The 71,370-nt window shown below is 43.6% G+C and overlaps 6 protein-coding genes across 7 annotated transcripts in view; 3 read left to right on the top strand and 3 right to left on the bottom strand.

Moving 5' to 3' along the window:
* LOC308396425 (uncharacterized protein) overlaps positions 1-3,253 on the bottom strand; it is a 6,586-nt gene extending 3,333 nt beyond the window's left edge. Inside the window, exon 1 of one of the 2 annotated variants that reach the window (XM_080881705.1) lies at positions 3,109-3,253. The gene's annotated coding sequence lies outside the window, so the exon portion shown is untranslated. The remainder of the gene's footprint in view (positions 1-3,108) is intronic. The other variant, XM_080881706.1, reaches the window with a different exon arrangement.
* A 9,925-nt stretch (positions 3,254-13,178) lies between these two features.
* Positions 13,179-17,393, top strand: LOC308396329 (E3 ubiquitin-protein ligase TRIM21-like). The gene is made up of 2 exons (XM_080881539.1): positions 13,179-13,462; positions 15,034-17,393. The coding sequence occupies exon 2, from the start codon at positions 15,043-15,045 to the stop codon at positions 16,711-16,713; it is 1,671 nt and encodes a 556-aa protein (XP_080737665.1). The 5' UTR covers positions 13,179-13,462; positions 15,034-15,042; the 3' UTR covers positions 16,714-17,393.
* Positions 17,394-21,319: 3,926 nt separating this feature from the next.
* LOC308396843 (CST complex subunit CTC1-like) lies at positions 21,320-31,388 on the bottom strand. The gene is made up of 25 exons (XM_080882457.1): positions 31,188-31,388; positions 30,871-30,955; positions 30,392-30,491; positions 30,094-30,316; positions 28,916-29,145; positions 28,706-28,835; positions 28,334-28,630; positions 28,131-28,253; positions 27,815-28,044; positions 27,550-27,694; positions 27,274-27,476; positions 27,032-27,201; positions 26,831-26,945; positions 26,280-26,685; positions 26,041-26,130; positions 25,579-25,716; positions 24,510-24,556; positions 24,286-24,371; positions 23,979-24,114; positions 23,635-23,703; positions 23,399-23,561; positions 23,141-23,196; positions 22,878-23,034; positions 22,059-22,179; positions 21,320-21,998 (listed from the first exon to the last, which is right to left on the bottom strand). The coding sequence occupies exons 1-25, from the start codon at positions 31,371-31,373 to the stop codon at positions 21,907-21,909; spliced, it is 3,798 nt and encodes a 1,265-aa protein (XP_080738583.1). The 5' UTR covers positions 31,374-31,388; the 3' UTR covers positions 21,320-21,906.
* Positions 31,389-45,463: 14,075 nt separating this feature from the next.
* On the bottom strand, positions 45,464-57,018 carry LOC308410095 (protein NLRC3-like; the record flags this gene model as incomplete). The annotated part of the gene is made up of 8 exons (XM_080903173.1): positions 45,464-45,535; positions 46,338-46,458; positions 46,689-46,865; positions 48,956-49,129; positions 49,237-49,398; positions 52,126-53,998; positions 55,725-55,855; positions 56,891-57,018. 8 exons carry the CDS (start codon positions 57,016-57,018, stop codon positions 45,464-45,466), a joined length of 2,838 nt encoding a protein of 945 aa, XP_080759299.1.
* An 8,297-nt stretch (positions 57,019-65,315) lies between these two features.
* On the top strand, positions 65,316-66,953 carry LOC308396746 (uncharacterized protein). The gene is made up of 5 exons (XM_080882283.1): positions 65,316-65,526; positions 65,644-65,713; positions 66,109-66,283; positions 66,413-66,578; positions 66,729-66,953. The coding sequence occupies exons 1-5, from the start codon at positions 65,479-65,481 to the stop codon at positions 66,777-66,779; spliced, it is 510 nt and encodes a 169-aa protein (XP_080738409.1). The 5' UTR covers positions 65,316-65,478; the 3' UTR covers positions 66,780-66,953.
* A 2,939-nt stretch (positions 66,954-69,892) lies between these two features.
* Positions 69,893-71,370, top strand: part of LOC308396291 (E3 ubiquitin-protein ligase TRIM21-like) — a 4,456-nt gene continuing 2,978 nt past the window's right edge. The window contains exon 1 of the mRNA XM_080881483.1: positions 69,893-70,406. The gene's annotated coding sequence lies outside the window, so the exon portion shown is untranslated. The remainder of the gene's footprint in view (positions 70,407-71,370) is intronic.

The following is a 71,370-nucleotide window of genomic DNA, read 5'->3' as shown; positions in this document are numbered from 1 at the left end:
TTTTAATTCAAAGATTAATCAGGCTTTAAACATCAGGAGGTAGTGCAACAGACACTGAAGTGCACATTAAAGACCAGAGAGAACATTATTTTTATTAACAAAAAGTTTTAATCCACCAACAGCCCTGACATCTAAAACACTACAAGTAAAAAAGAAAGGCAACAAAAAACAATTCAGACATTTTTACACAATTAGTAACACTTCAGCTTTCTTTGTAATGTCTGCTTGTATTTTAAGAAGTATCGCATTTGGGTAAAAACATTACCAATAACTCAAAATTAGAGGAATAAGTGTATATATGTGTCAGCTGTATGCATGCATACATATGCTGCATGTACATGACGTTCTAAACATTAAAACTAAAACTTTTTTTAAACTTAGATAATTTAAAAAAAAATCTATTTTATCATTTATTTTTTACATTTTTTGTGCATTTTTATGTTTTTGAACTAATCACTACTGCTACTTTCATCGCTTTTCGCCCTCTAAGGCACACTTTCACCTGAAGGTTGACTTGTTGCTGGCCTCTTTGTGAAAAATCTATCCAACGACGTCTGTCTCTGTCTACTTTTCAAAATGGATCTGAAGTGGGAGAGGCAGACGCACCAAAATGCTCTATAGCATGAGCGGTAAAGTTCTTTTCAGGGTGATTGTCCTTGATATCGGCCGATGGTATGACGGCCTCCTCCTCGCTGAATTGTTGCCGTACTGATGAGTGCAGCATCGCCTCCAACTCTTGCAGCTCTGCCGTTGACAGCTCCTCTCAATGTTCATGCACAAGGTCGTTTATATCCTGCAGTCCCAGGGCAGTGCCAAGATTTACGATCTCCTCAACCTTGACTTCAGGTTGAGGTTCCCCCTCAAAGCCTTCAAAATCTCGAGGGGCAACAGCATCAGGCCACAGCTTCCTCCAAGCAGAATTTAGCGTTCGACGACTCACCTCCCGCCATGCCAAAGAAATCAACTTGAGGCATGCAACGATGTCGAAATGATTTTTCCAAAACTCCCTGAGGCTGAGCTGCGTACTCTCTGTTATGTCCGAACACCGTTTGAACATGTGTTTCGTGTACAGTCTCTTTAAATTAGAGGTCACTTGCTGGTCCATGGGCTGGAGGAGAGGGGTCGTGTTGGGAGGGAGGAGGAGAACCTTGATGAACGAGAACTCCTCCAGGATATCGTCCTCGAGGCCAGAGGGGTGGGCGGGGGCGTTATCGATGATCAGCAGGCACTTCATGGGGAGCTCGTTCTCCTCAAGGAACTTCTTGACAGCAGGGCCAAAAACCAAGTTGACCCATTCGACAAAGAACTGTCGGGTCACCCAGGCCTTGGGGTTGGACCTCCACATAACCTCGAGCCTCTCCTTTAAAGTTTTTGTGTTTCTTGAAGGCACGCGGATTTTCTGAGTGGTACACTAGGAGTGGCTTGACCTTACAGTCCCACTGGCATTAGCACACAGGGCGAGGGTGAGACGGGCCTTCATGGGCTTGTGGCCTGGCATCTTTATTTCCTCCGCGGTGATGTACGTACGCCACGGCATCTTTTTCCAGAAGAGGCCAGTCTCGTCACAGTTGAATACCTGCTGGGGGATGTAGCCTTCTTGATTTATAAGTTCCTCAAATTTTTTAACAAATTCTTCGGCAGCCTTATGATCAGAACTTGCTGCCTCGCCGTGACGCACAACGGAGTGGTTGCCAGTCCTCTTCTTGAACCGATAAAACCACCCATGCGATGCCCTGAACTCTGGGGAGGTTAGGGGTGCCTCCTGCGAGGACGTCGATGCCGTTGGCTGCTCATTGGAAGCTGCCTTACTTACTAAATCATTATAAATTGAGGACGTCTTCTCGCAAATGAAAGTCTCTGTGGGGGTATTGCCAGTCTCTCCCTTGTCTTTAATCCAAACAAGGAGAAGCCTTTCCATCTCGTCGTGTATGGGGGTCCTCCTTTTGGACATGATGGTGGTGCCCTTTGAAGGTTTACCTGCTTTCATGACTTATTTTTGTTTTATAATTGTTCCTATGGTCGAAGTGCAAGTACGGAAGCCAAGGGGTTGTCACATGATTCGGAAGGCATTGTGGGCATTGAGCTGTTCCCGAAACATCTTAACCTGGTTCGGGAACAGCACCATGCAGGACAGACGAGCTCTACAGAGGGTTGTGCGATCAGCTGAGCGCACCATCCGCTCCGAGCTCCCTGACCTGCACTCAATCTACAGCAGGCGGTGCTGGACCAAGGCCAGGAAGATGGTGAAGGACCTCAGCCATCCCAACAACAGACTGTTCTCTCTGCTGAGGTCAGGAAAGCGATTCCGCTCCCTGAAGACCAACACAGAGAGACTGAGGAGGAGCTTCTTCCCGCAGGCGATACGGTCTCTCAATCACAATCACACCACAGTACTGACCCACACATATGGTTCTTACACACACACTGGACATTCTGGACTTTGTTTTCACTTCATCACTTAAATCACTACTGCTGTTATTGTGTATATATTTATTTATACTTCTTGTGTATTTTGTTCATACATTCTTATATAGTTCTATATTGTGTATTGTGTATTTTGTTGTACAGTTATTTTATTTTCAATTTAATTTATATATTTTATCTTATTCTTTCCCAGTGTGTTGTACAGTTATTTCATTTTTAACCTTAATTTATATTTTATTCCTTCCTAGTTAAATTTACCCTTTTTAATTTTTCATATTTATTTCCTATCTTATTCATAGCCTTTTCCTTTTTGTTTTCTTTAGGTCACGAGCAGTTGTCCAAGCATTTCACTACATATCGTACTGTGTATGACTGTGTACGTGACAAATAAAATTTTAATTTGATTTGAAGGCTCAGCCAATCAGAGCCAGCGGATTTCGTTACGCGGGCATTTTGCCGTAACACGGGCAGAAGTATTGCCGTTCAGTGCCTTCGTAACTTGAACTTTTCGTAAGTCGGGGCTCCACTGTATTCTGCATTAGCCAAGTCGCTAGCATTAGCATCCATCAACCTGCAGCCTAAAGCCAGTGTATACACAATGACCCGCATCCTGATGTGCGAATGACCGAACAACAGCCTGTACTGTGAGGTGCGCCGTGCACATTCATTGTAATGTTTACTAACCTGAGGCAGTGAAGCTGCTGTCAGCCTGGGTAACAAGTAGACGAAAACACAATAATCTTCTGTAAACCGTGAACACAAACGACACACATGCTGTGCTGGCGTTAGCTTCACAACAGGAAGTTCTTTCTGTGAAATTCTTCTTCTGCGCCCCAAAACACTGCTCGGTACCACCATCGCGCTCTGCGCCCTCTAGTGTCCGGATGTAGAATTGCATTTAATGCCTGAAACTCACAATCCAACAGGTTTCTGCAACGTTTTTAAATCACTGTAACGTTTGAACCGTTCGCTCAATTGAAACTAATCCAATTGTTTCTGAAAGCAGAGACTCTGCGCTTTCTCTGCATTTAACTTTAGCGTGAATATGCATGCACAGTTTGTTCACCTGATAGAAAAAGTCACATATAAAATTACCCGATACTTGAAAAAACACCAAAGTTAGCAGGTTTACTCTCGCTGTAGTTTCTCCGTAGCGTTACATTCACCTGGAAGTATGTCGGTTCTCAGTCATCCAGCTCAGCGTAGTGTAAGGAGCTGCTGATGGAGAGTCCCACATTTAGCCATATGGGAGAGTCCCCAAGAGGGTCATGGACCCCTAATCATCCTCTACCTAATCATATGAACCGAGGTGTGAAGATAACAAAGCCAGCAGACAGGGTGGCACCTTTGTCTCTCATGCACGAAGAGAGACGCCTCTGAAAAGGCCTCCAGGCCTCTTTAAGTGCAGTCACACCTTACAAAAAGGGATCTTAAAACTGGATTATAGATGTTCAACGATGGTCGTGCAGCACAAAAGCATTGCACATCTGCCTTTCACGAGCTGCCGTCTTCCAACAAAAAGCATTTACAATTCCTCATCAGCCGTCAAAGGGTTTCCTACAGCTCGCCTCCTGCCTCTTCACAGCCAGGGAGCTTCTAACGACCTCTGACCTCCTGTAGTTTGGAGTTATCAAAGTAACCCATGACAGTAATGTTTATGCTGAGAGATGGGCTTAATATGATGGAATAAAAATCAGGTCTGATTTTATAGAAATGCTGTTGAATGCATTAGCTTTAAAATAAGTGAGGGATGTGCTTTTCTATCTCCAGTGCACCCAGGAGGCATTTCTGCTGCACACAAAGGTAACTGAATGTCATTTCTTCTTTTCAGGTTGGAAATGTGTCCAGACTCTAACATGGACCCACGGGCCCCACCCTTGGGATTTATGAGGAACAGGGAAAATGATCGGGAGAGAAGCAACAGACTGACTGAAAGAACTGGAACGAGCTCGTATAGAATCAGCTAAACAATATTGTGGATGAACAAATAGAAGCTTAAACACCTCAGACAAAACTATTATAAAACGGCCCCAAAGCTAAAGAATAACAGCAGGAAACTGTGCAAACAGTTAGAAACATTAAAAATCCACCTGCTTATTGCTGCAAACCCAAAGATACAGAAGAATCCTTTTGGTCCTCCTTCATCACTTCCCTGCTCCTCCTCTGCCTCACCTCGTGCTCTCATCCTGGGTTTGCATTGAAAGTATCCCCACCTAATCCCTTATCCATGTAATGCTGAGCTTGCTAAACCTTTTTTATACTTTTTGTTTTATTGGTGACTCCAGAACTCGTGCAGCTGTTAGTGATCACAGCAAGTTTCCCAACCCCAGTTTTAGTTTCCACTCACCCTTTATTTACAGACAGACATCAGTAACATTGTCAGCTCTGTCTTGCCTGTTGATGGTCTTGTTTTCACATTTTGGGGTTAATCCTTTTAAATAAACTATAAAAACAATCCATGTGTCAGAGCCTCGTTTGTGGTGATTATTGTAGAGTCAAGTTTCTTTATTTGTCACATGCACAGTTATACAAATACAACACGCAGTGAAATCTATCCTGACACGCTCCTGCACTGTGAAGGGGACAGAAGAACATGATGTTATATACATTAAGTATAGCAAATATACTTTGATGTATATATTATATACACTGTAGGTGTTGGAGCTGTTATCGATGAAACACTGTCCTTCTCCCTGCCGTCTCTCTTCATGAGATCCTCCACCGATGGGCCAAAGTCGGCTGTCATTCCCAGAATGGTCCAGGTCTCTATCTTACAATGAAACACAGACCGATCTCTGCTTCCTCCTCTGCCTCCTTCATCCCCTCTGAGGATCCAGAAAAGGCTTCAAAGACTCTACTCCCTGTCAAGATTAGGGCTTAAAAAGTTTTCTCCCCCAATAAAGATTAAACCATAAGCTGGGAGGGCTGGGTTTGTTTGCTCTCACTGGTCTGATCGAGCATCCCTGACGTTTCACACTGGTTACCAGTTCTTCAGAGGGAAAAACACAGGTGGGAACAGGAGAGAAACAAGGCACAAGATAAACAGCTCCCCACGGGGTCACATGGGACTATTTCACACATGGTGTGTTCAAAAGCACATCATTAACCACGTACATTCTAAACCCTAACCAGCTTCACAACATCATTCACACTATATGAGGGTTAGTGTTGAGGAAAAGACTGCAGAAGCTGGTAATCCACAAGTGCACGGTGCTTCAGGAGACAGGTGGTCAGGAGCTGCTGAAAAGAAAGCTCACCATGGTAGGGACAGTGAGGAAGAACAAGCCTGAACTTCCCCCTCAGCTGGTATCAACCAGAGGAAGGACTCTCATCCAAATGTGCTTTCACTGACACACACACTCTTGTGTCATAAGTTCCCAAGAAGAATAGAAATGTCATCCTGACATCTTGTCGTCCTACACAAAGACGCCGCTGTCAGCACCACAGAGGACAGGAAGCCTCTGATGATCCAGGACTACAACAAGAACAAAGGAGGCGCTGAGAGCCTTGATAAGGTTTCATCCATCATACATTTTATTTTTATTTATGTGAATCATAGCATTTTTTATTGTTATATATAATATATATAATTATATATATTATTTATTATATTATATATATATAGATTCAATATTGTTCCTAATCTCTTATTTATTGTTCTTGTTATTACAGCTTAATGGTACAAACACCTGCAAGTGAATGACAGCACGCACACACACACACACACACACACACACACACACACACACACACACACACACACGCACGCACGCACGCACGCACGCATGCACGCACGCACGCACACACACACGCACACACACACACACACACACACACACACACACACACACACACGCACGCACGCACGCACACACACACACGCACACACACACAGCACAAATTAGTTCTTAATTAACTAAGTAAGTAAGTAAAAGACAGCAAAGGAGTCGACCAAAAAGTCCACAGGGAACTTCTCCTGGTTTGGCAGCTTGTTGCTCTGAGCTGCTGCTGCTGGCTTTCTGCTGAGCTTCACGTCTGAACTGAGCAACCATCTCAGAGATGAAGGTGTTGACCCTCAGCTGAGGTCGAGTGTAGAAAGTCTCTTTACACATGGGACACTGACAGCTCTGACTCATGTCCCAGTGCTGACTGATGCAGGTTTTGCAGAAGTTGTGTCCACATGGTGTAGAGACTGGATCAGTGAACACATCCAGACAGATGGAGCACAGAAACTGATCTTCAGATCGCAGATTGCTGGCAGCAGACATGTCTGCACTCTGAGGGAGAAAGAAGAGAAACATTTGATTCAAAATTCACTTTAAATTTCATTTTACAAAGAGAGAAACAAGCGTCAGTAGTCTGAGGAGCTTGGAGAGAAAAGCGTCTGGACTTCTTTGAGTTTCTTTTCATCACAGAAGCTTCTTCACCTCATCCTCAACACGGACCAAGGAATGAATACTGCACTTTTGGAAGAACCCCTGATAACACAACACTGAATATGCCACAGTCAGACTGATGGCAAACAATAACACAGAACCTTTTTTGCCCCACTGTATATTCTCTTGCTTCACTATAAAAAGAAGAGACTGTGAGAAGTCTAAATGCCTCCACCTGTGGCCTTACCTGTCTCCCCAGCACCACCCACTGAATAGCCAGGCACTCCTTTTCTACAGTGTTATACCTTCTCTCATGCTACATATGTGAGAGAAAGGCTAATATAGAGCACTGGCTGGGACGAAACGGCCCCTAGCCCTCGAAGTCTGCAGGACAAATGGGAGTGAAAAGTTAGGAGTGGGGAGCAATGGCTCCCCACAGAGAGCTTTCTTCTGCAAAAATGCTGCCTTGAATGGCATGACCCACTCTCCACCCCTGGGGCAGTACACGCATCCCCACGTAATGCCCCAACAGACTACTAAACCCCGGCCAATTCCTGCCCCAAAATTGGGGGATGCAAAAGTCGCAGGCTAACTGCGGCCTTAATTCTATGCATTTTGTCCCTTCCCTTCTCCTTTGTCCTTCCTCTGAATCATGTCCTCTTCCTCCCTCCTTCTCTCTGTTCCTCTTGTTCTTTGTCTGTTGTTAAAGCTGGTGTGAAGTGTTCAGTGTGGAGGTGACTGACATGATGTGAATATCACAGTGACATAACAAATCCAAACCTTCCTTAAAGGATGATGGAAATAAAACCAGACCTGATTTAAATGTGTCAGATCTTTAAGGTGGCCTCCTTGTGCACCTCTGGACCTCCTCCAGTACTGCTGGACTGATTTACTGTTTCTTATAGATTTTTTCTCACTGAAACTGGGAAAAAGTATTTAAAAATGCCATCTCATCAGGTTGTCTGGCAAAACTCATGTTTTTAGTGTAATAAAGTTTTTTCAAGCTGAAATCTGCTGTTCTATATTTGAGTCAGAAAACCATATCCAATAATGATTTCTTACATTAATTCAAGTATTTCTAAGATAGAGACTCAAGAGACATAAAAATAGAAAGTGTAAGGATGATCAGATGAGCAATGATCATGTCTCAACAGGTTTATTTTGTTCATAGCAGGAGTTGAGGAATCGCAGAACAATGATACATAGTTAATTGTAATAAAATATGCGTCCTTTATTTTATCGTTGCTGTACTTTTTTTGATGGAAACTCCTCATGTTTTGCAAAAACACTGTACATGATGGAGAGAAATTGACATAACTTTTGGATTCAGCACCCTAAAAAACATGAAATTTACCAAACATCTCCCATGCAGCTGATTTTTCACTTCTCTTTGTGAAACTGGACCATGTGATGTTACATGTGTGTCAATATGAGACCAGACTGGATACATCTGATGCTCCTCTGTCTGCTCCTACAGGACGTCTGACGAGTTCCACAGAAAGGAAAAAATAAAAACCCAAATTCCTCTGGTGGTAAAACATGGTGAAGAGGAGCTGGTGGATGAAGAGCAGACCCTCTGCTAGCTTTTTGAGGTTCACACAGTTTAAAGAAGCTTTGATCTTCCTCTGTCAACAGCTGTTACATAATTTCCTTCGAGATCAGAATCAGAAAAGGGTTTTATTGCCAAACATTGAGCAGATTTACAACATTAGGGAATTGCTGTGGTACTTAGTGCGAAACATACTGCAAGACAACACTTTAATCAAAAATTAGTGTCCGAGGTGTCTCTATTGTTGGGGCTGGTGGAGGTATGAAGGCTGCTTGATGGCTCATAAAAAGGGCAGTAAAAGTCGTTGACGGTGTTGGCCAAGAAGAAGTTGTCGGCAGAGTCGTTCTCTGAGATCTGCTGCTGCATCTTGTCAGAGTGCTGGTGTTTAGCAATGTCCACTTCTTTACTGAACCTGTACTTGGCCTCTCTGTCCCTGTCTCTTTTCCAGCCACAGCTGTTTGAGTTTAAGAGTAAACCAGGGTTTGTCACTGTTATAACTCACCCTGGTGCGTGATGGCACGATGCTGTCCTCGCAGAAGTGGATATAGGAGGTGACAGCGTCCATGAACTCATCCTCATCTGTAAACATGTGCCAAGGTCCTCCAGCAACTTGTTGCTCCACAGCTTTTTAGTCCTCATGACAGGTTTGGAGAGCTTCAGCCTCTGTCTGTACGGAGCGATCAGGTGGATCATGACGTAGTCAAGGGATTAATAAAGTATTCTGATTCTGTTCAGTGTTCAGGTCTCTTCGCTCTCGCACTGCAGGCCTACTTGTTGTTTCTCGAGTATTTAAAGGTAGAACGGGACTATCTCAGTGCCATAAATCATTGATGGCATTGAGATAGTTTTTACAATAATCTCTTCTTCTGTAATATAAGAACCTCTCCTGCTTTTAATGGTACTTTTCATTACTTCCTGGTGCATTCTCGTCCCAAACAGATGCTGACGAGCTGACACAGTCACATGGAAGAGGGAGAGAAATCTGACAAAACTAATGATTTCAGTGAACCTCATGTCTAACAATGACAAATGTATAAAATAAATAAAGATGAAAGTTACACACGTCCTCTTTAGTTTTCTGTGTTACTAATACTCCACTGATCAGATGTGTGGCTGGATGAGGCTCCTAAACATGATGAAATGCCCACAGTGGGAGGCCTTTGTCATCACATGCTTGAACATGAATATGTTTGCATATGCTGAACAGGCAGTGGGACTGTATTACTACATGCTGTAACTGTTGGGTAGCAACCTGCATGAACGCCGTACTGAATATGACAGGTGTGGTTGAACTGCACGGACACTCTGAAGCTTCTCCTCTGGCAGGACAGGAGTGAGGCCTGGTCCTGTGAGCCGCTGTGAGGATGTACTCGGGGAAAGGTCACCGGCCTCAGGCTCTTCACCTTTTTAAAGACAAAGCAGTCATTTAGATAGAAGATTGGACAGTGTTCACCTGCACAAAGAGAAATTAAATTAAATGTAATTACTGACCAACACTCACAGTGTTTTCTACAGCTGTGGCCCAACATTTAGAGAACAACAAGTGTTGCTCTTCACACACTTTTAGATCTTTTTGTCAGATGTTTTCTGAAGGATAGAAACTTCTATGTTTCTACAGCATGTGATTGATTATATTTGCTCAGCTCTGAGTTCTAATTGTAGCTGATGAGAAATGACTGAACCATCCTAGTGACAGCTCTGGATCTCAGACTGTAGGATCCACAGGAAGTTTCTAAAGATGATGACCCCGAGCGTGTTTCTGCTGTGCTGATGGATCTCCACGGAGCGTCCTGACTCTGTGTCACATGTTAGCTTCATGTGGGTCAAAGGTCAAAGCTGCTGACTGTCAGGAAGCTTCAGAGAAGATCAGACAAAAACGAAACACAGAGCTGAAGATGAAGCAGATCTACATGTGACTGTTGATGGTTTCAGATGTGGATCTCTGTGCTGTCCACACACAGATGCACGCTAATAAATACAAATAGAACAAGATAAAATACAAATACTATGAATAAATGAGTGGAGACTAAATGTAAGTGTGAGGTAGATGTATGTGCAAAGGAGCTGTGAGCTTGATATGAAAGATGACCTGATGTGCAAACATCACTGTTAAAACAGGTCAGCTGTCCAAGAGTCTGACAGCAGTGGGAAGAAGGAGTTGTTGAGTCTGGATGTTCTGGATTTTGAACTTCTGAACCTTCGTTCTGAGGGTAGAAGTGTGAACAGCCGTGTTGGGGGGATGTGGGGTCTTTGAGGATGGAGGCAGCTCTCCTCTGGACTCTGCGATGGTGGATGCAGAGGGCAGCGGGGTCCTGATCATCTTCTCTGCAGGCGTTTGGTCCATAGCAGTAGTGCTGCCGTACCATGCAGTGATGCAGCTGGTCAGTGTGCTCTCCACAGTGCAGCTGTAGAAGCTGCTGAGGATCTTGGGAATGAGTTTGTGAGGGACGACTGTATTGAAGGCGGAGCTATAATCAACAAAAAGCACCCTGAGGTCTTTGTTTTCCAGGTGGGAGAGGGAGTAGTGAGGGGCAGCAGCGATGGCGTCTGACGTGGACCTATTGGGCCGGTAGGCAGACTGCAGGGGGTCCAGAGTGTCTGGGATGTTGCTCTGGATGTAGGCCAGCACCGCTCTCTCAAAGCACTTTGCAATGATGGGAGTCAGTGCGACTGGTCTGCAGGCGTTTAGTGGCTGGGCTTTTCTTGGGGAGGGGCATGATGGTTGTGGTCTTGAAGCATGTGGGGATAGTGCTCTGTGTGGGAGTCAAATTGTTAAATGTTGTCATTGTGTTACTTAAGTTTGTAAGTCTTGGTTCAAGCAGCCTGATCAAAGACGTTCCTTTGTCTCTGACCACCTCTCCAGCCAGTTTGTTGGTGGGGAGGCTGCAGTGTTTTGTTATAGGCACATCTATGTGAGGGCTCTGTTTGCTGCTTAGTAAGCTTCCTGCTTTATCATCCTTTGTGGGCAGGAGGTCACACAAACGCACCCCAAACACACACACACACATAGGGCCTTATGTTTGTTGACCATAGGGGGTTTTACAATGGGTGGTGCTTGTGTGTACTGTAACTGTGTTCAGTAAAAGGTCGTCTGTGGGTGGATTCAGTGCTTTCCTGACACACCGAGCGGTCCTCCCTTGCTAGCAAGTAAAAGCTGTTCGTCTTGTTTCCGTTAACAGGAACAAGTTTGTAAACCAGCGGGGCCTGTGGAAGCACAGACACAACACTCTGGCTGAGGAAAGGTTGAAGATGGAGGTGAGAACGTGGACTAACTCTGAATGCAGAGCTGGTTTGGAGCTGTGGAGACTTACTGAGGAGTAAAGTGGACATGAAGGAGTCACAGAGGGAGGAGGAGGTGAACAGTGATGTTTGTTAGACAGGATCAGACTGAAGAGGGAACATAAGAAGAGTTTCATGCTGGATTTGAACAGGACAGGAAGATAAGCTCCGCCCAGCAGCTGAGTCCTCTCTGCTCACACTGGTGTTGGACTGCAACATCAGGGAGTCTGCTTCCACATCTGGTTTCCACAGCTGGAGGAAGCTGTCCCACGAGCACGCCTACGCCCCTCTGTCATTACTGAAGTAGTGATGGTGTTTAATCAGTGTGAGACTGTTTCACTGGTCCAAGCAGAGATTTACATAAATGAGCTTTTATGAGTTCTTATATTATCTGATCAGGCCGTTTGCTCCTGTTAAAGAGAAATGTGCATCGAACGTTGTGGGTATTCATGAGTCTAACAGTTTAAACCTGTGTGTGACGTTGTGTCCTTGAACGGCCCTGACAGACGGCTGTAGTCCATAATATTAATGTTTCCTGCTGACTGAAATAAGCAGCTGAGCTCTGTGAGGGCAGAGCTGCTGCTAACAGGTGAGTCTGTTACCTGGACTGGACTGAGTGAGCTGCTGTGTCACAGCTTTATCAGTGACACACTCAGCATGTGTGTGTGTGATATGTCATAGTGCTTGAAACACACATGAAAATATATTAAAGGTTGATTCTTTTTTCTTTTGGTTTGTGGAGCAAAAATCAGCAACGAAGAAACGCGAGCGTAGAACTTAGTGTAGAAGTGCAACAAACGTAAGCCTGCTCATCTGATGGTGTTACGCTTGAAAAGGATTTGCGCACCTACATCATTATTTACGGTTTAAATTGTGCTGCCTTCAGGTGCACCTGGTAAATTCAGGAATCTCTACTCCAAACCACAGCAGGTTGTTTTAGAGGCTTTTCTGGGTTAATGTTGGTTTGTTGGCAGAAACATGTCTGTGATCGCTGTGTTGTTCTTTTTGATGCAGGATTTCATGTAACTCGGTGCTGAAATCATAACAATGAAGTTGAACAGTTCTAGTGCTCATGTGTTAGCTAGCATGCGTCAGCTAGCATGCAGCCTGTTTCAGTTGCTCCTGCTTTTACTCTTTACTCTAATTTTTTCTTACTTATTTCTTTGTCCTTTACTGAGTGTGTCCATCTGTTTAAAAGCTTTCTTTTCAAACATGTGGATCGAGAGAGTTTTTGTTCTGCTGTTACTTTCACTGAGGAATGGGAGCGCAGCACAGCAGCTACACACCAGAGATCAGCTGAGCCGCCTGATGCTGCTGTTGCAGATTAACTGGTGTCTCAGATTAACTGGAGACGGTCAAACAGATGTGTGACAGACTTTAAGGAGCTGCTGCCAACAAACCAGCAAATAAACACTGAATATTTCATGTGTGACATTTGTGAGGTGGCCTTAAACACAGTCCGTCAGTCTTTTTGCTCTTGAACAGTGAAATATTAAAAACTGTCTCGAGTTTATTTGGTGATGTTCTCGTGCACGAGGCGAAAAAGGAAATCCAGGTGAGTTTCTCCTGATCACCTGAGGCCGTCATTACTGTGTGAACCCACACACCACTCCTCACTCCTCCCACCCGCTGCACACAGTCACTGAGTACAGACCGGCTGATTCCTGTAAAGGGAGAGGCAGGAAGAGGCGGAGCAACAGCTGAAAAACAAGAAGCTCAACGTCATTTTGCAGAAGTGAAAGTGTGAGAGAGCAGCAGCAGAGCTGCAGTCGAGTCCTGTTTGTCTCTAAAAGAAGATTCACTGGAGTCCATCAGGTTCCTCTCAGCAACAGTGGTGAGTGCAGCTGATCACACTTCCTGCTTCTACACAAATCTTCACTCTGTTCACTTCATCAGGACTCATCACAGTCACACTGGATCCATAGAAATCTGCTCATGTAACCACAGATCCACTGTAGGAGCATCGAGCTGCTGCTTCAGTCTCACTGTGGCTCTGCTCAGGACTGTGGACTCAGGCTGTGCTCTGGACTTCAGACTGACTCCACACTTCCTGGTTATTCATCACTTCCTGTTCCTCTTAGATTGATTCTGGATCTGATTGATCATAAGGATTACAGACGTGAAAACACCTATTTATTAGTTTATTGATATAAAGCCTTTGACACTGTAAACCAGCAGATTTTGGTCAGTACTTCAAAAAGTCATTCACACATTTTACAAAGATTATCTGACTTAGTGTATCCTGTAAGAGTCACAGATGATCCTCAATCATTCAGAAAACAGTCGATGCTGCACTTTATAACTTTGTGTGGAAACATGAATCTCATTATTTAGACAGATGTGTTTGAATCATCCTGATAATCAGGCTTTAAACATGTCAGAGTTCCACACATCAGCTGTGATATTCAAGCTGACCTGGATCAAACATGTCATCAGACACAAACATAGATGATGCTGTTTAATCCCAAAGCTTATTTAAACAAACTGGAGGACAGAATTCCTCCTTAAATGGGATTTTGATCAAATCCACTGATCTCGTTTTCACACACAGGCTTTATCATGGTGGCTTCTTCTCTACTAACATCAATCTTTGATTTGGACAAACAAATATGTGAAACACAAAAATAAATCAATGTTTTCTGAGGATCCAGAATAACATGAATGATGTATCCCAGCGAGTGACTGGAAAAGTTCATCTTCTTCCACATCCTGAGTTTGTGAGGATGTTCCAGTATCTGTGAGAGAAAACAGGACAGTTTTTACTGAGGCACAAATGGACCAAATATACAGACACCTCTGAATAAACATGTTCTCATCAATGCCATTAAAATACTGGATCAACAGTTAATAACACATTTCTGAGGTTTGTGATTCATCGTCCTCCTCACTGTCAGCTCTACTGGAACAGTCACTGTTTAATATTAATGGCTCGTTGATCTGGACGTACAATAAGAAGTATTCAGTCACCAACAAGGTCGAAGTTTACTTCACAGTGATTGATGGAAAATATCCAACAAACTGATTTATTCAAGTATACAAATGATCTGGATGAATCTTGGACCTTCTGTAAAACAGAGAAACAATTTCACATCTTTGTAACGACTGTATTTATCTTCATCCCCAAACGTTGATCCTGTCCATCTGGACGCTGCACTGTACAGCAGACACTACGATGTTAGGTTTGTGTTTGGATGAACCAGTTTGTGTCTGAGTGTGTTGCTGGGTCTCCACCAGTTACTCTGAGAACTGAAGAAGCTTCTCTGATGAAACGTCTTCAAGAAACTCAAAGAAGTCCAGACGCTTTTCTCTCCAAGCTCCTCAGACTACTGACGCTTGTTTCTCTCTTTGTAAAAATGAAATTTAAAGTGAATTTTGAATCAAATGTTTCTCTTCTTTCTCCCTCAGAGTGCAGACATGTCTGCTGCCAGCAATCTGCGATCTGAAGATCAGTTTCTGTGCTCCATCTGTCTGGATGTGTTCACTGATCCAGTCTCTACACCATGTGGACACAACTTCTGCAAAACCTGCATCAGTCAGCACTGGGACATGAATCAGAGCTGTCAGTGTCCCATGTGTAAAGAGACTTTCTACACTCGACCTCAGCTGAGGGTCAACACCTTCATCTCTGAGATGGTTGCTCAGTTCAGACGTGAAGCTCAGCAGAAAGCCAGCAGCAGCAGCTCAGAGCAACAAGCTGCCAAACCAGGAGAAGTTCCCTGTGACGTCTGCACTGGAACCAGACTGAAGGCCCTGAAGTCCTGCCTGGTGTGTCAGACCTCCTACTGTCAGACTCACCTGGAGCCTCATCTGACACTGAAAGGTCTGAAAAGACATCAGCTGGTTGATGCTGTGGAGAACCTGGAAGGCAGGATGTGCACGAAGCACGATAAACTCCTGGAGCTGTTCTGTAAGACCGACCAGACATGTGTCTGCATGCTCTGCTCTGTTTTAGACCACAAGAACCACGAGTTTGTTCCTCTGAGAGAAGAATATGAAGGAAAGAAGGCAGAGCTGGAGAAGACAGAGGCTGAGATTCAGCAGATGATCCAGAAGAGACGACTGAAGATTCAGGAGATCACAGAGTCGGTGAAGATGAGTAAAGATGCTGCAGACAGACAGAAAGCAGAAGGTGTTCAGGTCCTCACGGCTCTGATGGAGTCTGTTGAGAGACGCCTGAAGGAGCTCATGAAGGAGATCGAAGACAAACAGGAAGCTACAGAGAAACAGGCTGAAGGTCTCATCAAAGATCTGGAACAGGAAATCTCTGAGCTGATGGAGAGAAGCTCTGAGGTGGAGCAGCTCTCACGCTCTGAAGACCACCTCCACCTCCTCCAAAGCTTCTCCTCCCTGAAAGCTGCTCCACCCAGCAAGGACTGGACAGAGGTCAGAGTTCATCCACCATCATATGAGGGGACTGTGGGGAGAGCTGTGGCTCAGCTGGAGGAGACAGTCTGGAAACCCATGAAGAAGAAGCTGTTTGAGGCTGAGCTGCAGAGGGTGCAGCAGCATGAGGTGGATGTGACTCTGGATCCTGATACAGCTCATCCTAAACTCATCCTGTCTGATGATGGAAAACAAGTGTACTGTGGTGATGTGAGGAAGAAACTTCCAGACAACCCAGAGAGATTTTCTGTGTGTGTTTGTGTTTTAGGAGAGCAGAGTTTCTCTTCAGGCAGATTTTACTTTGAGGTTCAGGTTAAAGGAAAGACTGAGTGGGATTTAGGAGTGGCCACAGAGTCGATCAACAGGAAGGGAGAAATCACAGCGAGTCCTCAGGATGGTTTCTGGACTGTGTGGCTGAGAAATGGAAATGAGTACAAAGCTCTTGCTGGTCCTTCAGTCCCCCTCTGTCTTCATCCTGGTCCTGAGAAGGTGGGGGTGTTTGTGGATTATGAGGAGGGTCTGGTCTCCTTTTATGATGTAGGTGCTGCAGCTCTGATCTACTCCTTTACTGGCTGCTCCTTCACTCACAAACTCCACCCATTCTTCAGTCCCAGTCTGAATTATGGAGGTAAAAACTCTGCACCTCTGATCATCTGTCCTGTCAATCAAACTGATCAACAACTGATTTTATTGGATGAATGATTGATTTTTCTTGAAGGGAACAAATGAACACATTGAGTGTAAATCCTCTACAGTCTCCATGTTTCTATAGAATCTGATCATCAGGACTCTGATTCACACTTTGATTCTCATGGAGTTTGATTTGAACAGAAGAAAAGTTGAATCAGGAAATGTTCCCACTGATGGAGACTCGAGCTGAAGAGCAAATATCAGAGAACAAATGTCCAAAAGCTTCATTTCCAATAAAGTTTGTTCAATGCTTTGAGTGAATCCAGACTCATGTGTGGCTGTTATACGGAGCATCAGAGTCCAGCTGAGTTATGTTGGATACAAACTGCTTATTTTGGCTCTGTGAGGAGTTTTGTTCACTGAAAACTGATGAGACGGATAATATTCAAAGAACTCTGTAGAGATTCATGCATCCATGTTCTCCACCTGCAGGTGTGGAGGAGAAAGGTGGAGCACAGACTGCTGCATCCTTCCAGTCACATCATTTTGATGATTATATTTGCATGTTGTGATGATTTGGGTTAAAGACAAACAGAGTTGAACGGCTGCAGTCACAGCATGAAGACGATGCTGAAGCTGAGCTGTCAGTGAACATGTTTCACTGTGATTTGATTTGAAGAATAGAAAGTGTGTGTGGCTGCTGACAGCTGCAGTCTCTGCTAGTCTGCATAACACACACACAACTTTCCCCCTGAGGCAACGATGCAGCAACAACACAACAGCTGCAGACACACACACGATTGTGCGCTCCCTTTCAGTCTGAACTCTCAAACACACAAACAAACTCTATCAATGTCGTACTGTTAAAGAACTCCTCCTTCTTCAGTAACAATGATTTGAGGTCTCTACCAGTGTCTCTTGTTTTGACCTTTGACCTCTTTATTCCTTATAACCAAAAAACCCTTTTATCTGATATTTTCACCTTATTGATTGATTATATATATCTATTATATTTTCTCACCTTACCTTATTTTGACCTTTGACCTATGTCCTTGTTAGCCTTGATCTTCCTTCATCAAAGGTGAAATTTCTTTCACCTTTGAACTTAAAGCTTAAATCAAACCTTTGTTAAAAAGCTTCTTACCAACTTGTAATTCCAACTCTCTGCATTAAACACGTATCTTATCATATAAACACTGGATCACTGAGAGAACTTTAGGCAGAACCAAATGAAGCAGCTGACCTCGTCAAACTCACAGCGACAGTAACTGACAGTGAATTATTTTAATCTTCTTCACTGTATTTGTTAGAAACATTTATTTTCCTTTAATTGGACTTTGGTTAAGTTCAATCCGATGTATTAACCGACCTTTGAGGTGAAGTGCAGCTGCGAAGAACGCTACGGCAGGCAATGAGGTGCGTTTAATGTCGCTCTGTTCATTTGAGCATTCATAAATTGAATGTCTTATTTTTTCTTACTTTATTATTGCTCATTTATTGGAGAATTAGGCCATTTAATCAAGATAGATTTTATGTTGTTGGTGGTAAAGATCTGGATGGATATTTTACTTTATTCTGTGTTTCTATTTTTCAGTTTTACTTTTCAAGACTTGGTGAATTGCCTTTTTCTACTTTTTGTTTAGTTTTGTTAAAATTAGCAGCAGTGAGAAGTGTTGTTGTCGGTCTTGAATATATTTGATGTAGCCCATACTGTTAAGGTAAGTGTCATGTTTTTAGTTGTTAGTCTGATGAAGAATCTTTTATTTTTCTCCAAAAGTTGATTGTGTTTATCTGGACATAGTGTTTTTCAGGTCCAGCTGAATGCAGGTTTCCCCAGTCTTATACGTTGTGACAGCCACTATGGTGTGGTGTCCCTTTAACACACCCAAGTCGAGGGTTGATGGTGTCATCAGTTTGCAGAGGTGTGGACTCGAGTCACATGACTTGGACTCGAGTCAGACTCGAGTCATTAATTTTATGACTTTAGACTTGACTTGAAAAAATGTTCTAAGACTTGTGACTTGACTTGGACTTTTACACCAATGACTTGGGACTTGAATTGGACTTGAACCGGTTTACTTGAAAAGACTTGATATTTTACCCCAAATATAAAATTTAACATGCATATTATATAGAGATTGAAAATGTGACGTCATTCACGGGTAGAACCGCAAAGGATTCTGGGAACTCGTGGCAAGCGGTACTAGCGCACGCAGGCTTTCAATTAAAATCAGTTACACAGCGATAAAAAGAAACACAAAAATGTCAAGAAGCTGTTGTATTATTAACTGCAATAGCCGGTCGCATGACAGCCACGGGAAGCCGACGGGTAAAGAGATCGGTTGTTATCGGATTACGTCGTTGAAGAGAAATTGTTCAAGCCATGTTTCCAAAGTAACAAAGACGCGACGGATGGCCTGGATTGCAGCCATTCAAAGATCAAATATAACATCCCAGAACACTCCAGCTCACAGGTTAGTCTGCTCCAAGCATTTACACGAAGGTCAGTGTTTTTTAGTAGTTAATACGTCATTTTCATAACATAATTGGTGATATAGGTTACAAGCAAGTCTGGCGCTGAACAGAAATTGTCGCGCTATGCTCCTTTATTTATTGTGCATAAATAGTGAATTGTCCTGACACAATATTGCGTTTCGCTTCTGTTATTATGGTACATTGACAAAAACATATACTTTTATTCACAGGATAAAACAGGTTTTTTGTATCACTAATTGTCCAGTACGATTACAGCATACAATACTGTTGTCACTGCTACATTTCTGTGATGCTACCAGAAATTATTTCCACTACTAATTAATTACCGTTGAGCTCAAAGGTCCTATTAATAAACGGTTAAGGAATGTGTATTTATGACGACGATTTGTGAGACTGGTAAACTTATGATATGTACGATGGTCTTTCGTTCTACACGGTGCAGTTCAAGGTCCTGCACCCATCCGTCGGTAAACTGTACCTGGGCTTGTTGCAGTGACCTGAAGTTACTAAACTTCATGAGTGTGTGCACTCACTCCAAGAACCGTATGATTATAAATATGCATATAAATATGCTAAGATGAGATAGCTGACTTCATCTAACTAGCAAATGTTGTCCAGGCTACGTTGGTGATACAGTTTTTTTTAATGTGTATATTTTTGTCATGCGATTTTAAAGCTGGTCCTACAAGCGCATCCAAGAATAACATGCAGCTTATCTCAGAACTGTCGGTGAAAATTATTCTTGGAGCTAGGTTTAATTGAGCTGCATTTTAAAGAGGTGCAATTTCACAATTTGTGTATATTTTCTAAGTTCACTATTTTGTCATGTGTTGAGAAAAACACAGATTTTAAAATTACATGGTCTAACATTTACATTTAGCATAACTGCAACATGCTTTTTTTTTTTTTTTTTTTTTAAAGACTCGAAAGGACTTGAAATTCAAAGTTTCAGACTTGTGACTTGACTCGGACTTTTACACCAGTGACTTGAGACTCGACTCTGACTTGCCTGACATTACTTGAGACTTGACTTGAGACTTGAGGATAAAGACTTGAGACTTACTTGAGACTTGCAAAACAATGACTTGGTCCCACCTCTGTCAGTTTGTGCCGCTGCTCTCTCTCTCTGGGATTATGAGGACACGTGCCTGCACGCTTCTGCTTAACGAGGGACGGATTTACGTTTTCTTCTTGTTTTGTTTGCAACGCTTGGGTTGTATGAACGCTGGGCGTTATGTTGTTGAGCCGCAGCCATTCAGCCGGGCTTTTATATGGTTGTTGAAGAAGGCGTATTAAAGAACCACCGTGGATTACCGATACCAGCGTGGGTGTGTGTTCTTCCGACTAGCCTGCTAGGTGTTTTGCCGCCTCCTCTCAACCACGCAACACAACCCAACGTTCCAACGTGTCAGGAGCATCAGCACAGCTGAAATGCATTTTTTCTAAGCACCGCGTCTCTGTGGCTTTTAAACCCCAAAACACGCTACAACAAAAATGGGTCCACCCCAAGGATGGGGTCCCCCGGTGTAGTTTCCACTGTGACAGACTGTGGGCTTCCTCAGAGTGAGGCTGAGAGCGGCAAGCCCAGCTGGAGTCTGACCTGTGGCCCTTCAGATAAAGCTGAAAAAGGCCAATATATGATATTAAATATAAAATATAATTAAAAAACAACATCAGAATGAACAACGAGCTGCTGTTAAGAACTCCCGACGTCCATCCAAGGCCCGATTGGTTTCTGTTTCCATGACAACAACAACCGTATGTGGAAAAGACCAAAAACTGAAGCGGTGAAAAAGTTTTGTTGCAGATTAACTATTAACTTTATGTTATTCATTGTCAGCTCGTGCCATCATTAAAGCATGTTAGAACACACATGTAGGATTTCACAAATCATCGCTCCTACATTTAATCGTATCCATAACAACTGTGTGTACGTGTTCGCTTTGAAAACATCACATTCTTTATGTTGGTTGGTTTAGACGAGTGATCTCCAGGATGAATGAGGGCAGAGGCCCGTTTCATGGAGACTGTTTAAGTGTAAACCTGGATTAAAAGCCACATTTGAACACCTTCATCAGAGGCTGTGACCATGTTGAAGGACTGATGCTGACGTGCTCTGACACTCATTAGCATAGAAAACAAAGTGGTGAAAGCACAGAGCCCTGAGGAGCTCCACTGGACGGTCTGTTCACAGAACATTTAATTATTTCACTTTTATTTACATGCAAAACAGCCTCAGAGAGAACAGCTGTTTCAGAGCTGCCAGCTTTATTGGAAAGATGAACTGAAATCCTAAAATAGTCCAATTCATGACAAACTGACACGGTGAAATGTTGCAGGATTCAAATGTGTCGATGGATGAACTCTTTCAGTATAAGATGCAATAATACAAAACACATGAAGGTGAGGAGGAATTCATTTAAAGTAAGTGTGATTTAAAGAGGACTGATTCTTTCCTGGTCAGGCTGAAGCTTTCACCGTCTGACCTCTGTAAACAAACCGAAACACGTTCAGTGTTTAGTTTTACCAATTAGGTTTCATGAATCACCATCTGAGAACGTCTCCGATGTGGGCGCCACTCACAGGGATCACTTCCTGTAGAAGGGTCACATGACCTGTTAAACCCAGAGAGCTTCGTGTGACCTCTGACCCTGATCACCAGCGTCAGGGTCAGTGAAGGTGAGATACCGTGTGACAGGAGGAGGAACAATAAAGTTTTATTTGTACGAACACGTAGAACAGATGAAGTCAGAACGAAGCAGGTGGAGCTCAGTCAGGGTGGAGGTGCAGACAGGTGAGCTGAAGGGGAGGATCCAGTCTGGTCAGGAACTCTCTGTCTCCTCGAGTGAACCTCCTCACCTCTGAAACACACACACACACGACTCTGAAGGTTGCAGTCAGGGTGGTGAGGGTGGGGTTACCTTCTGGTCTCTGGTTGGTGCGTTTCCTGCAGGTGAGGCTGAGCGGCCGAATCATGACATCGCTGCTGCACAGACACAACAGGAAGTGGAGGAGGAAGTCGTCAGCGTCCCCGTCACACACCTGAGACAGACACAGAGGTTATGTCTCTGCAGACTCACGGCTCGGCCCTGTGGAAACGTCCTGCAGGACGCCTGTTTCTCTCTGTGGTGGCCCCCCCACAGCGTCCCCACCGTGCTTCACTGTGTGGACGCTGTTCTTTGGGTTGTAGCTGCATCTTCTTCTCGTTTCACCTCCTCTGACCACAGGACGTTTCAGTCTTTTAACACAGCTCCACCTGTGGGTGGAGGGGCCCTGTGGGTTCTCCTGGTGTGACCCGAGTCCTAAATGCCTCTCGCTGTCCTGCCCCTCCCCTGTGGTCTCCACCCTCCATGTGGGAGGTGTGGCATTCACAGTCAGCCCTGATTACCCTCAGAACTACACCACCTGCTGCTTCATCAGGTCGAGTGGGTGGAGTCAGGGGCACGACCTGAGTCTCGCTGAAACACACGGCTGTAAGGCCCCTCCCTCCTGTTCACGTGAGCCCAGCGTGGGTCCGTCACACCTACAGACTTTTAAAGGTGGAAGTGGCCACGCCCCCAAACCAGTTCAGCAGTAAGGTGTGAGCAGACGGAGCTGTTACCAGGATGCAAACAGGATGTGCCCTTTCACAGTTAAAGCCTCATCTTAAATTTTAAAGACAAAATAAAGTTTAAAGACGACGATGAGCACGTGACTCACCTGTGACAGGTAAACATATACACCTGACAGGTGCTACTGACCTGGCTCTGCCCACGAGGGAAGACTCTGATGTGACCTCTGACCCTGAGTGCTCTCTGAAGCCCCTCCCACTGAGCATCAGCCAATCCCAGCAGAGCACGAACCAGAGCAGCTGAGAAGCAGACGTGAGCCTCACCTGTCCCGTCATCGATCACCAGCCTGATGGAAGAGCAGAGCCACATGGTTTGATCATGTGACTGTCACCTGACTCATCCAGGTGATTAACACGTATCAGCAGGTGAGCTCAACAGGAAGCTGCTCTTACTTTGCTTTGGACTGAAACACTGACGAGGTCGAGTGACACTGAGAGCTGCTGCAGCCCTGAGAGAGAGAGAGCAACAGGTAAACACACACACCTGAAATCGTGAGCAGTTTCCTCCAAAACGACACTTTACTTACTGCACCAACACTAACACGCCACCAACACGCTAACAACACATGAAGCACTCTGAGTACTTTCACTGCACCCGAGAAACTGACACTAAACACATCCTGTACACACTGTGTGTATTTTATGCAGTACCTGTGTGTACACGCTGCCACACAGCGAGCAGCTCCACTGCAGTTGCAGGAACAGGAAACACACCACGTGACCTTTGACCTGTCCCACAGCGCACCTCTGCTTGCTGCTCAGAGCCCACTCACCCAGGTGCATGATGGGAGCAGGAGGAGGAGGCTGGGCCGAGCTGATAGAAACCAAACAAACAAATAAACAACAGCACGACAAACACGTGAACCAGACTTTACCTGTAAACTTACCTGGTGTCTCCCAGGGAGACCACAGTTATGGAGCTGACAGGTAAGTACGTGCAGTACACACTTCCTGTCCTGAAACACACACACAGGTAAACCGCACAGGTACGTAACCATGGGCGTGACTTTGTATTGAACATTGGGGGGTCAAGATCTCTGTCTAAATAAATAAATCTGGCTACATTCCAGATGATCAAACAACTATTTTGCTGGTAACACCTGAAACCAGTAAAGAAAACCAGCAGCCTATTGATGCAAGATGATCCAGAACTTTATTGGGGCTGACATTGTTGGAAATGAGTCCAAATAAAGAGTCCAAACTTTTATAAGCCTGTCTATGTGTGTCTCACCTGGACAGCCTCCTCTGGAAACCAGACAACAGCAGAGTGTTACCCGGCAACAGGCCAGGTGGGTAGGGGGTGTGGCTTAAGTCCAGGTACACCTGCAGACTCCTCCCAGCTTGGTCACAAAGAGTGAGACGCACACCTGCACACACACATTCAGCTAACAGTCAGACCTGAGACTCAGACCTGAAGCACTGATGCCTGCAGTTCCTCTAGTGTCCAGCAGAGGCAGCAGTGAGTCGCCCCCATAGACCCCCATGTTACAACTTCACAGCAGAAAAGCCTGATACACAAACCACCTGTGTGTTTGTACCTGAGTGTGTGTGTCCAGAGTGGGCGGTCCTGTTGTTCACACTGATCCTTTCAGACACCACACCCTGAAAACACACCAGCTCTGAGCTGAGACACACACACACACACAAACACACACACACACACACACACACACACACACACCAGTAAGAGTTTAAAGCAGGCTGCAGCTGCAGTTCCTCGGATGGCCACAGGGGGCGACTCAGTGAGGGACGAGCAGTTTACCTGCAGTCTAAGACCTCTGAGACGGACAAGACTGTGGGTGGGACGGCCTGAAAACACAGAGAATAGAGATGGAAAATGTGACGTCATTCAGGGGTAAAACCGCAAAGGATTGTGGGAACGAGTGTCAAGCGGTGCTAGCGCACGCAGGCTTTCACACGAAAACAGTCACACAGTAATAAAAAGAAACACAAAAATGGCAAGAAGCTGCTGTATTATTAACTGTGTTGTATTATTAAGTCTTCTGTTGTAGTTATTACGTAATTTATCACAACATGATTGATGATGTAGGTTACAAATAAGTCTTATATTGATTTGAATTGAATTCGTTGCTATGCTGCTTTGTTCACTGTGGCTTTGCGGGCTAATGTTTGTTGTGTTTTGTAGGAAAACCAGAAACAAAATGCAGGAATGTGATCCAGACTGGCCCCTCTATCAGCCTGGGTCATACCGAGTTTAAAGCTGCTACCACAGCCAGATCTGATTGGTTAAGAGAGAGAGCGAGATCGAAACAGCCACGAAACGTCTGCATATATGTGTCCAAGGGTTGTATTGAAGCAAGCAAGTGATGAATAACTGTTTTCCAGTTTGTTGTTAGCAAAGTTTTTTTTCTTTGCATTGTTGATTTGTTTTTCAGGAAGCAGCTAATAAAGCTGATGGATTTTTACAATGTTGCCTCTTTCTTGTAAGATTCTATAATAGAATGAAACAATGATGCCAGTTATAAATAAAGACAATGAATTGAATGAATTACGAAACACTCATTTTATTTATATTAGATCTGAAAATGTTGTGTAACACTACAACCTGAAACAACAAACAGATTGTGTTGGCCTGTACAGGAGATAAAATATTTAACAACAGCTAAATAAACGGTAAATGGCCTGTATTTGTATTCTTTACTTAGTCCCGAAGGACCCCAAAGTGCCGGAAATGCTAGCGCTTAATGCAGTGTTTTGATTTGTTGCCACTTGTACCCACAATGCAGTGCGTGAAAGTCATATGGTCTGTCAATCTCTAAAAAAAAAGTTTAAGGGTCCTGGAGGAAGACGGGGAGCAAACCGAGTGTTACCTGTCTGCAGGTGGGCAGCAGCAGTGGGCGTGTCAGAGTGTGGAATCTCCAACCACGTCTGACTTGTAGGGTTGACTCAGCGTGGAGATCCACCCCACTGCGCTCAGAAACTCCACAGCCAATCAGAACACTGGGATCCTGATTGACAGACACATGGGCCAATCAGCTGCAAGGATTCAGGTCAGATCAACTCCCCACAAACAGGAATGGTGGGAGTCATCTGCATAGCAGTAAAAATGTAAGCTGTGTTTTGATGATGCTGCCTAAGGGAAGCATGTATAATGTAAACAGAACTGGTCCAAGCACTGAACCCTGTGGAACTCCATAATTAACCTCAGTGTGTGAACAACTACAGTTAAAGCTGAAAAACGTGTTCATGTGTACTAATATCAGAGAGCAGAGACCGATGAGGCCAACCTCTGACCACGCCCCTTAGTGACATCATCAAAGCTGGGTTGATACCTGAGTGTTAGCGGCGATGAGTCTGTAGAAACATCCAGGCTGGAGGACAGGAAACCACCGCGTACACACACCTGAGAACACCAGCACCACCTGCACGCACGCACGCACGCACGCACGCACACACACACACACACACACACACACACACACACACACACACACACACACACACACACACACACACACGTAATTGTGTATCCAGGTGAGCTCAGGTAAACACACACAGGTGCGTCTCTCACCTGTCTCTCCTGCTTTTGTTCACTTTCTTTCTCTGTCATTGGCTCATTCTTTGGGTCCCGCCTCCAGCTGACCACTGGACCAATCACAGCAGCTTTCACTGAGAAGCACAGTCTCAGCCCTGCCTCCTGATCCTCTGCCTCCGCCCCTGTATTCCTCCAGGACACACCCTCCTTCTGCTCCACCCTGATCACCATGGAGACACAGGGCCAGGGGTTGCCGGAGTTGGCTTCTTCTTCTTCTCTTCTCCTCTTCTTACTCCCAGCAGTCTCTTCTTCTTCTTCTACTGTCTGCTTCCTGGCAGTGACATCCCCTCCTGGCTCCTCCCCCTTGTGTCTCAGGTGTGTCTCCATGGCAACAGATGGACTCAGGATGTGCAGGTGGTCCAGAGAGAACTGCAGGTAAACCCTGTGAATTGAACCCAGCTTTATTTAACTCATAATGTTTACAACCAGGAAGGAAGCTCACACCCTGAACCAATCTGACACCCTCCTACATCACAGAGAGTGGACCAATGAGCAGTCAGCATGCTGCAGGTTGTGTGTGTGTGTACCTGCAGTGTTTGTGTGTGATGAACCTGTCCTGGTCCAGGTGTTGGTAGGAGGGGAAATCTGATTGGAGGAATCTCTCTGTCACCATGGTGAACTGCACCACACCCACCAGACAACCTGCAGCACACACACACACACACACACACACATTAAAGAATAAAGCTGTGTGTCCCTGTGTGTGTGTCTGTGTGCGTGCATTGTACCGATCCAGGCGCTCTTAAAGACCGCCCTCTGCGCTCCCTCCTCCTCCTCGCTGCTCTCCGTCAGCACGCAGGCTGCAGCTCCCGCGGCGTCTCTGAGCTGCATCGAGTGTTTGAACTCAGACGTCTGTGACGGCAGCTCCAGCACGCCGACCAGCAGCAGGGGGCGCTGCCTGACACACAAACCGGCAAAAACCATTGGTACGTAATCACACGACTTCATGTGGGAGCTGCTGTCACCTTACCTGACAGCGTCTCCACCCCGAGGCTCGGAGGACAGAGTCCTGCAAGACCAGGACAGGAACCCGTTGATCTGGGCGGAGGTCAGGTTGGAGCCATCAGGGGGCAGCAGAGAGCTCAGAGGGGCCGAAGACCAGCAGCCAGTCTGCAGGGACTCCAGGAGCTCCGACACACCGAGGTACTGCCGGACTGCCGAGGACACGCTGTACTGCAGGGACACAGAGCACACTGAGCATGCTCCACACTCACCTGTAAGGAAGACAGGTGAGAGTGGGACCTACCTGCGTCACAGGACAGGTGTGAGGCTCGTCCAGCATCTCAGCGTAGATGTCTCTGCGTCCTCGTCCTCCAGCTCTGCTCAGAGTCTCCATCAGCCTCCAGGACAGCAAGCACACACACTGCTGCCTCCACACACCTTGGACCAGACTGAGGACCAAGACCAGAACCAGGACCAGGAAACAAGCCAGAGCCAGCGGAGGACAGGAGGACAAAGGTTAGGCTCTGCTGTCTCTGACTGTGGACAGGTGGTGGTGGGTGGAGCCTCACCTGTGTGCCAGCTGTGAGCTTAGGTGACACGTCCACAGGTAATCGGATACATCTGTGTTTCTCTGCAGCAGTAACCGTGGTAACGCCCCATCTCCCAGGCAGCGGTTGTCGGGTGGCGAGCCTCCCGCCCTGCTGAAGGCCGTCACCCTCAGGCTGGAGCGCAGGCAGGTGCAAAGCATGCTGGGAGGGAAGTCTGGGCAGGGCCGGTACAGGAAGTGGGCGTGATGCAACTGCAGGAGGAGGAACCATCAAACTTTATTAGTCGTGGCTGCCACGAACACAAACGGGCATGATGATGTCACATCATGTGACTCACCTCCACTCTGTCTCCCGCCCTCAGCTTCCTCTTCGCCGCCGGCTGATAGGCCACGCACAGACCCACCTTCCCATCCAGCACGTAGAGCCCCGCCCCCTCACTCACAACCTCAGTCACCGTGCCCTATCACAGCAGAGGAGGCTGAGTAATCAGCACACAGGTACAAACCTGTGGTAGCCAATCAGAGCTCACAGCACTCTCACCTGGTAGCTGATGACTTTGGATTGCTTTATCCTCACAGCTGATTGGTCCAGCTCCACCTCCTCATGCTCCGCCTCCTCACAGTCGTCCTCAGCAGGCTGTGACAGCAGGGACTCAGAGTGTGTGTGTTCCTGTGTGTGTTCCTGTGTGTGCGTGTAGTCGGCGTGCAGCTCGGAGCGCTTCGTCACACACAGGATGTTGTTTCCTCTCCAGCCTCGTAGCGCACACACACGTAGAGCTGTCACACACACGCTCTGCCCGACACACACACGCTGGATCCAGCTGAGCCGGCTGCTGTCCTGCACACACACACACACACACACACTGAGCTTCATCGTCCCTCCTCACCATCATCATCCTCAGAGAGCTGGTACCTGTACGAGCACGGGCAGCGAGCGCGACTCATCCGTCAGCGTGAAGCAAAAGAAGGTCGTTCCTGCCACGGCCAGCAGAGGGCAGACTGAGCCCACCTCTCCGAACACGCTCAGCCGCTGACCTTTGACCCTGGAGCACACACACACACACACATCTGTCACACACACTGCTCAGAAACTCCACTGCAGTTCAGAGGTCATGTGACCCACCTGTGCCTCAGCAGCCTGCCGGCCTCTCCGACTCCCACCGCTCCGCTTAGCTCCACCCTTCCAGGAGCAGCAGCCAATCCCTGCTCAGCACCAGGACACAACAGGACAGGGGAGCCAATCAGCTCCAAGAAGCCTGCGGCCTCTTCCTGGCCTGATGCATTGTGGGGGATGTAGTTCCAGTGAGGGAGGAAAACGGGACGATCGAGCCACGGGGGCGAGAGAGACAGGCACTGGATGAGGGAGAGAGAGACGCGGGTGAGAGAGTGGCGGAGTGTGTCCTGGGTGGATGCTGGAAGCCTGTACTGATGATGACAGCTTCATCAGCTCTGATCTGCAGTGATGCCGTTTGTTTTATAGCTGCAGTAGATCAGATTAGATCAGATCAGATTAGATTAGATTAGATCAGATCAGATTAGATCAGATGAAACTTTATTGATCCCTCGGCTGCGTTCCTCCAGGAAATTCGGTTTCCAACAGCCCAGCACCGACAGAAGTTACAGAAGGTGAGCAGAAATATACACATATACAAATACAGAGTATAGAAAAGGGAAGAATAGAATAAATAGCAATAAGAACACAAGGGAATTGCACATTTCAAGTACTGTGAGTCATTAATCCGTGCGGTGATGCTAGGACCACACTGAGCCTGCTGCAGCTGTCTGACTGTAATCTGTCAGGTTACTGCAGGTGATGCTATCTGTATACTTTATGTGAGGAGGAGGCTCCACATCTTTATAAAGCTCTGCTGTCATCACGTCTGTGCCAGCACAGTTACTCACTTGCTGACAGACTCTGTCTTTACATCCTTACTTATCGATCAGCTAAGTGAATCCATATAAACACAGCTCACATTTAACAAGTCCTGATGTTTCTGAGTTACAGAAATGAAAGTCAGCTGTTGAGCTTGTTTGCTTGTTTCATGCTGATGTAAACATCAGCAGAGAAGCGTGTGATGACCAGACTCTATCAGCACTTGTGTCCCTGCACAGAGAATGAGCTGAATTAAAGAGGAATTCGATTTCATTCACGTTGCACATGAACACCTGCAGTTTGTTGTGACCTCGTTACCATCAGTTCTGACCAGATCCGGTTTAGTGACGCTGCTGTGAAGAAGCTCCTGAGAACTAACCAGCTGATGGACGATGGGTTAAGGTTAGGCTCCTCCCCCTCTGACTCACCTCACACATGACGCTGCCGCTGGCGTCCGTCAGCCTGTACTCTCCGTCAGGGCCTTCTCTCAGACAGCCAATCAGCAGCAGGTTGACCCTCGACAGCGCCCTCTGACCCAGCACGGCGAGCTCCGCCTCCCTGGCCCAGACTCTCTGCTGATTGGTGCTCCAGGACAGGTTGCTGACGCAGGCCAGGTGCTGCTGGGAGACGAGCTCGGAGACGGAAAGCAGCCTGCGGACAGACGGGAGGACAGCGGTAAGGCCAGGTCACGTGACCTGCGACAGCGATGATGTCAGCGGGCGTTACCTGTAGCTGACAGGTAAGCTGTGGGCCACACACATCTGCTGCTGGATCGCCTGCACCGCACACATGCTCAGATCGAAGAGGCTGAGGTCACCGTGGTTACCTGGGAAAACAAAGTTTAAAGGGTAAACACAAACATAAACAACTGAAGCCCCGCCCACTGAGAACACCTGAAGTGGACACCAGAGCTGGTGTGTCAACAGGTGGGACCACCTGAGGAAGCAGCTACTCTTCATCCTCAGACTCTTAGTCCTCCCTGTTCCTCACTGACAGTCGGTCACCTTCATGGCTCTGACCCTTGAACCACACTCACATCTACACACTGGACTGCTCTGATGACACCTGTGAGGGCAGGTGAGCCCTGCTTTCACTGTTTAAATAATGGTTTAAATAGTATTTGGTTTCATAAGTGAACATCGTCATTAAGGATTTAAAGTACAGCTGATTTATCAGCCAGCTGTTTCAAACAAACAGGAACTCACCTGTCTGCGAGGGGGCGGAGCTACACACCACAGGACTCAGGTGTTCAGAGATGGAGGTGAAGATGTTCTTTAACCACAGGGACTCCTAAAGAAACAAAGCAGCAGGTCGGAGGTCACAATAATAAATGTAAAACAGGCTCACATCCTTATATTCTCTTTTCTGTGTGGATTTCTGCTATAGAATTAGCTCGAAACAGCGATCGGCTGCTGCTCTGCCTACGTCATGACGCAGACAGTCTACGTACGCAGGGCTGTGCGTGTACGTAGACTGTTATTTATCGCTCAGTTCGGGCAAACAGGGTCAGACTGGGACTCACCGCCTCGGTGCTGGGCTTGACCCGGTCCAGGAGCTCCTGCAGGGGGTCCATGTCTTCGCTCCGGGTGCCGGTTTCTCCCCCTGCTGACAAACTCCCGCTCACGGCTTTCAAACAGCTTCCGGTCCTCCTCCTGTTGATGTCCTCCCTCTGACCGTCGTCCCCGTGTTCCCGCCTCTTACCGTTCATAAAGCCGCCATGATGCCCTACCGTCCTACTTTGTTTACTTTTGTTCTGTATTTTAAACAAAGCATCAAACTTATTAAACTGACTAGTCTCTGCTCACGCAGGATCTCTACCGCGCATGTGCGGAACAACTTTAAACTGCATTTCACAATAAAAGCCCTTCACGTTCACATACACTCAGTGGTCTCCTACCTCCTTTCCTAAGCACTTTTCCTTGTTAGAAACGTTGTGAGGTGGAGGAAATGTGTTTAGGAGATGTGATAAGAACTCAGGAAAGGAAACAGCTGTGTTTGAACTACAAGTCGATCACGTGACTCCAGCCCAGCGTGTTCTCAGCCTGATTAGTGCAGGTGAAGAACATGCTTTTATTATGAAGGGGACAGACTTCCTGCTGAGGCTCAGGGTCATGTGACTGACAGCACCTTTTGCAGCTCACCAGGTATCCCAGAATGCAGATCAAATCACAGGCAGCAATGGTGGCGGTGTAGTTTTAAAATACCCCGTTTTTCTGTCACCAGCTACACTTTTAACAGTGTTTTAGCCGCGAATGACGTACGTCTGGTCAGGTTGTCAACATAGAACATGTTTGCAAAAGTGCTCAGATGTTTTCAGAGATTTCACTAGCTCTGCTAACAGTTAGCATGCAGAGTGCACCGAGGGGGTTACGTTAACCGGTTTGTTTACATATTCCACTCTCCGTGTTCCACATGTTGCATTCGCAGATTCTCATTTTCACCGAACAATCGTCTCTTTCCGCCTGGTCTTGTGTCTCTGTGCTTCTGTAACATAAAGAACGAGCTGACATTTTTCTCACGAAACCAGCGATCAGCTCAACAGACCCTCAGTTTACCTGCATGCATCCTCCTCCTCATCTGTCAGCTGTTTAACACCTGCTGCTAATTCAAGAAACACGCCTAGTTACCTGGTGATAGTCACAGTTTAACTGGGCAGCCGGTGCTCGATATAACGCAATGTCAGCGCATTTTTCTGCACAAGATAAGTAAATATTGTCACGGTTCTGGGTCCGTTGGACCCGGTATTTTGAGTTTATTGTGTTTTGATTTAAGTTTGCATCAGGGATTGTGTTCTTGTTCTCTTGTCGTGTTATGGTGATGATTATGATTTCTATTATTAGAGTTCCATGTTTCTGTTCATCTGGGTTTACGATGTGGGTTTAGTTTCATATGTCATTTCCTGTCTGTCTCTCAGTGTCAGGTCTGCGTCTTGGTGTGGTGTTCTCATTTCCTGTTTTATTGTGAAGGTCTGGGTCTCATGTGAGTGTGTTCAGTTTTACCTCTGTCTCGTCTTGTTGATTATTCCCAGCTGTGTCCACCACCTGTGTGTAATTCCCCTGTGGTTCTCTGTGTATTTAAGTCATGTCTTCCGTCATTGTTGTTGCTGGTCCGTCTGTGTATTCATCCCTGCCTCATCTGTGTATCTACCATGTCTCACCCGTGTGTTCTCCCTGCTGTCCATCATCATTCTCCTCTGCTCATTCTCATTCAGGTTTGTGCTCTGTAGTTTTAGTTGTTTCCCAGTATAGTTTAGTTCTCCGTGTTGCCGTTTGCCTCTCCTTTTGTGTTCAATAAATCACCTTTTACACCTTCACGACTGCCTGCGTGTGGATCCTCCTTTTCCTTTTCTACACGGCTCTTCTCACTCGCCGTGACAAATATAGTGTTTTCCCCGAGCGCAGAGCTGCTGGAGCTTCCTTACAGAGCACTTCATCAGCGGCTGATGTCCAATCACCGGCGCACAGCTTTGAAACCTCAGCTGAGTTTTAGCTCTCAGTGGTTAAACGCTGGACTTCATTCACTCAGGTTCTGTCTGTCGGGTCACGTTTACTTCGCTGTTTTATTTACAACTGAGCAAATCGGTTTGGCTGAGGTTAAAGTTACGTTTCATAACTGCATAGTTTCACAGACGTTTAATGGTTCAGTGGCACATGTGTTAGACTGAACTATCATCTAAATATCATCTGTTTTTTAATAGTTATTCAACTGTATTCTAAGCACCAGCTGTCTGTTAGAATGTGATTTTTTTTCTCTCTCTGTTGGCAGAGGTATAAAAATGCGCAGGAAAATCTGACGTGCATGGCAAACTTCACCGACGATATTTAGGGAGGAATAAACACACGTCAAACATAAATGAACCATTTGCCTGTCTCCATAATTGAGAGCATTTTCTCTTATGTCAACACTCTCTCTCTCTTTTTTTTTTTTTGGCTTTTTCGGTCATGTTATGTTTACCTGTCAAAGGCTTGTTACAAACTATGAAACACATCGTGCAGACTTCTGGATGTTAGAAGAAAACTAATACTGCTCATGAATGAGACTAAAGGCAGGAAGGTGTCCTTTAAAACTAAACATGTTAATAGGACCTCCCTGTTTATATCATAGTTTATGATATAGCACGTGTATTTCAGTAATAGCCTGCTGATTTCAGTGTAGTGGTGAACAGTCGCACAGCTCACGTGGGCGTTATCTGTGATACTCCTTAACTATAATTTATCCAAGTTAACTTCAGTTAACCATTCAGACGGTTCTTTTGCAATGAAAAATATAAACACCCATGCTGCCGGTAGGTTTCCTCAGTGCCAGCTGTTAACATTATAGCTGCTTATGCAGTAACCATGGTAACCACGGACTCTGAGCGGCTGGATCGACGGAGGTCAGACAACAATTTTACATGTATGATCTTAAAACAGGACACAGCCACTATACGTGCTGGCCTCATATCAAATGTGAAGGCAGACTGAGTCTGTGTTTGACGTTTTTTATATCTAATCTTCCTTTTCAAACATTTAAACAGCAGCGAGTCTGCAGCTGAAGGAATACAAACTCAAATTGTCGGAACAGGTTTGCTCGTTTCTTGGATTCATTTGGTGATTTATTAAATGTATAACTATTATTCTAATCTGCTGCTGGGTCTCTTACACTTTTCTTTATGCTGGATATTTTCACGTCTCTGGAATAGTTGGCAGTTAGATAGTCAGCTGAGAAACTTTGTGTTAACTCATGGAGCTGAGGATATCGTGGATATGCTGACCTCGCTGCGTGGTGTACAGGGCCGTTTACCCTCATGATTAATATTCACTGTTGTGATATTTTGATACCATGGTAGCATTTACAGGATATTGTTTTGTAAGATATTATACAGGAGAACTGTTACTCAATAAGGCCCATTTACTAGTTGTTTTTCTCTTTCTCTGTGACCCAAGAATTGATGTGTAAGAATCACAGGCTGGTACCCCAAGGTCGAAAATACCACAGAGACGAGACCACTTCCTTACTCCCATCCTCCCTTCTTTATCTCTTAGAAAAAGGCTCGTTAAAAGCCAGGTGGTTTGTTTCAGAATTCACTAATGAAAGAACTCTGTATTCTATGTCTAGGAGTGTATTTTGCTGGGATGATCATAAATTGTAGCTGAACTGATAAACTACACAAAGGATACTTCTTTGCTCAGAAGGCAGGAAGACGTTTCCTTATTTGGTCTGTACCGGTTTGAACTGAGAACCTGCTGACACACGAACCTTTTTTTTCCTCTATATAAGCTGTAACTACTGAATAAACCTTTGAGTTGATTGTGGGAGAGCAACCTGAAACAGTCTCTGTATCACTTTGTTCTCCTAACTGCTCCCGGCGCTGTAACTAACCCGCTGAACGGCATACTTGAGCGTTACTTTGAATAATTAGGAATCTTATAAGGAAAGGACAAAACTCTGCTTATCGGTGCTCATGCCTCGGAGGAAACCCGATCCACGGAGGAAACCCGGGACGGAGATTTTCCCTTCAATTTGGTGTCAGAAGTGGGATCCTGACGAAGGTAGGCACTCGTCTTTTATTTTATAAGATTGTGTTATGCCTTTCTCAGTGATCCATAAAAAAATGGGATATGCCGACGAAGTTTTCTTTAGTGGCCCAAACGGGATACACTGATGACACTTCCTTGGTCCCCAATAAAAAATAAAAAAAATAAATAAATAAAAAATAAAAATAAAAATTTAATTAAAAAAATTAAAAGCAGAAACGGGATATGCTGACGAAGTTTCACTTAGTGATCCAGAGAGATACACTAACGACTTCCTTAGTCCCCGAATAAAGTAAATTAAAAGCAGAAAGACACAGGAAGTTGCCTGTTGTATTGCGAGAAGTTGCTCGTTAAGTGAGAAATTGCTCACCCAAACAAAAATTGCTAGCAATAAATTTAAAGTAACCTCAGCTGTGCCACAGCAAAATACTAACATAAATCCTTCAAGCGTGTAAACCCCTCTGGAAATCACTGAACATGGGTCAGAATAATTCAAAGACCACAGACAGGTCCGATAAAAAATCAAAATTAACTGTAAAACCAAAAAAATAATAAAATAAAATATAAAGTTATAAATAACGGCTCAGTACCACTCCCACTTCCGGTGACGTGTCCGCGAATCGGTGAAGACTTCCATGATTACGTATCCAGAACATGCGGAAGTACTTACGCGACTGACTTTGTTTACAACTTAAGAACTGTAAGTTCAATGCATTCTAATTTTTTTCCGGAGCCCTATCCCGAACGATTATCGCCAGAAAACAGGTCAGTAAAACTGAAGGCCAGTGCAGATACTACCACGAAAGCTAAAAGTGTTAAGATAATGTTGAATTTTGATGTTGAAGGCTCAGAGGAAAGTGAAAAAATGATGTATGCAGGATCTGCTCCAGTACAGCAAGGAAGTTTCAGAGGACGGAAAGATAAGAGTAGGGATGTGTGTTTTTGCTGTGGAAAGGTAGGACATTGGTCTCGTGAGTGTCGATTTGCCAATAAAGCACGCGCGCCTCGACCACAGAATGCAGTACAAGTTCCTGCCACTAGGCGTCAGCGGAGCTCTTCCAGTCAAGGTAACTGGCAACCACAAGGAGCACACAATAATGGCTCCACATCTAAGCAGCCTTACAATCCACAAGGTAGACAAGCTAGAGGTGCAAATTTAGCTCAGTTTTCCAGCAGCCCCAGACACCCAGAGCAAAAATGAATTTGTGTATTTCATTTAACACAAAGTGTGAAATGTTTGCTGATACTGATAACAGCTTATGTTTTCTCTGCCCTATGCACATCATGGAGAAGGAACAGCCTCTGTGTCAGCTGGACGCCTCAGCAGAGAATGAACTCAACATCCTTTTTCTGGTATTCCACGTCACACACTGTGCCAAAAAAATGTGTACAAATACAACAAGCCACACTTTTGTTTCTCTCACACTGTTCAACAACATGATAACTGCTCACACAAGTGAAGGTCAAACAGTGATTTTGTCACATAGGTTATGACATAACTAAACCATGTCGACACATAGATCTAACCTACCTTATATTGACTTTACACCTCATCACGCACAGCTCATGAAATGCAACAAGCCAGTATATGTCAAGCAATATCCCATTTCTGCCGAAAAAACCTCAGCTCTAGATGTCATCATAGGAGATTTATTGACTACAGGAGTAATAAAGCCCACAGTATCTCCATATAACACTCCTGTCAATCCTGTGCCAAAGCCTAACAAACCTGGCGTATGGCGTTTTACACAAGACTTAAGGCAAATTAATGCAGTCATTATGCCTCTGTCACCTTTCGTCCCAGACGTTCGCAGCATATTGACATCCATTTCCATCCACATTTTACTGTGGTGGACCTGTTTTTCTCAGTGCCTGTGCATGAAGACACACAGCCGTTATTTGCATTTACACATAGAAATAAGCAGTACACTTGGACCCGTTTGCCCCAAGGCATGGTAGACAGCTCTGCTGCTTTCTCAATGGTGGTCCGTGCTACCCTAGACAGCTTTACTCCTCCTGAGGGCTGTACCCTGATCCACATGTGGATGACCTCCTCCTCTGTGCTCCGAGTGAGGAACTATGTCAAACTGCTACACACATGCTTCTCCAGCACCTCCAACAGACTGGCCACAAAGCATCGGCAAAGAAAATGCAGTACTGTCAGACTTCTGTTCAATATTTGGGATTCACATTGTCTCACGGAAAACGTTCCATGACTGCAGACAGGGTCAAAGCTGTGACCTCCGTCCCTCGGCCCACTACACAGAAGGAAATGCTGTCCTTCCTAGGCATGGTGAACTATTGCAGACAATGGATACCAGACTGTTCTTTTCATGACCACATTCTGCGTGACTGTTGTCAACCTGCACAGGTGTACTGGCCCAAGAGCATGGCAGTGGCTACCGTCCAGTAGCCTTCTATTCAAGGTGCTGTCCGTGGTTGTTCAGGAATGCCGGCCTGCCTGAGGGCAGTAGCAGCTTGCTCTATCATGATAAGGGACTGCGAGAAGCTCACACTCTCACATGACACTATTCTACACACCAATCACCAGGTCATGACCATTCTAGCAAACATAACTACACAACATATGCAAATCTCACTATAAAAGCGAGCAGCACACCCAATTCGCCAGCACATTTATTGATCCTATGCTATGTTCTTCTGACCGACAGGATGGCTCAGACGAGCTTGACGATCATGACTGCATGACACGTATACAGGAATCCACAGCACCACGTCCAGATCTAGAGCAAACACTTATTTCAGAGTCAGCCACGGTTTATGTGGACGGGTCCTGTTCAAGGCCGAGTGACAACTCATTTCTTTGTGGCTATTCAGTGGTGACATTGCCTGACATCATACTAGAGGCTCACTCATTACCATTTCACTCAGCACAAAAAGCAGAGCTCATGGCTTTAATACGCGCCTGTGAGCTACATTTGGATAAGCGTGTGACGATTTACACAGACAGCCGCTATGCGTTTGGCGTTGTACATGACTTTGGCACATTGTGGAGACAAAGAGGATTTAGATCTGCTGATGGAAAACCGATTGCTAATTCTGATCTTGTGCAAAGACTTTTGCAGGCTATACAGCTGCCATCGGCCGTTGCAGTTATGAAAACGAAAGGACACAGTACAGCTGACACAGACGAAGCAACAGGTAATGCCCTAGCAGACGTGACAGCCAAGGCTGCAGCTGCGTCGCAGCTCCCACCTCCACGGGAAGTATTATCTGTGCCCCTACAGCTGCCACTTGTTACACTCCCAGACTATTTAGACACAAATGTTGATTTAAAATTCATACAAGAGCAAGCCTCTGCATAGAATAATGACTGTACCTTAGATGACAGAGATGGCTTATACAAAATCTTAAGGGTTTGATTGCCCTCCCATATTCCCTGATGCCAGTCCTTGCCCGACATTTTCACTGTGTGAGTCATGTCGGACAAAGAGGGGTAATAGGGGCAATAAAATCAAGATTTGTAATTGAAAAAACATTGCATGCAGTAAAAAGCATATTAGCAACTTGTTTAACATGTGCACGAACTAATGTAGGAAAACTAAAAGCAAAACATCAGCATTTACCACAACCAGATTTTCCATTTCATACATTACAAATTGATTTTACACACATGCCAGTACAAGGAAGCATCAAGTACTTACTAAATTGATCCACTATTACCAGGATCAATTTAGTAAATGAGTAGAAGCTTATCCAACCTCAAAAGAAACTGCAGAAGTAGTCTGTCAAAAGTTGAGCAATGAAATAATACCCAGATTCGGAATACCTCACCAAATTAACAGTGATAGAGGACCTTCATTCACATCAGAAGTAATTCAAAAGTGTGCTAAAACTTTAATGACCTGGGTCAAATTACTTCCTCAAGTCCTCTGTGAGATTAGAATGACTCCATCTGCAAGTAACCAAATTATCTCCATTTGAAATAAGACTATTTCCAACACCATGGTCAGCTTCCAGAGGGGCACCGCTATTAGAAGGTGATGTAGATACTGCATTGTCCGACTATGTTCACAATCTGGTAGAAACACTGAATAATAACTATCAGAAAGTTTGTCTCTCTCAGCCTCTCCCCTCCACAGTTCCACCAGTGGAGACCAGGAGATGCGGTGTTGGTGAAGCCGCTAAAACCAAGGACACTCGGGGAGGCCGCGCGTGTTCCAGCCCCAAGACAGTACTGGCAGTGACGAAGAACCAGCATCCTCACAGACGGACAACCTCAGTGGATATACGCCAGCAGGGTTAAGACCAGCCCAACCAGACCATCTCAGGCGTCGGATCAAGCAGACGACATCTCAGGCGAGCCAGCGCCAGGATCCAATGTACATACACACACGCAATTACTGATTAACACACAACACCTGAAAGAGCCAAGGCTCAGAGCTCTTTGATCCTTCACGTGAACAAGAACAAGGTACTCAACATTCAGCAGGAACAGAAAGCCGAGAGTACCACATGATGTCTAATCTGATAAAGCTAGACTCATTCCATCCTGATAATGGAGAAAATGAAATGCCCATTGTCATCATACGACGCTTATTCTATGTCTCTCGAACCTGGGACCAGGCCAGGAGACAACTGAAGAACTGTTTTTCTTATATATTTAGGTTATTTATCATATCTATCGCATTAACCTTAGGATTTTTCTTTGCTATTTTGTATTGTAAACTGCAACCATGTTCACATTTCTGCAGGTCATATTTTGCTGACAATACCTCATGCTCCATTTTGCAAGACACCAACCTAGTATGCTCCTTACGTTCCCTAAAATCAGTAAATGACAACATAGACGCCACTAACAAACCATTTTATGCGCCCTCTAGAGCAGGAGTCAACTCCTGGTATGAAAATGCCAGAATAGCCGCTCGTGACTTAGGAAACAGTAACTGTTATGTCTGTTCAAAAGGTAACCCAGAACAGGTTATAGTAGGATACCCCTTATCTGGTTTCCCCCTCACTGAGGGACTAGAGAAAATCGGCGGAGATAATGCTCTCCTTAAAGACACTTTACAGTTGACTCTGAGCCCTCTCGACTGCTTACTTAGACACACACACACACACACACACACACACACACACACACCAACTAACCCTGAGACTCCATTAGGCGAATTATTGAAGTTATCTAATGACACCGCAGGGACCTGCGCCCCAATGAAACGCCCCAAGAATAGGTTAAAACCCTCACTGCCCTTAGGACAGATCCCTTTCCATTTTAATACTAGTATGATATGTCTGCGCAGACTAAAGTTAACTGGCCCAGACACCCACATAGATTATACAAAGGATAACTATACATTTTTCTCTGACTCCCCAGGTGCACGCTGTAATGAGACATGGCTAGCTGTCTCTGTGGCTGAAGTTGTATCATATCTGGAGGAACACACACACAGTTCAAGTTCGAGCGGAGAATCGATCATTGTTCCCCCAGAGGGTGTATTAAATGACACTGACTGGGGGGAGTTAGTTAAATCACACATGGTCACGCGCCTAACTAGAGCAATCCCTAACGGTTATTGGTTGTGCAATAATACCCTTAGATTAGCTCTACCTGTTTACCACCTTGCTGGCGTCTGAGTGGGACTGGAGCTCTCTGCCCTTTACCAATCCAGCCACGGGCCCATCCATCTGGCCCATCAAGACTCACTCTCATTTCATCAGTCCATAAAACCTTAGAAAAACCAGTCTTGAGATATTTCTTGGCCCAGTCTTGACGTTTCAGCTTGTGTGTCTTGTTCAGTGGTGGTGGTCTTTCAGCCTTTCTTACCTTGGCCATGTCTCTGAGTATTGCACACCTTGTGCTTTTGGGCACTCCAGTGATGTTGCAGCTCTGAAATATGGCCAAACTGGTGGCAAGTGGCATCTTGGCAGCTGCACGCTTGACTTTTCTCAGTTCATGGGCAGTTATTTTGCGCCTTGGTTTTTCCACACGCTTCTTGCGACCCTGTTGACTATTTTGAATGAAACGCTTGATTGTTCGATGATCACGCTTCAGAAGCTTTGCAATTTTGAGACTGCTGCATCCCTCTGCAAGATATCTCACTATTTTTGACTTTTCTGAGCCTGTCAAGTCCTTCTTTTGACCCATTTTGCCAAAGGAAAGGACGTTGCCTAATAATTATGCACACCTGATATAGGGTGTTGATGTCATTAGACCACACCCCTTCTCATTACAGAGATGCACATCACCTAATATGCTTAATTGGTAGTAGGCTTTGGCGCCTATACAGCTTGGAGTAAGACAACATGCATGAAGAGGATGATGTGGACAAAATACTCATTTGCCTAATAATTCTGCACTCCCTGTAATTATGTGCAGTCCAGATATCTGCTGTAGTAGAGACGTATTGTAACTCCTCAAACATATTTTTGAGTTTGACATTCATTTTAGGTTTCTCTGCATCTGTATTTGGCAAAGTCTTTCTTTTTTTTTTTTTAATTTATTATATTTTATTTTCAGATGTTACAGACGGGACAGACATGAGTGAATGATAGGAAAGGGAGAAAGAAAGAGGAAGGAAAGGAAAAACAGAAGGGGAGAGGGACAGTGAGAAAGGGGGGGAGAAAAAAAATAAAAATCTCCTGGATCACCTGTTGAGAGAAGAATAGAAAACAAGCAAAAAAACCAAAAAAAACAAAGCAACATACTAAACACAACACCATCGCATTAATCTAGCTAAGTGTAAACAGCAGTAAATACTAAATATTCAATGTTGTTGTGCAGCACGCAGGACAGATGTGCTTCGAAGTAGTAGCCAAGAGAGGTGTAATTTAAGTCTACGAGCAGTGAACACCTGTGTGCATACCTGTGTGGATCAGCGTGCTTGTATTCCAAAGGTTTCTCCATGTAATGATCTGCTAGGGAGTGTGGGGAGCCACAGCCCCGTCCTCCAGGGCATGAAGCAGGTATGGAGGAGATCAAAACTCCAGACATCCAGAGGCCCCCAGAACACAAGAGACCATGGAAGACCCACAGAGGGGCAGCCGCGCCACTGTCCCAGTAAGAGCTGAGGCAAAGTCTTTCTGCATGGCAGGCCGACCCCTCCTCTTGCCATTATCTTGTCAATAAGAGACTTGAAGGAATCAGACTCGACTGCTGATAAAGGCAGCATGTTCTTAACGACATACCTGCTATAAGTCTGTTTAACTCAGTTTGTGTCACAGATATTTGTGGAGAGGAGAAATCAAGCTTAGACCACTTGAATTGCGTCGCCTTATCTCTTCACTGAGCTCATGCTAGCCTGGGTTTGGACTGTGCCTGTTAGCATTTTCTTCTTAGTAACGGTAATGGAGTCAGGTTGAGTGACCAGAGTCCAGGAAAGTGTGAAAACTGCAAGGCTGAGCTGATGATTCATGGGTTACTACAACACAGGAGATGACACAGTCAGCACAACAAGAATACAAGACTTCATTGCACATTACTTAGCGACTAATAAAGGTTAGCATTGGATCTGGCGAAGACTCAGTGCTGGTCTTATCTACAACCATGGAAATTAGTAGCAGGTGTGGGAAATGAGCAAGCTGATAAGGCTCCACCCAAAGGCAGAGACCAGAGAAACACACAACCACTCTTGCGGACAATGACAAATGGGATTATTAACATTCCATACTGCCAGGGAGCTGTAAATGTCCCAGTTTATCCCATGTAGGGCTTGGTCACCTGTGACGGCTCCTCCTCCTGTTCCTTATCACCTTCTGTTCTCAGCTGTCTGGAACATTCTTGGAGTCGATCATGTTGGGGGGAGATCTTCCTGATGGATTCATTGATGCTCAATGTTTCATCCTGCATCACTGACCCTCGCCCTCCATCTTTCCCCTGCTAGTAGAGCCTCAGGGAGCTGGACTTCCCCTTTGACATATATGAACTCACTTTGTCTTTTAGTCAGAGTATACCAGAGTATACACATTGCGTGTGTCAGAAAAAAAGCACACAAGCTGTGTCTCAATTCAGGGGCCGCACACTTCGGAGTACCCAACCTTCACGGTCTACATGGGCCTAACAGAATATTATTTATAAACGTACCTGTTCAGCTGTCCTGTGATTAATTGCAAAAGTACATGGAGGCAACAGCATACTCCATGAGGTTTTTTACATTATTATATGGATATTAATTATATTTTTCATCTATTGTATTTATCAAGAAGTTTCAACCAACGAAAGACCACACCATGGCACATGTTTAGATAAGGACAGTTTATTGATCAAAATTATTTATTAACCAAACAAACAATTTTTTTTATCCCTGAAAAGATACATGCTCAAAGCAACACAACGGTGGCACAAAATCAAACAGAACTCCACTCTGTTGAGTGGGCAGTCATAATGAAGCAGTTAGTTTTATTTTGTAGATTCAAGCTGCTCTTCATTTCTTTGGCCACCAGATGTCACCAGAGAGGAACGTGTTGAAAAGCTTTGAGTAATGAACCCTTTTTCCACACAAGCTTCAGTGCTTCAGAAAGTTTCATTTGGCCATCACTACTGACAACTAAAGGGCTACTTTTGCCGGGGAGAAAGCTGGAATGACCCTATCATCTACCTGCTGAGAAAATGAACATTTGTAACCCTCGTCAACTACACACTGTCACATGACCGACATCAGCTGATGTGAGATCCCTCTCCTGATTTGCTCCTTCTATATTGCGACAAGGATGAAAACCGGCTATGGAGGGATACTTGTGGTTTCGACACGTGCTGTGGTTATAAGTGTTATGGCATCGAGAGCGGTGTGGGGAAACAGCGTTTTCTCTTTACAATGCGACAATGAAATTATATTAACTTAGCAGTAGGGCTGCACGATTAATCGTTAGAAAATCGCAATCTGAATTCATACTTATGTGCGATCTCATTTCCAAATGACAACGATTTTAAAAAAAAGAAAAAAAGACAACGATTGTACCGCATTTTGATCCGGGACGTACTCTGCATGAAAACAAGCGCTCACTCTTCCTGCTCAACAAATGACAAGGGCGGAGCCTTATACCACGTGATACAGAAGCTGTGCCGTGTGATGCTAAAATTAGCAGGGAAACAACAACGGAGAGCACGTCAGGGATGAGGAGAAAGTGACAGGAGAAAATCCGTCCCGGTCAACAACCCAAACATCAATAACGGGAACCTTATACAGCGCTTCCCCATACCCGTCGAACTCCCGCAGGCACAAAGAAATTACGGAGGCTATCACTTATCACCTGACCAAAGATATGGCTCCATCAACACTGTGCAAAACGAGGGATTTAGGAAAACGATCAACACCCCAGACAAACGCTACACAGTGCCGTCCCGCAACTATTTTTCTATTGTTGCACTACCTGCTCTATACACGCAGCGTCGAGCAAAGGTGGAGACGGAATTTCAAGCAGGACAACATTTTGCTGCAACAACACAACGTGAGACATTTGTTGTTTTTATGTTCATTTATTGTTTTTATGTTCAGTCTCAACTGTTACAACGTTGATGTGCAGTTAATAAGTGCAATAAATATTTATACTGGAAAAGAAAATCATGAGAGAATCATGATCTCAATTCTAAGCCAAAAAATCGTGATTCTCATTTTATGCAAAATTGTGCAGCCCTACTTAGCAGTAAGTATTTTAACTCTGTAACTGTCCTTAGGACAAAGATTACTGATGATTAATTTAATGAAAGCAGGAATACAACAGCTGAGTTTTGGCAGAGTTGGCTGGTGAATGTATATAAAAATTTATTCTTTTCATACACTATTAAGATAGTGTATGAAAAGTGTATGTTTAAAGAAACAATGGCAGCGTGAACAAGCCCATCACCTAATGCAGCAGAAAAGTCTACATGGTTATAGAACTAACATACTGAGTACTGGAGTGAGAGAACCTTAGTAGGATAAGATTATAAAAGTAGAAATTAAATGGAAAAAAATGTCACTAGTTCGATATTAAAACTTTTGCCTACTGCAATAATAACCTCATTTATTCAATTTAATTTAAACAGCCACATACAAAAATGCAAACAATGAAGTAAAATACATCTTCCAGCCTATTAGAGGGTCAAAGGAAAAAGAAAAAATAAGGATAAGAGGCAATGAACTAATCATTTGATTAAGGTGTGTTGACCCAAGGTAATATCTAAAACCTCATGAACACCTCTTGTAGGGTCTACCTTACAATGTAAAGTACCTTGAAGCTAGGGTTGCTGTGACTTGGCGCTCTGTAAATAAAACTGAATAAATAAAACAATTGAATAGCCAAAGACACATTGGTTGGGTTTGTCAAAAAGGCCTTTGTAGAATCACACTGCTTTCTTCCGTTCGGTCACTTTGTCTTTGTCTTCCTCTCCATCGTTCAAGAGTCTTACTTCACCCTGAACAGGACAAGAGAGAATTAGAAATGTCTGGTCACTGACTACAACCCAGAGAAAATCATCATGCTTTTACGGCGAGAACCCATCATTTCCAAGCCTGAAGCAGCACATCAGGTCCAGACAAGAGTTATTTGTTTTGTGGCCATAACTCATCAGGATCCATCTGCTATTGCAGAGTTCTGCTTTGATATCCTGAGAATTCTCAAGGATAACATTACATTTAGATTTACTCTGAGTACTTTAAGCATTTTAGCCACAGTGACTGTACACTAGCTTCCCGGTTCTCTTTTTTTCCTGTTTTCACTTGCGCAGATTGAAAATCCAGTAAAATAGTCACTATTTTGACATACTGTAGAAAAACCACTAGGCTAGGGAGGTGCAGGATTTATATGAAGCAATTAATAAATCTAACTCTGAGTGCTCCAAATGTTTGAGTAGAGTAGAAACAGTCCAGTTACCATTTACCTATCTAATATAGACTCTGAAGAGTAAAGAGATATTTCCAAATGTGTTGTCTAGGTGATTTTGTCAATAGAGCCTCACCTGCCTCTCCTTTGCCTCACTTTTACTTGCCCTTCAGAATCAGAATACTTTAATAATTCCTAAGGAAACTATGTATTCTTGTTGTTGTCTCTGTCACTCATAAAGTTTCAAGGACATTTTTTTTTTCACAAAGTTAATAATTTGAAACTGGGAAGCAATTTATAGTACAGTATATTTTAATCACGTCAGACTGACTCATTCACCTTAGAGTCTCCAGTCTATATTCTGGACTCTCCATCAGACTGGACAATTGGTTTACTCCAGTGTCTCCCAGATGATTGTTTAGAGTCAAGTCCAACTCTCTTAGATGGGAGGGGTTGGATTTCAGAGCTGAAGCCAAGAAAGAACAGCTGAGGTTTGACAAACCGCAGAAACTGAGCCTGGAAAAAGAATTATAAACAGTCAGGCTTAAAAAAAAAAAAGTAACTAGTGTAACACGCTAATTATCGATTACTTGTGATTTAAGGTTAGTGCAATACAACTACAAGTAATTAATGGGCTTGACATGAATATATAACAGGCTTTGGAAATAACTCAGTATAATGCAAACTGTCAGAACTACCCTTAATCTCTATACATGGTTTAATAATTTATGAATGTGCGATCTAACCTGAGAATTTCCAGTCTACAGTTTGGACTCTCCAGGAAATCACACAGCTGCTTCACTCCTGAATCCCGTAGGAGATTGTTGTAACTCAGGTCCAGGTACCTCAGGTGGTAAGGGTTGGACTTGAGAGCTGAGGCCAGATAATCACAGCCTTTGGGAGTAATCTGACAGAAAGACAGTCTGAAAGAATAGAAAAGAATTCACGGATCTCTGATGTTTGAGCAAAAGACAGATTTCTTTATCTAGCTCTAAAGAAGCATCTCAACCCAAGTATGTAGCAAACAATCTGACCTGTGGATTCTCAAATGTAGGCTTAAAACTAATTCAATTCTTCATCTAACAACACAGAAATACAAACAAAAAGTCAAACAAATGCATGAAAGTAAAACATGTAAACTTTTAAAATTCTACAATGAATCTTTATAGAAGAGGTCAAGCTAATGTTAAAATGTCCTGTGATTGAAAATTACACTACAAGCAAAAGAGATATGTTTGTGCCAAGAAACACAAGAAACAGACATTAGACCAGTGGAAATCTGTGCTTTGGACTGATGAGTCCAAGTGTTAGATCTTTGGTACCACCTTTTGTCTTTGACAGAAAATGTAAATAGATGGTCTCTACATGGTTCCCACTGTGAAGCATGGAGGAGGAGTTGTGATGTTGTGGGGGTGCTTTGAAGGAGTTACTGATTGGGATTTATTCAAAACTGAAGGCACACTGAACCAGCATGGCTACCACAGCATACTGCAATGACATGCCATCATTGATTTTCTAACAGTACAATGAATTTTGTACTGTTGGATTGTATTTTTAAGAATCTAAAATATAAAATATGTTTTGAAATTTTTCACACTTTTTTTGTTTACTACATAATCACATATGTGTTCATTCATATTTTGATGCCTTCAGTGAAAATCCTCAATGTAAATAGTATATAAAGTGAAGAAATACCATTAAATAATAATCCTTTTACTGGGAGTGTAGTTTTACTTTTTTGAGGATTTGAGGATTGCTAGTAATTAAAGTCACTGTTTACTCCTCTACTTCTGTGGACTGGGAGAATTTTTACATGTTTTCCATCATTTAGGAATTTTTCCTTCAGCAAGTAATACATTAAAAATAAAACTCAAAGTTGGAGAAGAGGGGTCAGTGCTGAGGCAGAGGATGGTGGGATGCTGCCCGTTCTGACCATTAGATTTTCTTAATATTTAAATCAGTCTAAATCTCTCTTATTATCTCGCTTATTAATGTAAAATAAAATTTGTTATTGGGGTTTGAAATAATTTGTTGAGAACACAAATGTAGATATATCAGCTTTGTTATAAAAACAAGTGCTAAAATAAAATGATTAAAGCCTTTCAGATGTTTGACTTAATGATTCATCTCTTGACTTAAAAGAAAATTTTTAAAAGTTACAAATGAAAGAGAGTTACTTCTCAAATTTTAAAGATTTTCCAGAAATTTTCAGAAATATTATCAAGAACAAACAAAAATCATATTTAGCTTCTCTAAAGAGTCTAATACCGGAATGTCATTTACATCATTTACATCAGAACACAGTTCCCCAGAATATAGCGATGGGGTGCTGGGAGCCTCCCAGCAGACACTCTCTGGAGGCAGCTGAGAGATATCAACAGGCAAAGCACAGTGGAGCTCTGGCAGTAGCCAAAGCAAAAGTAGTCTGTGGGTGGAGTTTGGTGAGGCCAGTTTGTTGAGGCCATGTGACAAGGCTTTGAGTCAGCCTCAAAGCAATTCTAACAAACTGAGTTGGGATGGGAAAGCAGCTGACTTTAACTGAGAATATAGTCATGTGCTGGAATAAATCCCGCCGACACACCTTGTAAAGAAGATGCAGAGTCTGGGAATGAGCAGGACTCGCCCATCAATAGGGAGAAGTTCACTGAGGTAGTTAAATACGTTATTAGGGTGACTATAATGAGATTATGGATACAAGAGGTGAAATGAATTTTCTCCACTGGTTGGCCTACTGAGGACTTTTCAGAAAGGAACTCAGTAAGGCCACTGTACTCCTTCAAATCAAAAGGAGCCAGCTGAGGTTGTTCACGCATTTGACCGCAACACCTCTTAGGCAAGGTCTTCAGGACACTCTTCTGTAAGTGACAGACATTATTTGATTGAAAGAATAATAGCACTTTTAGTGCTATTATTAATTGCCATTCAGCACATGTTGATGGTTATGAAACAGACCTGAAAGCCATACAGTGGATTTTAGCAAGAATAAAAGGTGCAGTAAGTATGACTTCAGTACCTTAGAGTATCCAGTTTACAACACAATGATTCTAGGGCAGTGGAAAGCCGCTTCACTCCTGAATCCTGTATCTTGTTTTTACTCAGGTCCAGCTCTCTCAGATGGGAGGGGTTAGACGTCAGAGCCAAGGCCAGAAAATCACAGCTCATCGCTGACAACTTGCATAAGCTCAGTCTGAAAACAACACATCCTTCATTGATTACAATATATACAATGACACATTGGGATTTTGTCCAATATCAGTCTGTAGCAATAAAATCTTAAATAAAGTTCTGTTTAACCTGAGAGTCACTAGTTTACACTTTGGATTCTCCAGTCCATGAGACAGATGCTCCACACCAGAATCCTGCAGGTTGTTGTCACTCAGGTCCAGCTCTCTCAGACGAGACATTAGAAATGAGATTAGATGGCGGCTGGTCTCAATCAACATACAGCCTTTCAGCCTGCAATTAAAAATGAAGTTATTAAAAATCCTTCAGTAGGTAGTGGTTATATTTGTCCATCACAACATTTAGAATCTAAATTTTAACCATTTTATGTGGTACACAAAATCCTATCATAAAACCAGTGTTCATTTTATATTTTTTTATTTTTTTGCACTCATGAAAACTAAAATACAAGTGAATAAGAATAATGTAAGTAAAATCAACAAATAAAAACATGATAAAAATGTTCTGGAGAGACAAGATTTAATCACAACTTCATGTCAAAAAGAATCAGACCCTTTAAGCCTGTGGAGCAACTTTTAAAAGTAAAATTATGGGAGACCTTTACATTAGTCAACACTAGACTAAAACTAAAATAACTGATGCCTAAAGGTTTATGCCTTTTATGACTAAAGCTAAGTGATGTTTTTGTGAAAAGATTACAACTAAAACTGTCCAAATTAACAATTGCACAAATAGAATTTTGAAAAAAATATTAGTAGATATATAAGTATTTTTGTCAAATATATGTATTCGTCACCAAAGCAATATTGCTAATGACCTATTACAACTGAACAATGCTGCCTAACCTCAAAATTTCAAGATGGCATTCTGAGATCTCCAGTTCAGCTAACAGTCGTTTCATTCCAGCATCTTGCAGAGAGTTAAAACTCAAATCCAGCTCCTTCAAATAGGATGAGTTGGATTTTAGAGCCAATGCCAGAATCACACAGGAACTCTCTGACAGTTTGCATTTCTGAAGTCTGTAGATAAAGGACAAATATAAAATGAAAAGATGTGCAGGAACAAGACATTATTGCACATTTGAAGCCATGACATTAAAATACAAAAACATATACGGCATTCACCATGAAAGAACTGCTATACTAACTTCAGACTCTCCAGTCTACAATGTGGACTCTTTAGTCCAGCAGCTAGCAGCTTCAAGCCGAAATCTTGCAAATAATTCTCACTTAAGTCCAGTTCTCTTAGGTGGGAGGGGTTTGACTTCAAAGCTGAGGCCAACAATTCATAGTGAATCCATGAGAGTCCACAGCCAGAAAGTCTGCAGTAAGAAGTTTATATTAAATGTAGTTAGTAACACGGAGAGCAGCAAATGAACAAAGAAAATGCAGATTAGAGAAAACTCAATAAATTACTTTGCCAAATAAAACAACCCATCTGAAATGCAGCCCAAACCATGAAAGAACCTCCACTGTGTTTTTCAGATGGCTGTATATTTGCATTGTTGGACCTCTGTCCTGGTTTCTGTACATCCTGACGATGGTTTAGCCCCAAAATATCACATTTAGATCCATCACTCAGACATGTTTCCATTGATTTTCAGTGAAGTTCTTGTGTAATTCAACATACTATAGCCTTTTTTTCCAAGTTTTCTGACTTAATAGCTTCTTGATAGTCACTCTTCCACCCAGACAATTTCTGATGAGGATTCATTGAACAGTAGATGGATTCTGGACTGTGGTATGAACCTACCTCTGCTGGAGGTTTCATCCTGTAAAAAAGGAATTTTTCCTTCCTATTGATAACACTCTGCCAAATCAAACATGCAAAGTTACTCTTGTTTAGCAGAAAGTCACTCAAATGATCACAGGTCAGTGTTAAGTGGCTTAAAAAAAGCATTCCTCTGAAAACAGTCAGTTAAAATGTCTGGCCTGAAAATAACAAGCAGCCAATGTTCACAAAAACATGTTGACAGAATTTCAGAAGGCCCTGAAACGTATTGCTCAAGAATATGAAAAATGGATGAATAGATGGATGGATGACAATGTTCTTTATTTCCTCACAACACGATGATCATAGAGCAGGGGTGGGCAATTCCAGGCCCCGAGGGCCGGTGTCCTGCAGGTTTTAGATCTCACCTTGGGTCAACACACCTTAATCACATGATTAGTTCATTACCAGGCCTCTGAAGAACTTCGGGACATGTTGAGGAGCTAATTTAGCCATTTAAATCAGTTGTGTTGGTTCAAGGACACATCTAAAACCTGCAGGGACACCAGCCCTCGGGGCCTGGAATTGCCCACCCCTGTCATAGAGTATACTTTATAATCTCTATAAAAGTCAGGTTTTTTGTTGCTATGCCATTTTATGTGGGAAACAGTGGGAAAGAAAAACTCAATTTTAACAGGAAGCAGAACCAGCCTCAGTGAGGGATGGCCATCTGCCATCATTAAGACATACGTTAAGGAGAATAAGACTCTTTGTAAACCGTGTAGAGCAATTCTCATCAGTAAAAACACGACAAACATTTTTTAGTCACTGAATCCATTTTAGGGTAGTCTGCTATAATCTTATATTTATTTATTTATACAAGAGGCGATCATGGCTCAAGAGTTGGCAGTTCGTCTTGTAATCGGAAGGTTGTCGGTTCGAGCCCTGGCTCGGACAGTCTCGGTCGTTGTGTCCTTGAGCAAGACACTTCACCCGTTGCCTACTGGTGGTGGTCAGAGGGCCCGGTGGCGCCAGTGTCCGGCAGCCTCGCCTCTATCAGTGTACCCCAGGACAGCTGTGGCTACAATGTAGCTGCCATCACCAGTGTGTGAATGCATGTGTGAATGACTGAATGTAGTGTAAAGCTATACAAATGACTAAAACTAAATGATGTTTTAGTCAACAGAGTTTAATAAAATTGAATCATAAATTGCTGTTAAATTAACACTGGCTGTCACATAGTAACAACAACTCTACAATGTTGATGTTTGTGCTACAATCTGGACTTACCGAGCCTTCTTACAGTTCCTCACAGCTGGGATTAGCCGCTGCCGTCCCTCCACTGTGGTGTTATATTTTGTCAGATCCAACTCATCCAGAACCTCCTCTGACATCTGCAGCATGTAGGCCAGAGCTGAGCAGTGAATTGCCGTAAGTTTCTCTGATCTGTTCTCTGACTTCAGGAACTCTTCAAGCTCCTGATGTATTGAGAGGTCGTTCATCTCCATCAGACAGTGGAAGATGTTGATGCTTCTGTCAGGAGAGATTTTGTGGGTGTTCATTTCCTTCAAGTTGTTTATGGCTGCCTGGATCATTTCTGGCCAGACCTCTGCCCGGACAAGCAGGTGGCCTAAAAGTCTCTGATTGGATTCCAGAGACAAACCATAAAGGAATCGAACAAACAGGTCCAGGTGTCCATTTTTACTTTCAAGGGATTTCTCCATCACCAGCGTAAGAAAGTCAGCTAAGGAGGGGATAACATAACCAGAGTTGGAAAAGACTTCAGTATTACCATCAGAGTCTTCATCATCAAAATCTTCATCATCAGAATGACTGTTTTGAACCTCGCAGTTTTGCTCCAAGAATACTTTCAACACCTCTGTATTTTTGTTGGTGTAACAGTGGAACATGTAGACTGAAGCCATAAACTCCTGGATGCTCAAATGAATAAAGCAGTAGACTGGTTTCTGAAGGATTAAACAGTCTTTTTTGAAGATCTCTGTGCAAATTCCTGAATATACTGAAATATATGTGGCATCCAGACCACATTGCTCCAGGTCTTCTTGGTAAAACATGATGTTTCCTATTTCCAGATGTTCAAATGCCAGCCTCCCCAGCTTTAGAAGAACTTCCCTGTCATCTTCTGTCAGCTCTTGTCGACTCGTCTCATGTCCCTCATGGTACTTGTTCTTCTTCCTCTTTGTCTGAACCAGCAGGAAGTGTAAGTACATGTCAGTCAGGGTCTTGGGCAGCTCTCCTCTCTGCTCTGTAGTCAACATGTGCTCCAGAACTGTAGCAGTGATCCAGCAGAAGACTGGGATTCTACACATGATGTGGAGGCTCCTGGATGTCTTCATGTGGGAGAAGATTCTGCTGGACAGCTCTTCATCACTGAATCTCTTCCTGAAGTACTCCTCCTTCTGGGCGTCAGTGAAACCTCGTACTTCTGTTGCCCTGTCAACACATGTAGGAGGGATCTGATTCGCTGCTGCAGGTCGGGAAGTTATCCAGACGAGAGCTGAGGGAAGCAGATTCCCCTGGATGAGGTTTGTCAGCAGCTGGCTGACTGATGACTTCTGTGTGACATCAGACACCAGCTTCCTGTTGGTGAAATCCAATGAAAGTCTGCTTTCATCCAGGCCGTCAAAGATGAACAAAAGCTGAGAGACAGCCAGCTTCTCTGCTGTGACCTTCTCTAATGTTGGATGGAAAACATGGAGCAGCTCCAGAAGACTGTACTGCTCCTCTCTGATCAGGTTCAGCTCCCTGAATGAAAGCAGAATCACCACACTGACATGTTGGTTCTCCAAGCCCTCTGCCCAGTCCAGAGTGAACTTCTGCACTGAGAAGGTTTTTCCAACACCAGCCACGCCGTTGGTCAGAACCACTCTGACGGGTCTCTGTTGGTCAGGTAAGGCTTTAAAGATGTCCTGGCACCTGATTGGAGCGTCATGGAGGGCATCCATCTTGGAAGCTGTCTCCAGCTGCCTCACCTCATGTTGTATATGTACCTCTTCACTCTGTCCCTCTGTGATGTAGAGCTCAGTGTAGATTGTGTTGAGGAGGGTTCTACTTCCTGTTTCATCAGTTCCTTCAGTTACACGTTCACATCCCCTCCTCAGACTGATCTTATGTTCAGTTAAAATCTCATGCAGAGCAGCATCTGAAAGAGTAAAAACAAAAAAAAAAAGCCAAAAGAGACATGTTTAACATCTGAAAAGCACCACCACAGTGCTCAAGTATTTGCCCTATTCCTGATTTTTTTTTAATTTTTATTTTCTATAAATTTCTACAAAATTTAGTATTAGACAATGATAAAATGAATACAAATAAAATTGAGCTTTGATGACAGAGGGATTAAGGTGGTCCTCAAAGTATTTTTTCCATCACCCAACAATGTTCTCAGTCGAATTCAGCAGCGCTCCACCCGGACTATACACAGTGCAGGTAAAGCACTGCTTGCCCCTCCTGAGTTGCCTGACAGTTTGCCAGAATCTCTTCCAGGCAGTCCACAAGTCTTTTTCCATGGCCTCTCCGAACTCTTCCAACACCATTTGGTAGACACCATTTGAAGGGATCCACTAACCATCTCCTGGGAATGCTGTTCAAGCTGCTGGAGGTGGGAGTTGAAGATCTCGTTAACCGGACCAGGCATTCTCAGCACACCTTTCCTATACATTTAGTGGCACCAGATCTATCCAGCATCCTTCCCCACTACCTGATCCAACACACCACAAGGTGGTGATCAGTTGACAGCAAAGCCCCTCTTTCACCCGAGTGTCCAGAACATATTGCCGCAAATCTGATGACACAGTTACAAAAATTAATCAATCTTTGGTTCCCATATTTAACAAGAGGGCCGGAGGGTGTGTTCCAACTATAGGGGAACCACACTCCTAACCCTCCATGGGAAAGCCTATGCCGGAATTCTGGAAAGTAGAGTTCTTTGCTAGTCGAACCTCAGAGACAGGAGGCACAATGCAGTTTCCGTCCTGTCGTGGAACACTGGACACACTCTTAACCATCTCAACGATACTTGAGGGTGCATAGGAGTTTGCCTTAACCAGTCTATATATGTTTTTAGACTTGGGGAAGGCATTAGACCATGTCTCTGAGTGTCCTGTGGGAAGTCGGGTGTCTGGCCCATTGCTACAAGCTTGATCCTTATACAACCATTGCAAGAGCTTGGTCGGAATAGCTGGCAATAAGTTGGATTCATTTGCAGTGGGTGTTGGACTCATAATTTATATGGACAAAATGTCTAGGTTTGTCCAAGTGGGAGAAGGCGTACACTTGGGTGGTCTCAGAATCTGGTCTCTACTTGTTGCAGATGATGTGGCCCTGCTGGCTTCATCTGGTGATGGCCTCATGGTTCAATGCTGAGTGTGAAAGGGTGGGAATGAGAATCAGCACCTCCAAATCTGAGGCCATAGTACTCAGCCAGTAAAGGGTTACTACTGGATATCCTTTTTCCCCTTTTAAATAATTTTTCATTCATATATACATACATACACATATATACATACATACATATATATACATATATATATATATATATATATACACACACGTGTGTGTGTGTGTGTGTGTGTGTGTGTGTGTGTGTGTGTGTGTGTGTGTGTGTGTGTGTGTGTGTACACACACACACACACACACACACACACACACACACAATTTTAAATAAAATCATTATTTACAAAGTGCATTTTGTATTTATTCAGATTACTTATCTTAGTCTCAATAAATGTGTTAAATGATCTTAAACATGCAAGTATGACAAATATGTGAAAAAAAGAAATCAGAAAGGGGGTAAATACTTTTTCACAGCACTGTAATATGTCCATTTTCAGAAATGGGTCCACCAGCTGACAGACATATTACACTCTTACTTTGCATGAAGATGATCTGACTGTCGGTCTGAAGTCCAGGTTTTGTTCTCAGCTTTTCTCCACACTGGGGACATGAGTCTGCTAATGAACCAGACTGGTTCGAGTATAACATGATGCACTGGTTACAGCTCCTGAGTGTGTTGGGAAAAAAATCATTACTTCATCACTGTTTAAGCAGTAATCATTATAAAATCCAGTTTTCCCCCAGATGATTATGTAGTAATAATAAAGATTAAATCACTTTTGTATAAGTTCCTAAAGAGGATAAGTTAATACTTTACTGTTTTGAAAAGCATCTCATAAATGACAGTTTAATAAAAGGAACACCTTAAAACACAACCTTAAGACCAAGACAGACTTTTGTTTCATTTGAAAGTCTGATGCTTAGCCTTTTCCACCCCAGCTGTAAAACTCAAAAACCAGTCTTATTTGTTTTCATCTATCATCCACCTGGGCCTTACCCAGAGTTTCTGTCTGATTTCTCTGAATTTGTTTTTATCTGCTCAGCTCAGATAAAATAGTTATTGTGGGTGATTTTAACATCCATGTAGATGTTAAAAATGACAGCATCAATATGGCATTTAATTGCATAATCTTCATACATAATCTGTATGAACAGTTCCAGTCTGGTTTTCGCCCCTCCCATAGCACTGAAATAATTACTTCCTCCAAACCATCAACGTGTCTTTTAGACCACATTCCTACAAAACTGCTCAAAGAAGTCCTGCCATTAATTAATTCTTCGATCTTAAATATGATCAACCTATCTCTAATGATCGGCTATGTACCACAGGCCTTCAAGCTGGCTGTAGTTAGACCTTTACTCAAAAAGCATCTCTAGACCCAGCAGTCTTAGCTAATTATAGGCCAATCTCCAACCTTCCTTTCATATCAAACATCCTTGAAAGAGTAGTTGTCAAACAGCTAACAGATCATCTGCAGAGGCTTATTTGAAGAGTTTCAGTCAGGTTTCAGAGCTCAGCACAGCACAGAAACAGCTTTAGTGAAGGTTACAAATGATCTTCTTATGGCCTCTGACAGTGGACTCATCTCTGTGCTTGTCCTTGTCCTTGTCCTTGCAATATTACAGTGTTACAGGACACTGTGATGGAGCTGAGAGCACTTGTGTACATGTTACATGTCTGAGGAGTCAGACAGCCTCTTACTTTGTGTCTGAGGGTCCAGGCTCATCTCTGAAGTAAGGAGGGGAGTCTCTGGACCAGTCACTCTGCAGAGACGCACAGCTGGATGGTGGAATGGCTGATCGCTCCTCATTTTTCTCCAGTTTACTCATCTTCACTCAGTTATCCTCAACACAGTAGCTTGCAGAGCTCAAGTGAACCTGCTGGAACCTGCAGGGACATTTAAGAAGTGTTGAACACTGTGGTCTGGAAAAAACCTGGACATTATCTTACAATCACCTCTGAGAGCAGAATGCAGACACTTCCTGTTTAAGAACATTTATGGATGAAATACAGACATTTAAGGGTGACTGTGGTGTGAAAGAAACAGCTGAAACATCCGATTAACCTTTGAAAACAAGAGCACATCCCCACCAGAGCTGAGTCAATGACGAGGCCTAGTCCCAGTCTGTGTACAAATCTTTGTCCATCAAACACAGGCCTACTGCTCTAACCTTGCAAGAAGGCTCTTATTCCTTATACTAGGGCTGCACGATTAATCGTTAGAAAATCGCGATCTCGATTCATACTTATGTGCGATCTCATTTCCAAATGACAACGATTTAAAAAAATAAATAAAAAAGACGATTGTACCGCATTTTGATCCGGGACGTAATCTGCATGAAAACAAGCGCTCACTCTTCCTGCTCAACAAATGACAAGGGCGGAGTCTTATACCACGTGATACAGAAGCTGTGCCGTGTGATGCTAAAACTAGCAGGGAAAAAACCACGGAGAGCACGTCAGGGATGACGAGAAAGTGACAGGAGAAAATCCGTCCCGGTCAACCACCCAAACATCAATAACGGGAACCTTATACAGCGCTTCCCTATACCCGTCGAACTCCCGCAGGCACAAAGAAATTACGGAGGCTGTCACTTATCACCTGACCAAAGATATGGCTCCATCAACACTGTGCAAAACGAGGGATTTAGGAAAATGATCAACACCCTAGACAAACGCTACACAGTGCCGTCCCCCAACTATTTTTCTATTGTTGCACTACCTGCTCTATACACGCAGTGTCGAGCAACGGTGGAGACGGAATTTCAAGCAGGACAACATTTTGTTGTTTTTATGTTTATTTATTGTTTTTATGTTCAGTCTCAACTGTTACAACGTTGATGTGCAGTTAATAAGTGCAATAAATATTTATACTGGAAAAGAAAATCGTGAGAGAATCGTGATCTCAATTCTAAGGAAAAAAATCGTGATTCTCATTTTATGCAAAATCCTGCAGCCCTACCTTATACCTTACTTATAATCAATAAAAAAAACATTACATTTCTCCTCCTGGAAAACCAAAGGAATAACACATCCTAACCATGTCATCCAAAATTAAACTTTTTTTCAGTCTTCATAACTTATCCCTGATCTTTGGCACTGACAAAGTTTCTTCAGTACTTAAAAACTTAAAATTGATAATATTATCCAAACTAAGGAAAACCCAGATAAACCTAACTCTCCCAAACCAAAAACTGCTGAATCTCACCAGCTAAAGAAAATCTAGAGTAAAGCATCTCTAAGCAACTCCATTCTTACAAATACTGAATACAGGAACCAGCTGTGTAATAATAACGGTATTAAAACTACAAGTTTGAACTTGTAGCTCATACACTATAAATTATCCATAGAATACACTGCACATACTCAGTCCACGCATACGCCCACACTCACTCTCTCACTACACACACTCAGTACACAAAGTCACATCACGCTTGTATTATTTTCTTACCAGCTCTGTCTTGTCTGTAAGGTTCCTAATCAAACCTATCCGGCTCTATTCTGTATGCTGCACACTTCATAATAATAATAATAAAGAAGCGTCTCTACATAATGTTTACTGAGATTCTCTGCTACTTCTACTATCTGAGGGATTTTGTATGAGACATGTATTTTATCAGTGGATAACTGTGAGATTTCCCACAGATTCAGATTTCTGTCTGACCCACTGAAACGTTTACCTGCCTGTTCTCACTCCTCCAGTGCTGACGTCACTGTGATGACGGAGTGCGACTGGCTGATTGCAAGAACTGAAGCGGGAGCTGTTAGAACTGTGTCCAGTACAAGCATGAAACAGGAAGTGTTGAATGAACCCAGGTGCGTCACAGGTTAGTGTGGCTGGACTGTGTGTGTGTAGTTGTGCTGACCACCCTCACAGAGAGGTGTGTGTGACGAAGAGCAACAACCTACCGAAATAACGAACACGGATCAGCACAGACACCTGTCTCGTGCTTCAGTGCTGTAGAGTCACCTGATAAGGTCACGTGAACTTTCTCAGTCTAAAATTAAGTGTTAAAAACGACACGCACAGAGATTTAAAGATTAAACATCGACATTTCCCTGGAAATCAAATCTGCCCAGATCTCAGTTACCCCGAGTGCCCAGTTAATCTAAGCTACCTGTCTGGAAACTGTAAAGAGTAGAAAGTACAGATATTTTTAGGGAATAACAGTAAAAAGTTAGAATACTCAGTACAGACAGTAGTAAACTCTATTGAAGTACAGTATTTGTACTTTGTACGTTACTGCCCACCTGTGGAGTAGAGCCAGTTTACTAAAACACTCTTTGATTTTATACAGAAGCTTCCTGTGTCTCTCTGAGTCTACATAAAGTTTATTCAAAGTAACTGTGATATCAGTTAGCTCCACTCACCTGTGTGGACCTGCTCCTTTCTGGAGAGCTCGGCCAAGAGCGCCTGGCTGCTGCCCCTGTTGCACACACCTGACCCTTCTCAGCTCAGTGACTCAGCATGTCCTTTTGACTTCCTGCTGACGTGTTGGCCTCTATCGCCCCCCCTGTGGTTCAGTGTGGTAAGCCAGCCTGACTGAACACCCCATGTTTGACTTTTGTGAACAGGATGAGATCTATTTTCTCGTGTTTCAGTCAGAGAGGCTGATGGGGTTTGCACGTGTGCAGAGGACGGAGGGAGGATACAGTCATGAAAGAGTTTAGGGTCTTGCTTTTTAGGATTTCTGTTCAAACATTCAAGTTTCAAGTTTTATTGTAATCTACAGATAAACAGTGTAGCCACATTTGCCCATCATGAAATTCTTTGGCTTGTGCTCCTCAGCTTTACATGGATATATAGAAAGTGTGCAGTTATATTTAAGAAGAAATAATAAATATAAAATGAAAAAGTAATAAAATACTAAAGTATTAAATATTAAGACACTTTAGGACAATCATTGTTATTTACGGTTTTTGCAAAAACTTGTGCAGTGAGGATTTAAAGTGGTTAAAATGACGGTGTGGAGTCTAGTACTTGTAGTGAGTTTTTAATGCTGTGTGCAGTTCAAAAGCCTTGTGGCTTGTAGGTAGAAACTATCCCTGTGTCTATAGAGATTCTGCATGGCTGGCAGTTCAGTCCTGGTGATGTGCTGTGCTGATCTCACCGCCCTCTGCTGTACCAGGTGGTGATGCAGCCGGTCAGAAACTTACAATAATGCATCGGTAGAAGTTTGTAAGCATTCTGGAGTTCGTGCCGAATCTTCTGAGGTGCCTCCAGAAGAAGTGCTGGTGTCGTGCTGGTTTTGTGATCACACAAATTTGATGATAGTGTTGGAGCTGTGTGTTGCTGTACAATCGTGAGTGAACAGGGTCTACAGCAGGGGGCTGAGCACACATCACTGGGGGGCACCGGTGCTGAGTTTGGATGAGGTGATGCTGCCGAGCCGACCCACCTGAGGTCTGTCTGTCAGGAAGTCCAGGATCCAGCTGCACAGGGAGGAGCTGATGTTCAGGTCACAGGGGTCCATGACGAGTCTCGATGGTATGATGGCAGTAATCTGCCCCATAATCAAAGCTGTCTTAAAATTCTTGCATCACATCTGCTTTCACTTTTAATAGAAACACATTTATTTAAAAAACACATTATTTTAAAATTTAAAAAGCAGATTTTTGTAAACAAACTTGTGCCTCTTGCATAAATCACCTGTACATAAAAGGTTGAATTATTAGTGATGAATAATATGAGAAATATTCATTTAAATTGTCTTGTTTTTATAATCTGGTGGTTTTGTTAACAATCTTGTGTTCTTGATATTATTATCTTCTATATGTAATTCAATTTCAATTCAATTCAATTTTATTTATATAGCGCCAAATCACATCAAAAGTCGCCTCAAGGCGCTTCATAGATACAGAGAAAACCCAACAACCATATGACCCCCTATGAGCAGCACTTTGGCGACAGTGGGAAGGAAAAACTTCCTTTTAACAGGAAGAAACCTCCGGCAGAACCAGGCTCAGGGAGGGGCGGGGCCATCTGCTGCGACCGGTTGGGGTGAGAGAAGGAAGACAGGATAAAGACATGCTGTGGAAGAGAGACAGAGGTTAATAACAGATATGATTCAATGCAGAGAGGTCTGTTAACCCATAGTGAGTGAGAAAGGTGACTGAAGAAGAAATAATGCATCCTTTTGTTGGTGTTAGCGAGTGTGCAGATCAGCCATCACTGATTCAGTTCACCCTAGTTAACATTCGTTCCATAATGAACAAAAAGTCTTTCGGGTCGTGGTGGAGGACTTGATGCTGAGATTCAGAAGCAGACTGATGAACTCTGAAAGAGGAGTCCTTTCATCTCCTCTACCTGCTCAGAGCAGCCATCTGTGCCACATGTTTGTGAAATGTCCTCCAGTGATTGATGACAATCAGATCAACGCTCCTTTCTGTTCCTCCACACCAGTCAGCCAGGAAGTCATTGACTCAGACACCAGAGTGGAGCTCACCTTCCATTTCAGCCTCTCAGCCTTTGGAGCCTTTCCCACCCTGAACACAAACTGTTTTAGCTCCATCAGAAGAGTTTCTTTCACCCAGCACACTGACTCTTCATCATCTTTCTGTGTTATTGAATCTGTTAAACTGTGTCTCAGATTCACCTCTTGCTAAAAGTCTACTTTCCCATACCAGCCCCTTCAGGTCTTGGCTTTGCTGGATGCCCATCCAGATGTGCAAGTTTCATGTACAGTGTCTTGAAGAAGTATTTGTACCTCTTGAACCTGTAAAGTGTGGTGTGAATCTGTATTCAGCTCTCAATACATTTTATGTTTCCTACTGTTGCGAAATCAGTTTTACCCCGGTTCTTTTTATTCCTCGAGCATCCAGAGACGGCACCGGACTCAGTAGTCATTTTCACAAAACTTTATTCATCTTTACTCATCTTCATTTATCCTCATTTAAGCATGCATCTTCTAGAAGGCCGGTGCCCCTCTGCAAAATCTTCACCCCTTTGTTAGTTACAGCCAGCTTTATAGAGGCATCCCCATCATAAACCCCCCACGGTGTGCTGCAAACTCTGTGTCTGTGTCTATGTGAGTGCTCGTGTGTGACTGTGTACGCATACCTGTATGTATGTGTGTGCACGTGAGTGAGTGTGCGTGACAGTTAAAACACTGTGGGTGCAGGTGACTCCCTAGAGGTCATAAAACCCATCTCCCTTCCAGACCACAGGTATCCAGGTCAAATGTTGAGACCGTGCACAGTTCAACTGGGGGAGGGGTCTTCTACAATCTACTCCTAAGTTCATGACACAATCAGGCCTTTATTACATTGAGGGCAGTGTCAGTGTCTCTACAATAGTTCTACATTATGTTAACACATTTCTAAACTCTAAAATCAGCTAAACACTCCTACACTACCTTCTCCCTTTATCTGCTGTTTGTCTCAGGTGTGCTGCACGTCTTGGTTAAATTAACGAAAAAACACGACCATCAATGTTTTGGTTCATTTGTACCTGCAGTGTGAATCCTCTCATCTGAGTAGACAACATGTGGAGCAGCATGATGTGTATCTGGAACACACACACAGGTCATGCCAAACTGCAAAGAGATGAAACACAAACTGATTGTGATGTTTAAAGTCTGTAATCTGCTGCATTCAGCACAGAACCTGAAATAACTCATACTAAGTCACACTGAGTGACACTGAATCGCCTGTAATGAAGCAGAAGTTTTGGTGGTCTGCAGCATTCAGGTGTGTGTTAACACAGTACCAACAACAAAGACAACAGTGATTTTAGAGACACAACATTTGCTTCATTTTGCTTTTTGCAGTGGAAAAGAAGTGGAACTAGAACCAAGAGCAGAACCAGAAGAACCACAGGAACCAGGCCTGCTATGAGTGCAGTGAGAAAGGAGGTGAGACCCTGAGGAGGTGATGAAGCAGTGTCAGCAGAAGAGTTCACAGGAGGAGTGGAGTCTGAGCTCCTGTGCTGAGGAGGATCTGCAGGAGAGATGATGCAGACGGTTCAATCATTTTATCAGCAGGTCATGTCTGTAAACAGGAAGTGATGTCACTGTTCTGACCTCTGACCCTCAGAAAGCTCTGAGGAGACGGTCCAAATGCTTCAGTAGCACAAGAGTAGAGACCTTCATCAGACTGTTTGACCCTTCTGATGACGAGCTCTGCTGCTGTTCCAGGTCCAACATGACGTCCATTAAAGGAGAAATAAGCAGCAGCTGTGTCACCGCTCCTCTCTCTGCCTCTCCCTCCTCCTGTCACAGCGACAGTCTAAGCAGGTCAAATCTCACAACATCCACCAGTCTGAATACATGCTGCCAAAATATTAGAACTGATCTCACACTCTCAGCTCACTGACAGACATGTATCCAACATCTGGAAACATCTGCACAGAGACACAGCTGGAACATCTCCCTGTCTCTACCTGAAACACTGATGGACACTTCATCGCTCTGCTGTCCAGATGAGTTCTCACAGAAGTAACTTCCATTAGACAGGAGGAACCATGAACCCTCCCAAAGCCTGCAGCTGCTCCACAGTCCTCAGTGAGTCCTCCTCTGGTCCTCTTCACTGTCCATCCTTCAGCTGTCTGTCCATCATCAACACAACTCAGAGACACTGAAGAAGATCCACTGAAGACCTGCTGAAGGTTTGGACTGACAGACAGAGACACTGGAGGACACACACACACACACACACACACAGACACACACACACACACACACACACACACACACACACACACACAGAAACACACAGACACACACACACACACACACACACACACAGTAAGTGTATTTGTGTTCTTGTTGGAGTCTCACTGATTGTTTTCACTTCATCTACTCACCTGCAGAAACAGTCGGTGCAGACAGCAGCAGCACACACACACCTGCAACAGGAGGACAGAGTCAGTAAAGGTCAGAGGTCACTGAAGTTCAGAGGTCATTAGTTGCTAGGGACAAGAGGACCCTTGCAGGGTCTTCCAAGGGAATTTGGTATTTGCATAAGTCTTTCTTCTTTCAAGCATAATATCAAATGATTTGGGTGGACATTAGGTAAGGCTGCACCTGTTGCAGCAATCTTGTATATAGACTATTTCTGTATCAGTGATATGTTTTCTTTTGTGAAAACACATGATTCACACGATTATTTGCAGCTAGCAGGCTGTTAATGCTATCCATCAAGTCTAAAAACAACGTGTTGATACGTGAGATCCTGAAGGCTGCTCCAAAAGTAATCAGATTATATTTTAAGTATTTGTTCAATTCTATTCCAAACCCCAGCAGTGTGTTGTAAGTTCTTATCCAGTTTTGAGCTCGCTCATGTAGGTTAGCCTGCTTTATTTAATTTTGTGTGAGCTGCAGTACACAACATTAAAAAGTTAATATAACATTAGGTTGGTGGCGCGAGGAACTCCAACTTAAGTTTAATATTTATTATTTTTTTAAGTGGGAAGGGGAGCATGTTTTTTTCCTTTAATACGTCTTCCAGGGTCTTTTTCATAGGAAAACCATGTAACGTCTGTGTTAGGCTGGTCAAAAGAGCAATGAGTTGAATTATTCTGGAAAAGATGGGTTGTGTGTTTTTTTTCTGTTATTTACTTATGTAAATATATTTTCAAGGGTTAAATAAATGCAACATTAAATTAACAGTTGTCTCTCTGTCTTTTCCCGCCCAGTGTGCTGCATTGCTGTCCTCCTGCCCTTGCTGGCCGCGCTGACAGTGTGATGTAGCCTCAGTTCTTTGACAGACAAGACAAAACAGCAGGTAAAAAGACATATTTAGTGAGAATAAAGGTAGACAACATTTTTTTGGACATTTAAAGACTGCTAAAACAATCTAACCCAGTTTTTTTGGCCTGCCCCCACCTTATGTGAGGTTCAAGAGCATTGGCCATTTCTTTTTACTAAAAGAGGCCTCTGCACTCACTTCCACACACTCACAGATATTGAGGTAGAGACACGTCTCAGTGAAGCCCTTCTTACGAAAGGAAGGAGAATTTTGAACTTCTTTCAAAGCCAGAGACTTCAGTGGAACAAGGAGACTGAACATCTGCTACGTGAGTGCGGCAGTGCAAAGCTGAACCACAACCAGAGACTGAACATCTGCTACGTGAGTGCGACAGTGCAAAGCTGAACCACAACCAGAGATTGAACATCTGCTACGTGAGTGCGACAGTGCAAAGCTGAACCACAACCAGAGATTGAACATCTGCTACGTGAGTGCGGCAGTGCAAAGCTGAACCACAACCAGAGACTGAACATCTGCTACGTGAGTGCGGCAGTGCAAAGCTGAACCACAACCAGATCGCCACAGCAGCCATCCTTCTTCTGATGAAGTACTTCCAAGAAAAAGAGGACTCAATCTTCATCTTGGCTGACGTAATTATATTTAAAATTTTACACATGCACTCTCAATACTGCCAGCATAAACAAAGGAAAAATATTTCAATGATTTTGGGTATCATCATTCAAATCAGTTCCTTTTGTGTTTTAAAGGCTTTTTCCACCAAGATGTCTGTTGAGAGAGAGATGACCTTACCCATCACACCAAGGGTAATAGCGCTTGGTAAGTAAATAGTTTCAATCCTCTTGTAATAAAAATCTATGTAATTATTGTGGTATTTGTACCCACAACAACTTAACAGGTGTTTGTCTGTTTTATATTGTATAAAAACAGAATACACACAGTTTGCTGCTGTTTCTCTTATTATTTATTATACACAATGACCAACAGGAAAAACCAGCCTAACATTTCAGCACAGGCCAAAATGCCAAAACATTAGGCAGTTTTTTCCTGTAATTGATCATAATTTTCATTAGATAATAAATAATAAGAGAAACGGCAGCAAACTGTGTGGATTCTATTTTTGTACAGTGTGAGGCCTGCTATCCAGCATTCTTGTGGAAACCTTATTTGTAAGGGTGAGCACATTGTCTTATTGGACTCTTGTCTGTTTTTAGGGAATAATTTCATGTCTGCAAGCCGCTGGATGATCGGTTTGGAGGGCAAGGTATTTTATGAGCCTGAGCAGATGCATGACTTTGCCAGCACCCTTGCTGTCTTCTTTGCGTCATACTACGTTTTCAACCTTGAGTATCAGGAGTCAGCGTCCATCACACTGGAGATGATACAGAGGTAAATACTTTACACCATTTAAGAATGAAATATATGTGATAGCTTGACTACAGTTGCAGAAACATATAGGTGATTGCTGTAACGTATGTTTTAATTTTGAAATTAAAGCAGCCTTTTTTCCGTTAAAAGGTTCTTTGTGAGGATCAATCCAGACATGGGAACAAAATGCTTTGCAAAACTTGGTACAAGCCGCAAGACAGGTCGTGTGGTAAAGAGGAAGGTTACAAGCATCAGCCCTCGGATCACCACCTTCCTCCAGCGGCTCTCTGAGTTTGAATGGAGGACTTCCAACTATGTAAGAACAGAGATGATAATATCTTTTACATAGCTGATAATTATATACATACTGTACACACATCCATACAACAGTATGAATGATCTCAGACAGATGTGAACAAGTGAATAACCTGAGCAAACATGAATATTGATGATGTGTCTTTGACAGGTGGTGATGAAGACTACGCTGAACCCGACCATCCTGGTAACGGAAATCTAAATCCCATGTCACATTCTATTTCCTGGGACCCACTGATAATTATTACATTTTGTAAATGATTTTTGTTTTACATGTAATAGTTTATTTAATGTTCATGCTGGTGGGTTTGTCCTGTTTTTAGTGGAATGAAAAACTGTTTTGCTTAAAAAAATCAGACACAGAAAGGTGAAGGACTGTGTAGTTTTCATGTACGCTTCTATTTATTTTGGTTATTGACATTGTTTTTATTCAGTTGAAAAATGTTTTTCTTGTTAAAAAAAATATCAACAATAAATGTTGGTTTAATTCACTATTCTGAGACTACTTTATTGAATTATATTGTTTTTGGTAAATGTTCTTATATTGAATATGAATGTTAATATTATTTGTAAAACACAATTACAGTCTAAACAAATTATACTGTACACAATTACAGTGTTATACCATAAACCACATTTGCAGTACAGTGATACTATAAAACGTAATCACGGTAAGTCTTTCTAACTGTGAACCACGTTTACAGTAAAGCTGTTATACTGTAATATATGTTTACAGTAAAGTGGTTGAACTGTAAAACATCACAACAGTAAAGATACTGTAGATCAGTAATTACAGTAACTTACTGGCCAGTAAGTTACTGTAAAAATACAATAAAATGTCTAACAGTGTAGAAGTGTGAACAGCCGTGTTGGGGGGATGTGGGGTCTTTGAGGATGGAGGCAGCTCTCCTCTGGACTCTGCAATGGTGGATGCAGAGGGCAGCGGGGTCCTGATCATCTTCTCTGCAGGCGTTTGGTCCATAGCAGTAGTGCTGCCGTACCATGCAGTGATGCAGCTGGTCAGTGTGCTCTCCACAGTGCAGCTGTAGAAGCTGCTGAGGATCTTGGGAATGAGTTTGTGAGGGATGACTGTATTGAAGGCGGAGCTATAATCAACAAAAAACACCCTGAGGTCTTTGTTTTCCAGGTGGGAGAGGGAGTAGTGAGGGGCAGCAGCGATGGCGTCTGACGTGGACCTATTGGGCCGGTAGGCAGACTGCAGGGGGTCCAGAGTGTCTGGGATGTTGCTCTGGATGTAGGCCAGCACCACTCTCTCAAAGCACTTTGCAATGATGGGAGTCAGTGCGACTGGTCTGCAGGCGTTTAGTGGCTGGGCTTTTCTTGGGGAGGGGCATGATGGTCGTGGTCTTGAAGCATGTGGGGATAGTGCTCTGTGTGGGAGTCAAATTGTTAAATGTTGTCATTGTGTTACTTAAGTTTGTAAGTCTTGGTTCAAGCAGCCTGATCAAAGACGTTCCTTTGTCTCTGACCACCTCTCCAGCCAGTTTGTTGGTGGGGAGGCTGCAGTGTTTTGTTATAGGCACATCTATGTGAGGGCTCTGTTTGCTGCTTAGTAAGTGATAGGTTTGTAGCTTGTACCTATCCGCTGGAACGTTGAAGACAATATAATTACACTGCAAAGCAAGACACAAGTAGGCAAGCTTCTTCATGTTTCTCGTGCACGGGAGAGACCGGACAGGCACCGTCCCTTCGCTTGGCCCCAGTTGCTCTCGTCCGTTCTCCCGTACCACTGTCCTTTTATTGAGGTTACATGAATATGCATAGGTTCATTAACATATGACGTCTACATTCACACAAAGAGTACCTTGCCTGTGTGTGTGTGTATGTGTGTGTGTGTGTGTGTGTGTGTGTGTGTGTGTGTGTGTGTGGGTGTGTGTGAGAGATCTGTGTGAAGTCAAGATGTGACCCTGTGAAGACTCTGGCGCTAGCTTGTACCAGGACGTCTGGGTCCATCTAACAAAAGGCTCTTATACTTAAACAGATATACGTGTGCTTGCTATACCATAAATCAAAGATAAACTCTCCTAGGGAGTGTGATCCATGCCAGGACACTGTGCAGAGGAATGTACGCACCCCCCCTCCACACAGAGTTAATACAGACCTGTTTTAGGATGAGACATCCTTTCAATCTACAAATGATTATATACTTCTAAGCATATATGAGTAAATGTTTCTAAGCATAAATGACAATCAACAATACAAAATCTAACAGTAAGCTTCCTGCTTTATCATCCTTTGTGGGCAGGAGGTCACACAAACGCACCCCAAACACACACACACACATAGGGCCTTATGTTTGTTGACCATAGGGGGTTTTACAATGGGTGGTGCTTGTGTGTACTGTAACTGTGTTCAGTAAAAGGTCGTCTGTGGGTGGATTCAGTGCTTTCCTGACACACCGAGCGGTCCTCCCTTGCTAGCAAGTAAAAGCTGAACAGTGATGTTTGTTAGACAGGATCAGACTGAAGAGGGAACATAAGAAGAGTTTCATGCTGGATTTGAACAGGACAGGAAGATAAGCTCCGCCCAGCAGCTGAGTCCTCTCTGCTCACACTGGTGTTGGACTGCAACATCAGGGAGTCTGCTTCCACATCTGGTTTCCACAGCTGGAGGAAGCTGTCCCACGAGCACGCCTACGCCCCTCTGTCATTACTGAAGTAGTGATGGTGTTTAATCAGTGTGAGACTGTTTCACTGGTCCAAGCAGAGATTTACATAAATGAGCTTTTATGAGTTCTTATATTATCTGATCAGGCCGTTTGCTCCTGTTAAAGAGAAATGTGCATCGAACGTTGTGGGTATTCATGAGTCTAACAGTTTAAACCTGTGTGTGACGTTGTGTCCTTGAACGGCCCTGACAGACGGCTGTAGTCCATAATATTAATGTTTCCTGCTGACTGAAATAAGCAGCTGAGCTCTGTGAGGGCAGAGCTGCTGCTAACAGGTGAGTCTGTTACCTGGACTGGACTGAGTGAGCTGCTGTGTCACAGCTTTATCAGTGACACACTCAGCATGTGTGTGTGTGATATGTCATAGTGCTTGAAACACACATGAAAATATATTAAAGGTTGAATCTTTTTTCTTTTGGTTTGTGGAACAAAAATCAGCAACGAAGAAACGCGAGCGTAAAACTTGGTGTAGAAGTGCAACAAATGTAAGCCTGCTCATTTGATGCTGTGAAGCTTGAAAAGGATTTGCGCACCTACATCATTATTTACGGTTTAAATTGTGCTGCCTTTAGGTGCACCTGGTAAATTCAGGAATCTCTACTCCAAACCACAGCAGTTAGTCAGTTAGCTTTGTATAAACACGTGTTAGAAATGTTCTTCAATCAGCTCTTTTTACTCTCATTTCACAGCCAGTACTTTTTACTTTTACTTGAGTAAAGAAGTTGAATTAGTACTTGGAGTATTTTTAACAGTAGTACTTCTACTTCAGTACACACTGTGTGTACTTTTACCACCTGTGTCTGAGACCTCCTTCAGGGTCCACCTGAAGCTCTCAGTCTGCTGTGGAAAAAGGAAATCCAGGTGAGTTTCTCCTGATCACCTGAGGCCGTCATTACTGTGTGAACCCACACACCACTCCTCACTCCTCCCACCCGCTGCACACAGTCACTGAGTACAGACCGGCTGATTCCTGTAAAGGGAGAGGCAGGAAGAGGCGGAGCAACAGCTGAAAAACAAGAAGCCCAACGTCATTTTGCAGAAGTGAAAGTGTGAGAGAGCAGCAGCAGAGCTGCAGTCGAGTCCTGTTTGTCTCTAAAAGAAGATTCACTGGAGTCCATCAGGTTCCTCTCAGCAACAGTGGTGAGTGCAGCTGATCACACTTCCTGCTTCTACACAAATCTTCACTCTGTTCACTTCATCAGGACTCATCACAGTCACACTGGATCCATAGAAAGCTGCTCATGTAACCACAGATCCACTGTAGGAGCATCGAGCTGCTGCTTCAGTCTCACTGTGGCTCTGCTCAGGACTGTGGACTCAGGCTGTGCTCTGGACTTCAGACTGACTCCACACTTCCTGGTTATTCATCACTTCCTGTTCCTCTTAGATTGATTCTGGATCTGATTGATCATAAGGATTACAGACGTGAAAACACCTATTTATTCTTTATTGATATAAAGCCTTTGATACTGTAAACCAGCAGATTTTGGTCAGTACTTCAAAAAGTCATTCACACATTTTACAAAGATTATCTGACTTAGTGTATCCTGTAAGAGTCACAGATGATCCTCAATCATTCAGAAAACAGTCGATGCTGCACTTTATAACTTTGTGTGGAAACATGAATCTCATTATTTAGACAGATGTGTTTGAATCATCCTGATAATCAGGCTTTAAACATGTCAGAGTTCCACACATCAGCTGTGATATTCAAGCTGACCTGGATCAAACATGTCATCAGACACAAACATAGATGATGCTGTTTAATCCCAAAGCTTATTTAAACAAACTGGAGGACAGAATTCCTCCTTAAATGGGATTTTGATCAAATCCACTGATCTCGTTTTCACACACAGGCTTTATCATGGTGGCTTCTTCTCTACTAACATCAATCTTTGATTTGGACAAACAAATATGTGAAACACAAAAATAAATCAATGTTTTCTGAGGATCCAGAATAACATGAATGATGTATCCCAGCGAGTGACTGGGAAAGTTCATCTTCTTCCACATCCTGAGTTTGTGAGGATGTTCCAGTATCTGTGAGAGAAAACAGGACAGTTTTTACTGAGGCACAAATGGACCAAATATACAGACACCTCTG

Source organism: Rhamphochromis sp. 'chilingali' (genome assembly GCF_963969265.1).
Source record: "Rhamphochromis sp. 'chilingali' genome assembly, chromosome: 1".
NCBI lineage: Eukaryota > Metazoa > Chordata > Actinopteri > Cichliformes > Cichlidae > Rhamphochromis > Rhamphochromis sp. 'chilingali'.
The sequence above is the reverse complement of the archived record's forward strand: the minus strand, read 5'-3'. Positions and strand labels throughout refer to the sequence as shown.

Bases quoted from the DNA above. Each gene is read 5' to 3' on its own strand.
- LOC308396843 (XM_080882457.1), bottom strand. From the start codon at position 31,373: ATGAACGGTAAGAGGCGGGAACACGGGGACGACGGTCAGAGGGAGGAC. The intron at 30,317-30,391 runs GTAACGCCCGCT...GTCTGTCCGCAG, and splicing joins AGCTTACCTGTCAGCTACAG to GCTGCTTTCCGTCTCCGAGC. The intron at 26,686-26,830 runs GTACACACACAC...TTCAATTCACAG, and splicing joins ATCACACACAAACACTGCAG to GGTTTACCTGCAGTTCTCTC.
- LOC308396746 (XM_080882283.1), top strand. From the start codon at position 65,479: ATGAAGTACTTCCAAGAAAAAGAGGACTCAATCTTCATCTTGGCTGAC. The intron at 65,714-66,108 runs GTAAGTAAATAG...GTCTGTTTTTAG, and splicing joins ACCAAGGGTAATAGCGCTTG to GGAATAATTTCATGTCTGCA. The intron at 66,284-66,412 runs GTAAATACTTTA...TTCCGTTAAAAG, and splicing joins ACACTGGAGATGATACAGAG to GTTCTTTGTGAGGATCAATC.
- LOC308396329 (XM_080881539.1), top strand. From the start codon at position 15,043: ATGTCTGCTGCCAGCAATCTGCGATCTGAAGATCAGTTTCTGTGCTCC.